At 37.5% G+C, this 72,089-nt stretch overlaps 3 protein-coding genes and 3 long non-coding RNA genes across 6 annotated transcripts; 1 reads left to right on the forward strand and 5 right to left on the reverse strand.

Moving 5' to 3' along the window:
- Positions 1-970: 970 nt before the first annotated feature.
- Positions 971-5,217, reverse strand: LOC148098224 (uncharacterized). Its single transcript, XM_087830056.1, has 3 exons — positions 4,704-5,217; positions 1,147-2,630; positions 971-1,015 (listed from the first exon to the last, which is right to left on the reverse strand). The coding sequence occupies exons 1-3, from the start codon at positions 5,215-5,217 to the stop codon at positions 971-973; spliced, it is 2,043 nt and encodes a 680-aa protein (XP_087686182.1).
- A 19,346-nt stretch (positions 5,218-24,563) lies between these two features.
- LOC148098225 (uncharacterized) lies at positions 24,564-26,944 on the reverse strand. The gene is made up of 3 exons (XR_015720777.1): positions 26,586-26,944; positions 25,098-25,174; positions 24,564-24,698 (listed from the first exon to the last, which is right to left on the reverse strand). It is a non-coding gene; the product is annotated as an uncharacterized LOC148098225 (long non-coding RNA).
- Positions 26,945-28,639: 1,695 nt separating this feature from the next.
- On the forward strand, positions 28,640-31,069 carry LOC148098226 (uncharacterized). Its single transcript, XM_087830103.1, has 4 exons — positions 28,640-29,116; positions 29,813-29,881; positions 30,050-30,196; positions 30,851-31,069. Exons 1-4 carry the CDS (start codon positions 28,658-28,660, stop codon positions 31,067-31,069), a joined length of 894 nt encoding a protein of 297 aa, XP_087686229.1. The 5' UTR covers positions 28,640-28,657.
- A 5,652-nt stretch (positions 31,070-36,721) lies between these two features.
- LOC148098227 (ATP-dependent DNA helicase PIF1-like) lies at positions 36,722-38,123 on the reverse strand. The gene is made up of 2 exons (XM_087830090.1): positions 37,416-38,123; positions 36,722-37,285 (listed from the first exon to the last, which is right to left on the reverse strand). The coding sequence occupies exons 1-2, from the start codon at positions 37,977-37,979 to the stop codon at positions 37,145-37,147; spliced, it is 705 nt and encodes a 234-aa protein (XP_087686216.1). The 5' UTR covers positions 37,980-38,123; the 3' UTR covers positions 36,722-37,144.
- Positions 38,124-44,715: 6,592 nt separating this feature from the next.
- LOC148098228 (uncharacterized) lies at positions 44,716-47,550 on the reverse strand. Its single transcript, XR_015716559.1, has 2 exons — positions 46,954-47,550; positions 44,716-45,331 (listed from the first exon to the last, which is right to left on the reverse strand). It is a non-coding gene; the product is annotated as an uncharacterized LOC148098228 (long non-coding RNA).
- A 409-nt stretch (positions 47,551-47,959) lies between these two features.
- On the reverse strand, positions 47,960-52,458 carry LOC148098229 (uncharacterized). The gene is made up of 4 exons (XR_015716622.1): positions 52,444-52,458; positions 50,612-50,643; positions 49,360-49,386; positions 47,960-48,065 (listed from the first exon to the last, which is right to left on the reverse strand). It is a non-coding gene; the product is annotated as an uncharacterized LOC148098229 (long non-coding RNA).
- Between the last annotated feature and the right edge of the window lie 19,631 nt (positions 52,459-72,089).

Below are 72,089 nucleotides of genomic sequence, written 5' to 3' on the forward strand. Positions count from 1 at the left end.
ATGATTTGGTGAAATGATTAATAACATTGCAATAAGAAAGGGTCTTCTTACAGACAGAGTAGGGAAGACAATATGAAGAAATATGATTTTTCAATGAAAAATCTTTTTCATGCTCTACAATCAGTAAACTCTGTAACAGACATGATCTGTAATTGTTTCAAAACTCACCACACGACTTCATGATTGGCTCGAGGACAGGACACAAAACACAGGGTTGTGGTAACTGTAATATGTTCTCAGAACACCTGAATGGAGGCTTTTCTGTGGCTGAGAAATAAAAATGAGGTCAAGCAGGGTGTTCTTGTCTGTAGTGGCAGAAGTGATCAGCTGTGAATACCCTCTAGATTGAAACTGCTCCAGAATCTGTTTTCTTCCACTCTGCAACTGGTTTTCATTAAAATCTCCACACACAATTATTGGGTGACAGTCCATTATTTCAAGTGAATCTAAAAGACTTACCAGGTTTTGCATGAACGGTGTCAAACTGTAGTCAGGGGGTCTGTACACAACAGCAATGAGCGCAGGGAATGGAGCCTGAACCTTCAACACTAAAAACTCAAGATCAGTGACATTATGCAGATACTGTTTTACCTGAACCTGAAAATGATTCCTCAAATACACAACAACTCCACCACCACTTCTGCTGGCCATGTGAGGAAAGTTTGTGTAGGACACATGTCTGTTGCGTTTGAACATGGTGTAGCCGTCCAAATGAAGACTATCTGCAACAAAGGAGCCTTGGAGGTGAGATTCAGTGAGACACAAAACATCTGCTAAACACATTTCATGATGACTCTTGATGTCACTGATGTGAGATGGCAAACCCTCCGTATTGTGATGGATCAGTGTAAGAGTGTCAGGTCTGCTGGCTGTTTCTCTGACCTGAAGAAGAGGCATCATTTCCTCAACGCTGGCTTGTCTCATGGTTTGGAGCACTGCAGTTACCTCGGGATTGGCGTAAATCTTTTTCTCATCCAAGTCCTGTAAATACAATCCACTGAGAGACGTCACCCTGCTGAGAGCAACATAAGCCATACCTGGTTCAAAAATGTTCTTCATTGAAACTACAGCTGTCTGTGTTGTAAGACCCTGAGTTTTGTGAATTGTGCAGGCGAATGCTAGCTTTACAGGAAACTGTCTGCGTACCGCTCCTTTAAACTTCAGACTCTCCTCTGCTCTCTCAATGTAAACCAGATCATCAGATGCTGCATTAGAACTGCGGTTGTGTCTCATAGGCTGCCGGTTGTCCATTCTGAGCCCCAGTTTAATTATGTGTCCATCATTTTCAGATCTCACCACCTTTACCAGTATACCAAAAGCACCGTTGACCAAACCGTTTAGTGTGTCCAAGTTTCTGGTCAGCATCACTCGAGCTCCTTCAGCAACGTTCAGGGTGTCGGGTAAATCATTTCGCCCACCTGTAAATGGTTTGTCTCTTCGTGCCATTCTGCCTGTACGTTTATCCTTCTGGAAATCGTCTGCAGTGATGATTATGATGTTTGAATGAAGCTTCTTCAGGGTATCTGTGTTATGGGATTCCACATTCTTGTTGGTGGCATAAATGTGTAAGACCTCAGTTGGACATTCTTCTGGTGCAGTCACAGCCTGTGACAACAAATCTCTGTCGCACTGAGAAAGCTCATCTGTCTTTTCTTTCACTCTAATCCTGTTCAACATCTCTGCAAAGGCCACATCATCTTTCTGACGCATGATCTCGGTTAGAGTGATCATCTGAAAATGTTCCTGCCATAGGTCAATCTGTTCTGGATCGTAAACACAGAGAGGTTTAGACTGTCGCACTGGTGGCAGCTGGTAAAAATCTCCAACAGCTAAAACTGACATTCCACCAAAAGGTCTCTGAGTGCCTTTGATTTGTTTCAGTCTTGCATCCACATAAGCAAAAAGGGGTTTTGAAACCATCGAAATCTCATCAATAACAATAATTTCAGCATTCATCAGCTCAGATCTGACTTCATCCAGTTGGTTACCAAGTCCTTGAATGGGTGGTTTCAGACTCCTGGGTAGTTTCAGTAGAGAATGTAATGTAGAGCCATTGATAGAAAAAGCTGCTGTCCCAGTAAATGAAGTCAGTAAAACAGTTGGATTTGATATGTCAGCTTCTTCTCCATTAGCAGGCAGTCTGCTCAGGATCTTTGATGCTTCAGAGTGAATACATTTAATCAGATGTGACTTTCCAGTTCCTGCACCACCGTTGATATAGAAGAAAAATGGATCTGGATTCAAACCACAAACACGCTGAATACACCAGTCTCTTATAGCATAGAACACGCAGGCCTGCTTCTGGTTCAGATTCTGATACATTACACGTACCACGGCTGGATCTACTGCAGGTTGTTCTCTGACGGCTCTGATCTCTGTTACAGCATCAGACTGACGACTGTAGTCGGGAACATTCTCCTGTTCGTTCTCATCATCAGAATGTCTCTCAGGAAGATTCTCATCACATTGCAGCCTCACAACTTCAGATTCAGGAGCCAGATTACACCATTCATCGATCACAACATCCCTATTTTGTTCAAACTCTTCCAGTGCACTCTCAATATCCTCAGAGTTCTTCTCATACTTGTCTTTATTTCTTTTCACAATCCTTTTCACAGACTCACTGTAGTCTGAACATGGAAGTCGTACACAACCTGAGTTGTAGAAGGACTGATAGGTTTGGAAACATTGTGGTTTCAGTTCCTGCTCTGATCTGTGTGGAAGGTAAAGCCTCAACAGTCGACCACAATATTGCTCAGGATCTTTTTCTTGTGAGCAGTGGTAATATCTGATTATAGCTGGTTTATCATTCTTTCGCCTTTGTACAAATCCAAGCTGGTTCAGAAGAGGAAGCACATCTTTTCCTTCATTTGGGCCACTCACCAACCTGCACAGCGCAGCAAAATCAGCCAGTGACATTTCCTCATATTCTGGTGTCTCAGGTCTGCATTTGTATTTATCACTCAAACTTGTCATCCAAATATTACAACTGTCATGTGTTGTGGTTTCCAGATAGCTCATGGGGCGACTCATTTTTACCGGGTTATCATCTGTTGGTACAAATACAACACTGCGGGAACATTTTTTCATTTTTAGGCCACAGACTCGAGTCACACACTCCTGTGCGCTGATTTCTCTCTTTTTTGAGTAAGCCTGCATCACAGCTCTCATTTCATCACATTCATTGACCGTGTTCTTTGCAGAGTTATCAATAACTGTCTTCAGGTATTCAGAGAGGCCAGATTCTTTCTTCGTTATATATTTACAGAGGTATTCTACACAAGAATAGGCATTCAAAATTAATGAGACATCTATATTTGCGTTCCAGGCTTCAAGCAGGTGTGGGTTGTAATTGTTGATCCAACAGTCCTTTGGGTCACGTTTCAGAATCAGCGCTGTTTTCTTGTTTATGTCCTGGAGGCATTGTTCATACTCATTCATTGTCAAGTTGCATCGTGACAGAATCTGCTCTATGGTGAGCAAAGCAGCTTCAGGTTCCTTCAGCAGGTTCATCAAAGGTCTGAGTTTGGCTTTTGCAGCTTCAGTGTCTGAATCCTCATCCTGTCTCACAATCATTGTTCTTGTGGCTGGTGGTTTTGGAAACCCAAATCTACAACCAGAGTTCACACTCTTAAAACATGTTTTTGTGTGGCTTTTGCTGTGCTTTTGTAGTTCACTGACTTTTTTGTGCAGTTCAGGTTGTTTTTCTGGATCAGGGAGTTGAGCCGAGATGTATCTGTCCACAAAGTCACAGACAGTTTGGTCGTCATCCACATCTACTTCTACCTTTTCTCGAATCCACAGCAACATGTGTATATGCGGACTACCTCTGTGCTGGAACTCAACTCTGTAAAAGTAATCAATGATTTCACCAAGGGGCTGTGCAGGAGAAAAAAGCAAATCTCTGAACAAAGCCTCAACACGTTTATCAAACATTCGCATGGTGGTTACTGGATTTGATCTTAGGATTTCACACTTTTCTGACCAGTCCAGGGCTTCAAAATCAACCTCTTCACCTTGCTGTCTCTTTATTGCTTGAATCACTTCAGGCCATCTCATCTCAGCAGCAGAGAAAGTGACAAAGAACTGAGGTGTTCCTATTTGACGAAGCATACTGAATAAATCTTTGGTAGTTTTCTGCCAGTAAGCTGGAGTTCCTCTGAGTGGCTGCATAAATCTGATTGCATCTTTATTTCTTACCAGCTTCTCTACTTCTGTCTTACTTTGTAACATTCCTGATGTGATTTTGCGTCCATCTTTGGTCATAGTTTTACCTTTCCTTAACTGTATTGTCATGCTGGAATTAGCCAAGTGTATTTCAGTGACAAACTGTGAGAAAAACAGGTAATTTGTATCTCTAGCAAATCTTGCATCAATGTTGAAAAGCCTTGACTTGAAGTAAGCACTCGGTGTGAGCTTGAGACGTCTCTTTTCATCCAGTGTATTCTGACCAGTAGGAAACTGCACAGGAAATGCCATGGCTTCCAAATGAGGAGTTCTGAAAAAGCTAACAGGATTGTTTCTTTCTGCAGGAGCCACACAATATGTGTTATCAGTGAAACAGAGAATCTCTTCTGAAATGTCTACAGGCTGCAGACAACTTTCTAGAGCAAAACCTCCATTGTTCAAATCACTTTCTGGTTCCTCTGGGTTTTGTTCCTCTGGTTGTTCATCACAGGATTGCATATTAATAGCTTGTTCACTTTCAGACTCAGTTTCACTCAAAAGGGCATCTTTTTCATAATTGTCGATTTCCATTAAATCTGCTTCATTATAATCATCACTTCCCATGCTGGCTTCATCACTGCTGTCATCATCAGGTAACGTTGGATCACAAAGCAATGCATCATCTCTGATAATAATATCTGTGTACTGTGGGTGAATCTGTTTGAGTTTACGCAGAGCTTCAATGAGTTTAGACCAGGTGACAGTCTGGAACAGCTGATGGCCTTTGTAGCACAGTCGTCTTTTCAGCTTGATCCTCATTATCTGTGATTGGCTTCTGAGCCTCGGTAAACAGTCAACTGTTTGTTGGACTTCAGATGGTACACACACCACATTACCACGTATGAGTCTTTGTCTGCCCTTTGGAAGTGGAATAATCTTTGCAAATGGGATGCATTTGGCAATCAGATGTCTCTCCAGAATGTTGAGATCACGAAGTTCAGCTGGAATATCCTGCAGTTCTAAACCGTTAACAGCAGCAAGCCTGGGCATGCGTCCACTTTTGAGGGAACTGTGACACGTGTGACAGATATACTCCTTTTTTCTCTCAACAGGAAAGCTGCAGTGATCATTACATGCTTCATCACACACATGAACAAATTTACCAGTTAGACACTGTTGAGCTACAGTTTGGTGTTTTGAGTAATTTTCTCTTTTGCAGATTTTCACCTGATTAGGAAAAGAAGCTTTTAGACAAACAGTACAAACATACGATGGTGCTGACTTAATGTTTGATCTGAAACGAGATATGGCCTCATTCATTAAACTGTTATCTGGATGACACTGTAAACTTTCAGCTGGTCGATGCATCTGACGATATTTTCTTTTTATGTTCACTGCACATCTGATATTATGCATCTGTCTGAAAGAAAAACTGTTCCAATATTTTACTCTCATTCGTTCTCTCATATTCTCTTTGTGTTGTTGCTGAAATTGTCTCTCTTCTCCATAACGCTTAGTCATGTAAGATAGTTTTTTCTTTTTAAATTCTTCACTTTCTCTATATAGTTTATATACATGTGACCTCATGCAGGCTTTATGTTTCTCTCTGAATTCAACAGAACTTCTATATGTTCTTCTTATGCGTTCTTTCTGCTTTTCTCGGAATATAGAAGACTCTCTATATGTTCTTCTTATGCGTTCTTTCTGCTTTTCTCGGAATATAGAAGACTCTCTATATGTTCTTCTTATGCGTTCTTTCTGCTTTTCTCGGAATATAGGACTGTCTTTGTATGTCCTTATGACACGTTCCCTTTTTCTCTCTCTAATTTTAGCACTTTCTCTATACAGCCTTTTCATTTGCTCCTTCTGTTTTTCCTTAAAATCATCTCTTTCTTTGTAGATCTTTCTCAAATGTTCTGTCTGTTTCTCTCTATATGTAGCATTTAGTTTATACAGATTATTTTTGTACACTCTCTTCTTCTCTCTGTGATCTGGATCATTAGACTTTCTACTGGAATTTCTTTTCTTTGCCTTAAAGCTTTCATCAAAAGTGTACATCTCCCTTTCCTTCCTTTTCTGATTTTCCTTTCTTTGTGGTAATTTCTGTGGGGCCAGTGACCTTCTCCTCATTTTTTGTGCTTGCTGTTTATTACGTTTCAAAATTTTATGTGGCAGTTCCTGTGTTGCCTTAGTTGAACAGGAGGCAGTGTTCGAATCATTCTGAGGAACAGCATCTGATACTACCTGAGTTTCTCTCACAGAAGATGCATAGGTTTCTTTCTGTAAATAATCAGAAGGACAATTCTTGTTTTCAGTAGCAGCTGTCTCATCTGAATAATCCACTCTGGATGATGTCACTTCAGTGATTACAGTCTCCATAACAGTTTTCCTTGTCTGCTCAGTGGATGTTTGGGAATTTAATACATGGACAGGTTCATTTAAAGCTGCGGCTGAAACACTTGTAGCAGTTTGTCTGTTTTCGGTGGTTTGATTAGCATCTCTTGTGTCAGCAGCGTTTTCACTGTGAAACTCGACAGGCTGTAGCTCATAAGTGCAGGTTGGTGCGATGCTAAACATTCGGTACAAGCATTTGATCCTGTCAATCATGTCGTTAAGACGTGTGAATTTTAACATAACTGCAGTTCCACCACTTACACCTGGCAACAACGGCATCCCTGTAGACTTACGTGGGTGAGGATCAAAATATGCATATTCACCTGAAATCAGCCTGCAAACTGCAATGGCGGTTCCTCCCATGACTAGCAAAGCGTAGCAAACCTCTGAAGCCAAACACTGTAGTCCCTGTTCAAGGCTAGGCAGGTGATCTGTACCATCAAATGTGCCGTAACGAGCAAACTGAGAAATGTCCACTTGATACTCTTGTCTGCGGCTGGTGACCACTGTGGGAAGCTCATCGCAGGCTAGAAATACGCTGTTCACAAACCTCTTTCTGGCATCTGAATACACGTCATGGCCTTTGTCCAACACACGGTTAAGATCTGCTCTCGTAATGAATTCATCCTCATGCAAGAATGACAGGAAAACCAAACTGTTAGCCATGCATTGCTGATTCCGGTACTTTCCATACTTAGGAGAGGCCTGGCTTCGGGATGCACAGATACTACTCACTCGTGGACGACTTTCTCTGTTTGTAACTTGTACATGAGACGGTCCTGGAGTTTCTCCATCATGCTGCGTTTGCACAGTTACCTGTTGCACTTCAGCCTTTGGCACAGACACTGAATGAACACCTCGCTTTACCACATCTGCATAAGATACTGCGGCTGTCTGAACGCTACTCTGCACTTCTGGACTGGAAAAAGTTGTGACAGACACCTTTACCTGCTCACCACTCTGAGACACGTTTACCTGTTCTTTCTGCTTTTGCCGTCTAAGCTTCTGAGACTGCGACCTTTGACCTTTCCTTGGCATTTTGTTAAGTACAAACTACACCTTATGTGTATTTCTACACAAATATAAACAAAACTCAATCTGGAAACAGTGAAAAACTTGTAAGTCTTCAAATTGCTATCAAATCTGAGAAATGTAAAATTATTTAAATGTTCTTATGGATATGTAAATGGCTGACTTAAATCCAAACTCAATATTAAAGATATTCAAAGTTCTCTGAAAACACTTGGGTCAGTTTTATTGTAGCTTTTTCAGAAACTGTATGTTTTTTAACCAGACTGGTTAATGATTAGATCTATACTTCTGTAACAGGATATTTAGAAATCACAACAATCAATAAAACTTCTGGCTCTTAAATAGAGTTTATGTAAATCTTTGAGATATCTAATACTTAAATCAACTATATGGAGCTGTGATGGTGCAGTGATCAGATGAGAGGCGATGAGGATTCTTCAGCTGGATGTTCTGCAGCAGTCAGGAAACAGGAAGTCTGGGACCTCAGGGCAGCTTCTCGATGACAATTGTGACTGAACACTTACACTGAGTAATAGAAATGGGTTTGAATAACAATAGTATTTATATATAACTTACTGTAGTCAAATGTTATAGTCAATGAAACAGACTTGAAAAATGTATTCGGATCTGATTTAATATTTATGTGAATACAGTAGTCTGAATGTATGTATTACAAAATAACCAATTATCTCATTACAGATAAGCCTTTAAAAATGTGTATATTTTATATAATTTATCAAAGTAATTGCACCTGTAAGGCAAACTATCAGTGTAATGCCAAGTCAAAACTATAAATGTGGAGCTGTGTAAGTAGTTTGTACTGTAAAATCTACTGTACTATAATTCTACTACTGTATATTCAACTTTCTACTTGCAATTTCCAGCAAAATTAGTAGGTATGAGAGAGTTTAACAACAGGAAAGAAGGAGCAGTGAGAGCAGAGATCTCTCAGATTTCTGAAAACAGATCGACGAAGTTGTGGTAACTTCAATTTCCAAAAACTTGGTTTCTTGTCAAACTTGGTTTCTTGTCAAACTTCGATTTCTTGTCAACCTTAGATTTCTTGTCAAACTTCGATTATTTGTCAACTCAGGTTCAAGCTTGTCAAAATTAGATAGAGCTCATGGCGGAGAATGATAGAAGATAGAATGGCTTGTCAACAAAGATGGAGCAGGGAGAGGGAGAGTGATAGGACAGACTGAATTGCTTGTCAACAATAGAGGGAGAGAGTTTTCTGCAGCAGGTCACCTGTAAGACAAAAAGGGACTGGAATTAGGCATATTTCCAATAAACATGGTTTTCCAGTATTTTTCGGACTATAAGTCACACTTAAAATTCTTTAGTTTTCTCAAAAATTAACAGTTTACCTTATGTATTAATTCTGGCTGTGCTTAGTGACCTCAACCCAATTTTCTGTGCTACATGGCGCTCAAACATCTGTCAAAATGTTTTAGTATGACTTTGGAAAGCTTTAAAGCTGCAGCGCTTGATGGATTGTTGGAGCATTACAGCTACAGTAGTCAGGAGCCTTGCGGAGTAATTCGTATTGTCCTTAAACATAATATTATGGTGTGTGTATGAGGACCTGTCATCTGTTTAGAGACATGCGTACGAAGCAGATTCCAAACCGATCAATCCATGAAGAATTTGATAGATTTGTGGAAGAGGACTGAACAGAAAAAGATAGTGTATTGTTATGTGTTACCACTGAAAAATGTTGAGAGTTACTGTGAATGAGTTGAATAGTTTGAGTTATCTGAATATTTGGTTAGCTGCATTCGCCTTATAATCCGAAAAATACAGTACATACAGGGCTTTACATATTGAAGAGTTCCACAGTACATTATTGAACTGAAAATGCTCAAAAATGGTGGTGGAACTATTCTAAAGAAACTTTTACATTCTATCAACACAATAAAAACAAACAGTGTCTATAAACTTAAACCAAGATGTGCTGCTACAATAACCTACTGTAAATATCATATGGTACAACAAAACCCACACACTGAGTTTTGTTCACACGGTTAGAGCAGACAATTTCAGCTGCTTAAAATTTATGCCACATCACACTAAAATCCCTGTTTCTGTGTACTTACCTGGGACAACAGTACATCATAATATCTGGGCACACAGAAACAGGGATTTAAGATCCATTAACATAAAAGTAAACAATACTTTATTCAGTATGACTTTTGGCAAAATGAGAAATTTGGAGATGGATGGTTCCTACAAAGCAGTTTCTACATATTTCAGTCACATTTGGGGTATGTTTAATACACAGCCATAAGCACTCCACTAAATCTAGGATGTACTTATAATGGCCGATTTAAAGGCCTAATTAAAAATGTAGTATGATGATAATTTCTTTATAGATCATTTAATCATAGAATACAGAAATGAGTGCTGTATCTGTGCTTTAGATTTTTTCCAGTCATCAACAAAATCTTTAATTAAAAGACTAATTCAAAGAGCAGTTTTCAGACAGTGACTTAATTTAATGAAGGGAAAGAAGCTTTAGAAATCCACAAGGCCCTACTTGAAGACTTAATTGTACCTAAACTGCTATTCATGAGCTGCTCTAATGTGAAAAAATATGCGCTGCTACAATAACCTACCGACCTCTGTAGGTCTGGAAATGTTTACACAGACTTTTCTAGGATTTGATGACTTTTGATGATCACCAATAGCTGTGCTGACTCACAGCACTACACTGAATCTCCTATAATGAGAAACATTTCCCAGCACTGCACCTCAGAAAAACCTTTACTTACCAGACTTGAGACGATCAGATCAGCAGTCTAGAGAAAGGAAACAATTCATCAGATCACTGTTTGATGATTCAGACTGTAGAGCCTCTTCACACACAATCCAATTTACTGTGACACAAATTAACTAGTAAAATCCTCAATTACTTTAAGCTTTTTTAAGTTTACTGTAGTCTAAAGAGGAGATAATTGAACTGCAGGGTCTCACATGGCTATAGCATGTGTAATAAAAGCATTATTACTACAGAAATGCAAAGAACAGGCACCAATATTTGTTGGCACAAGTGCAGGACACACCAAATATTTCCTACACAGAAGCCTTGTGGTTCCAACATTTTCTACAACAGGTCAGAGCTAATAAAGTGTGAAAAACCAAAACTTTTAATGTCCTTTCAGGTTAAAAACATTAAATACAAAGTAATTCTTGAAATCAGAAGCAACAGAAAACCTCATCATGTTTTGGTTAGTCTGATATGAATATGCAAATCCTAAAATACATGTAAATACTGACATGTTACAATAAAAGAGGTGCAGAATGTTTTGTGAAATGAAATGTCTTAAAATATTACACTAAAAAGTCCTTTCATTGTACCAGTTGCTAGGAATATTTATGTATGTTGCAATGTCCCTTTTTGGCAACATTTCTATTTAATTTTAAAACACATTATATTCACTAAATAAGTAATAAACTAATTCGACACAATGGCTGTAATGTACCTAACAATGTCCACTCACACCTCTGGTTCTCTTCGTTTTTATTATTGCTTAACTGTTAAAGCTATTACTTATACCAAGTCAGGCAAAATACTTCTACAATGTTCTGACTTTAATGTAATACATCAGCAGAATTTGAGAGACAATATAAATCAATACCTGTGCAGCTCTTAAGTGTTTGAGCAACCACTTATACTGACTCCCCTAAAACACTTTCATTGTTTTGTCTGCTACTTAAATCCACAAACATAAGGAGAAAATGAACAACTGTATAAAGACATCTGACATTTAACTATGTTTGGATTCAATAAGCCATAAAAAATTTAAATCATACATAAATGGGCTATTAAACTTCTGGGACATTTTCAGGGACAGTCAGAGGCCCTGTGTGGGGGCTTTGCTGCTACAGGTCACAAATCCTGTGTTTTCGTCAATCAGTAAATGGAAACATATCACAAAAAGTCAAACTACTGTATGTAAGTCGTCAAATGTGCTACGCAATGCCAGGTTCATACTGCTTCAGTTACAATCACTGTTTACTTACCAGCAAAGGCAAAACCAAAGATCTCTTTCACTCTGTGTAACAAAAGACAAAGCACAAAAACACAGAATGAGACAACTCAAATCAGCATCACAGTCAATACTACATCACTCTGTGTAGTCCAAAAGATTCAGTACACTTCTTTGTTTACCACAGCAACAAACAACTCACCTCTTTTTTCTACACCTTATTAAAGATTACTGTCTTCATTAAGGTAAAATGTGGTTTCATCCATTTGTAATAAGCCACACACGTTTCTCAGTTATGTGATAGCTCTATTAGTTAGGTGCTATTAGATAACACAGTAGATTTAATAAGCAATGATTTGCTACACCTAGCACTGCACACTTTATCAAATTCTGACATCACAATTTCAAAGCATGAACAATCATAAATTAAAGCTTGGGTGATATATTTGTAGGCTTGTAGGCTTGAATGAGTTGGTCTGCATTCAAATTCTGCTTCCTAAAAATATTATCACCTGCACACAGTATCATTTAGTATCATTTAATATGCTGTTGTTTTAAATATCTACATATCATATTTATAATATTAATGGTGCACTGCTGCATTTTATTTATTTGAAGGTGGACTTTTTTATATTTCATTAATTTTTCACAAAGTCAGAAGTTAAACAGAGCTGCAGGTGTAGGTTTTATTTAAAAAACCAACCTGCACAAACAAGTGTTTGTTAAACAGTTCTTAAAATTTAACTAAAAAACTCAAATTAATTAATTAAAAAAACTTCTTGTTAAGAGATGTTATTATTCTTCTATTATGTGTTTTATCCTCACTCTCTCTCTCCCTTCTGTTAATTAACCCACAACACAAACACACACACCAGCACGACTCTTTTTCTCCCCGGCTGTGTCCCAAAACGTTGGCTGCATCCTCCGGAGGCCGCATTTGAAGGCCGATTATGTCACAGCCAGGCGACGAAGGCTGTCCCAATTCGTCGACCCCTTCAAATGCGGCTGACAAATGCGTCCTTCATTTCCCCTAATTTGAAGGATGGGTCGGGTGTGTCCTTCGTGGCCCACCATATCCCAGAATTCATAGCGTGGCCCAGCCAAATTTCAGCTGCCAACAATGGCGGCCGCTACTAAGTTTTAAAATTACTTTTATTAATCTTTCTGGCCCACAAAATAAATTTTTAACATATTTTAAGGCGAGAAAGTAGCGGTGTAAATTACAAATACAAATTATGGCTGGGTTCCTCCAGGATTTTCACACAGCTGAATAAACGTTAAACGACCGAGAATTTACGCCAGTGTCCAGTTATATTTTAAATAGCAAGGAGCAGACTGCCGAGTTTATTAAATTCCAGCGAGACAGCGGTGACGCAAATCTGAAGGCTAGACCGTCATTTCACAGCCTCGCACTTCCGGCCTTCTCGGCCTTTGAAGGACCCGGCCCACATAGACCGCGAAGGCCGGGTCCTCCGAAGGATGCAGCCGACGTTGCGGGACACAGCTAATGGCGGTAAAATGGCTCCTTTGAAGTTGCCGACCCTGCTAATCAGTGGTTCTAAAATGGCGGCTCATTACCTTACAACCTAAAGAATGAGGCCGTTTTAACTGACTTTACTGTAACTTCACTTCCCTAAGAGACTCAGAAACACTAACACACCGAATGAACCAAATACAACACAATAACTGTATTAAACAATCAAATGAACCATATTAATTTCACACTGGGCCTATAGCAGCTAGGCTAGGCGTTAGCGCTTAGGTTGTTAGGGCTAGCATACCAAACACTCCTTTTAAATACTAAAATTACAACGTTTCACTAAAAAAGCAGTCATTGTGTTACTTTAACATGACTAATACTTTGACTGGCTTTATAAGTCACTAACAACAACTGGGTAAATCACTCAAACAGCTTATAGACATTTCATTTCAGAGAAGAGAGACAGAGAAGCAGCTTACCGCAGGGATCGACCAGAGAGTGGGCGGAGATTCAGGAGTCAGCCGGAGACGTAAAAAAAGAGGCATTCACGGGTAGTGGGAAACTCCGCAATTACACAAAATTGGCATTGAAAACGTGAAAAATATATGTAAATTTAAATATTATTATACTAGATCTTTTTACAACAAAAAACAACTAGCAGAAATTTAATTCTATAAGTTTAATAAATGTTTCAAACTGGATTCTTTGAATTTGAAATAATGGTTAAAAGACATAAATAAACACAAGGTCATTATGTTAAAATGTACTTTATTATGATAGATTTATTTAACTGACTGCAGTAATAAGAACAGTCTTCTTCTGAACACCAACACCAAGGAGCTGGTGTTGGTGATCGCCTAAGCATCCTCACAGTAGGAGCTGCAGAGGCTCATCTCACTCCACTGCAGGACTCAAGAGGTTCAGGAAGTCCCTTAACCCCACTGCCATGAGACTTTTTAACAGCGACTCCTGACATGTTCATTGCACATTTGTTTCTTTTATTCTAATACATATTGGTTGTAATCATATGAATTCTGAATTGCTTTAAAGCTGAAGCTGTCTGCTAAAACTAGCTGAAAAAAACTTTGCAGAAGCAAAGGAACTTTGCTAAAAAGTAATAACTTAGCAGAACTGCAATATCTTAGAGGAAACATAATACTTGGCAGAAATACAATAGCATAGCAGAACTTGGCAGAAATATTGTAACTTACCAGAAACATGATAACTTCTCAAATATACAAGAATTTAGGAGAAATAGTATAAGATAACAGAAAGAATATATTTAGCCAAAAATACTTAAACATTACAGAAATACTGTGATTTAGAAAAATAGTACAACATAGCTGAAATACTATGATTTACCAGATACACTGTGATCAACTATGAATATTGTAATTTTAAATTAATACTATGTTTTAGCACAAATACTATAATTTGACAGAAATACTATCATTTGGCAGAAATACTATGTTTCAGCACAAATACTCTGGTTTAGCACAAATATTATAAATATATAATATATAAAACTTAAACTGGAACTGAAGAAAAATTATAATAGATATTGAAAAGATAAATACAAGTTGAATAGTTGAATGTCTTGGCTTTATAATTGTATTTACATAAATACAATTATGGAGGAGTAATACTTTAAAATGGGAGAAATATTGATACACACACACATACACAGAGCCTAAAGGGAACAGTATTTGTGCCATGGAGTGTTAACAAGAATGTGAGGTCCATATTAGAAAAGCTGGTAAAATGATAAAAGTTTGTAGAATTGTAATAAATGATGAATATGAATTACTGGTCTGTGATAGTGAATTAATTTGTAGGGAAAAAAACATGTTGACCAAGGTTGAATCGAACCAACGACCTTTGGGTTGCAGACCCGTGTCACTACCAACTGCGCCACTGGCAAAGAGAGTGGGCGCCTGGAAAACAGGGTGGTGAGCAGTCAGAATTAGATCGCGGTAAGAGGCGAAAAACGCCGTTTTTTGGAGTTACAAAACATCGTGTAACTCAAAAACTAGGTGGACTAGAAGCATAATTCTTGTACTGGGTGAATCAGCGGACTTTGGTGTACTTTGACTGCGATTTTCATTGCTCTTTGTACATCCGTCGCTGAGATATGACGAGAGAAGTAACAGCAGACCTCAGATATGATTGCTGGCTGGGAAGCCGTGCAGGCCCCAATATGCAAATTTGAATGCCTGAGCCCTCAGATATGATTGGCTGGCTTACAAGCCGTGAAGGCCCCAATATGCAAATTTGAATGCCTGAGCCCTCAGATATGATTGGCTGGCTGGGAAGCCGTGCAGGCTCTGATTTGTAAATTTGAATGTCACAGTCCTCACAGAGGATTGGCTGCATGGGGACCTGGCAGTAATATATAGAAATAGTATGATTAAGCATAAATACTACATTTAGAAGAAATACTATGTTTTAGCACAAATACTATAAAAAGCAGAAATACTATAATTTAGCAGAAACACTATATTAAGCACAAATACTATAAAAAGCAAAAATACTATAAAAAGCAGAAATACTATAATTAAGCAGAAATACTATAAAAAGAAGAAATACTATAAAAAGCAGAAATACTATAATTTAGCAGAAACACTATATTAAGCACAAATACTATAAAAAGCAAAAATACTATAAAAAGCAGAAATACTGTAATTAAGCAGAAATACTATAAAAAGAAGAAATACTATAAAAAGCAGAAATACTATAATTTAGCACAAATACTATAAAAAGCAGAAATACTATCATTTAGCAGAAATACTATATTAAGCAGAAATACTATAAAAAGCAGAAATACTATAATTTAGCAGAAATACTATATTAAGCAGAAATAGTACAAAAAGCAGAAATAATATAAAAGCAGAAATACTATAATTTAGCAGAAATACTATATTAAGCACAAATACTATATTAAGCACAAATCCTATAAAAAGCAGAAATAGTATAAAAAGCAGAAATACTATAATTTAGCAGAAATACTATATTAAGCAGAAATACTACAAAAAGCAGAAATACTATAAAAAGCAGAAATACTATATTAAGCAGAAATACTACAAAAAGCAGAAATACTATAAAAAGCAGAAATACTATATTAAGCACAAATACTATAAAAAGCAGAAATACTATATTAAGCACAAATACTATTAAAAGCAGAAATACTATATAAAGCAGAAATACTATATTAAGCACAAATACTATTAAAAGCAGAAATACTATATTAAGCTCAAATACTATAAAAAGCAGAAATACTACAATTTAGCAGAAATACTATAATTTAGCAGAAATACTATAATTTAGCAGAAATACTATATTAAGCACAAAGACTATTAAAAGCAGAAATACTATAAAAAGCAGAAATACTATAATTTAGCAGAAATATTATAAAAAGCAGAAATACACATACACACACACACACAAAGGGAGAGAGAAGCAACTTTGTAGATCAGTCAAGCAGCCTGGGAGCTGCTGAATTTGAATCCACCAATCAGAGAGGCTGTGTACTTTTTCCCGCCAAAACAGGTGACGCCGTTTTAACACACGCAGCAGAGAGACAGGATTTTTGCAGTCTATTTCTCATAGTGACGACTACCCTGCAACAAATGGCCATAATTTCCTAACCGTAAGGGCTAGAACGGTCATTCTTACACCGTTTTGTTCAGAAGAGATGGGGGAATCTTCAAGTGTTGACAATTTATCATTAAAATATGAATTATTAAAGATATTTGACTTGTAATGCACCATAACTGAGTAGAGGCGAAGCGAAAACTGCCTTGACTTGCCCTCAGACAACGCTTTCTAACTCTAAATCTATTTGGAGTATCGATATCATTCTTTCACCGTAGGAGACAGCAGGCTTTGGCGAACAACCATGGAAATTTTCAGGTCTTTGTGGAAATCTATCAAAAAGATATGACGAGAGAAAAAAGTGGTTCATTTCCAGAGTTTGAAAGCTGAAGAAATCTGAGCGAAGGACGAATTTCCTACCCTCAAACAAATGTAATTCATGGCCAAATAGTAATAGGTTAGAAAAAAATTCTTGAATTGTGAGCGTCAGGAGAGTCTGAAGATATATTGGCACAAGCCTCATGTCTTGACTTCGCTTCGTTAAGGAGATATGGCGATTCGAATATGCCTCTCATTACAGAAATCCAGCGGTGATTTTGAACAAACTCTCCATTGACTTTCTATGGAGAGTTTTCAGACTTTGTCTTGGTCTGAGGAGATTTGCCAAAATCCTATAAATCCCACAACAATGATAGTGACATTTTCTGAAAGCCAGCAAAAATACCTACATTTTGATGTATAATTTGTGGGAGTTGAGTGAAAATTGAGCAAGTAGCAAGAAGTTGTTCGGACATGAAGAGAAGACTGCGAAACCTTCAGTGGCTCACTTAGAACCAACAGCATAGCAACCATAACAACCCATGTATTTTGTGAAAAATCACAAAGATGAAACTCAAAACTTAAAGAGGGATAAGATGAAAACGGTAACAGATATGAAAAAGTTGAAATATACATGAATAGCCCAATAATTTGTGAACATTTTAAAATTTGAATGGTTGTTCTACGTGAAAGTATGAGGAAGTAGTTAAGTTTCAAAAACAAGCAAAATTTAGCAGAATTTTGGAAGTTTTACATTAATTTCAATGGGACAAAAAATTGCATAAAAAGCTTAATATTTTAAAAAGTATAATAGCAAAGAATAGCAAAAGATATTGCGCAAATTAGCAGAAATAGCAGAATAGTTTAAAATTTGAATGGTGAAAATAGCATAAAAATTGTGGAAGTAGTTCTACGGCGAAAAACGTACGGAAGCAACTTGAACAACTTGAACAATAGTGTGGATGCCTTAAAGCATCCACACAATAATAAAGAATAAAGAGAAACAGGAAAACAATAGTGTGGATGCCTTAAAGCATCCACACAATAATAATAAAGAATAAAGAGAAACAGGAAAACAATAGTGTGGATGCCTTAAAGCATCCACACAACTAGAAAAATTTGCATTTCCTGCGAAAATGCAGTGTGGATGCTTTAAAGCTGAAGCTGTCTGCAAAAACTAGCTGAAAAAGCTGAAAAGTTGCAGAAATTGTAAAAACTTTGCAGAAGCAAAGGAACTTTGCTAAAAAGTAATAACTTAGCAGAACTGCAATATCTTAGAGGAAACATAATACTTGGCAGAAATACAATAGCATAGCAGAACTTGGCAGAAATATTGTAACTTACCAGAAACATGATAAATTCTCAAATATACAAGAATTTAGGAGAAATAGTATAAGATAATAGAAAGAATATATTTAGCCAAAAATACTTAAACATTACAGAAACACTATGATTTAGAAAAATAGTACAACATAGCAGAAATACTGTGATTTACCAGAGACACTGTGATGAACTATGTATATTGTAATTTTAAATAAATAGTATGTTTCAGCACAAATACTCTGGTTTAGCACAAATATTATAACATAGCGGAAATACAATTATATAGCAGAAATGCTATATTTAGAAAGAAAAATATAATATAGTAGAAATAATATGATTTAGCAGAAATACTGTAATCAGCACATATACTGTAACATGACAGAAATTCCTCCACTTAGTAGTAATACCATAACATAACACAAATGTTATGATTTGGCACAAAAACCATGATTTGGCAAAAATACTATGATTGAGCAGAAATACTATGATTGAGCAGAAATACTATGATTGAGCAGAAGTACTAAGATGTAGTAAAAGTACTTTGATTTAACAGAAATACAATTATGGAGGAGTAATACTTTAAAATGAGAGAAATATTGATACACACACACATACACAGAGCCTAAAGGGAAGAGTATTTGTGCCATGGAGTGTTAACAAGAATGTGAGGTCCATATTAGAAAAGCTGGTAAAATGATAAAAGTTTGCAGAATTGTAATAAATGATGAATATGAATTACTGGTGTGTGATAGTGTATTAATTTGTAGGTAGAAAAACATGTTGATCAAGGTGGAATTGAACCCACGACCTTTTGGTTGCAGACCCGTGTCATTACCAACTGCGCCACTGGGAAAGAGAGCGGGCGCCTGGAAAACAGGGTGATGAGCAGTCAGAATTAGATCGCGGTGAGAGGCGAAAAACGCAGTTTTTTGGAGTTACAAAATGTCGTGTAACTCAAAAACTAGGTGGACTAGAAACATAACTTTTGCACTGGGTGAATCAGCGGACTTTGGTGTACTTTGACTGCGATTTTCATTGCTCTTTGTACAACCGTCGCTGAGATATGACGAGAGAAGAAACGGCAGACCTCAGATAGGATTGGCTGGCTTACAAGCCGTGAAGGCCCCAATATGCAAATTTGAATGCCTGAGCCCTCAGATATGATTGGCTGGCTGGGAAGCCGTGCAGGCTCTGATTTGTGAATTTGAATGTCTGAGTCCTCACAGAGGATTGGCTGCCTGGGGACCTGGCAGTAATATATAGAAATAGTATGATTAAGCATAAATACTGCATTTAGTAGAAATACTATGTTTTAGCACAAATACTATAAAAAGCAGAAATACTATAATTTAGCAAAAAATACTATATTTAGCAGAAAATACCATATTAAGCACAAATACTATAAAAAGCACAAATACTATAAAAAGCAGAAATACTATATTAAGCACAAATACTATATTAAGCACAAATCCTATAAAAAGCAGAAATACTATAAAAAGCAGAAATACTATAATTTAGCAAAAATACTATATTAAGCACAAATCCTATAAAAAGCAGAAATACTATAAAAAGCAGAAATACTATAATTTAGCGGAAAAACTATAAAAAGCAGAAATACTATAATTTAGAAATACTATAACACAACACAGAAAGAGAGAGAAGCAAGTTTTTAGGTCAGTCAAGCAGCCTGGGAGCTGCTAAATTTTAATCCACCAATCAGAGAGGCTGTGTACTTTTTCCCGCCAAAACAGGTGCAGCCGTTTTTACACACGCAGCAGAGAGACAGGATTTTTGCAGTCTATTTCTCATAGTGAGGACTAAACTCAAACAAATGACCATAATTTCCTAACCGTAGGGGCTAGAACGGTCATTCTTACACCGTTTTGTTCAGAAGAGATGGGGGAATCTTAAAGTGTTCACAATTTATCATTAAAATATGAATTATTAAAGATATTTGACTTGTAATGCACCATAACTGAGTAGAGGCTAAGCGAAAACTTCCTTGACTTGCCCTCAAACAACGCTTTCTAACTCTAAATCTATTTGGAGTATCGATATCATTCTTTCACCGTAAGAGACAGCAGGCTTTGGTGAACAACCATGGAAATTTTCAGGTCTTTGTGGAAATCTATCAAAAAGATATGACGAGAGAAAAAAGTGGCTCATTTCCAGAGTTTGAAATCTGAAGAAATCTGAGCGAAGGACGAATTTCCTACCCTCAAACAAACGTAATTCATGGCCAAATGGTAATAGGTGAGAAAAAAATTCTTGAATTGTGAGCGTCAGGAGAGTCTGAAGATATATTGGCACAAGCCTCATGTCTTAACTTCGCTTCGTTAAGGAGATATGACGATTCGAATATGCCTCTCATTACAGAAATCAAGCGGTGATTTTGAACAAACTCTCCATTGATTTTCCATGGAGAGTTTTCTGACTTTGTGTTGGTCTGAGGAGATTTGCCAAAATTCTATAAATTCCACAACAATGATAGTGACATTTTCTGAAAGCCAGCAAAAATACCTACGTTTTGATGTATAATTTGTGGAAGTTGAGTGAAAATTGAGCAAGTAGCAAGAAGTTGTTCGGACATGAAGAGAAGACTGCGAAACTTACAGTGCCTCACTTAGAACCAAGTGCATAGCAACCATAACAACGTATGTATTTTGTGAAAAATCACAATTTTGCAACTCAAAACTTTAAGAGGGATAAAAATAAAACTGTAAAAGATTTGAAAAAGCTGATTTATACCTGAATAGCCCAATAATTTGAGAACATTTTAAAGTTTGAATGGTTGTTCTAGGTGAAAGTATGAGAAAGTAGTTTAGTTTCAAAAACAAGCAAGTTTTAGCAGAATTGCGGAAGTTTCCCATTCATTTCAATGGGACAAATTAAAGGAAAAAAGCGTAATATTTTAAAAAGTATAATAGCAAAAAATACCAAAAGATATTGCGCAAATTAGCAGAAATAGCAGAATATTTTAAAATTTGAACGGTGAAAATAGCATAAAAATTGTGGAAGTAGTTCTACGGCGAAAAACGTACGGAAGCAACTTGAAGAATAACTAGAAAAATTTGCATTTCCTGCGAAAATGCAGTGTGGATGCTTTAAAGCTGAAGCTGTCTGCAAAAACTAGCTGAAAAAGCTGAAAAGTTGCAGAAATTGTAAAAACTTTGCAGAAGCAAAGGAACTTTTCTAAAAAGTAATAACTTAGGAGAACTGCAATATCTTAGAGGAAACATAATACTTGGCAGAAATACAATAGCATAGCAGAACTTGGCAGAAATATTGTAACTTAGCAGAAACATGATAACTTATCAAATATACAAGAATTTAGGAGAAATAGTATAAGATAACAGAAAGAATATATTTAGCCAAAAATATCTAAACATTACAGAAACACTATGATTTAGAAAAATAGTACAACATAGCAGAAATACTGTGATTTACCAGAGACACTGTGATGAACTATGAATATTGTAATTTTAAATTAATACTATGTTTTAGCACAAATACTATAATTTGACAGAAATACTATCATTTCGCAGAAATACTATGTTTCAGCACAAATACTCTGGTTTAGCACAAATATTATAACATAGCAGAAATACAATTATATAGCAGAAATGATATATTTAGAAAGAGAAATATAATATAGTAGAAATAATATGATTTAGCAGAAATACTGTAATCAGCACATATACTGTAACATGACAGAAATTCCTCCACTTAGTAGTAATACTATAACATAACACAAATTATATGATTTGGCACAAAAACCATGATTTGGCAAAAATACTATGATTGAGCAGAAGTACTAAGATATAGTAGAAGTATTTTGATTTAACAGAAATACAATTATGGAGGAGTAATACTTTAAAATGGGAGAAATATTGATACACACACTCATACACAGAGCCTAAAGGGAACAGTATTTGTGCCATGGAGTGTTAACAAGAATGTGAGGTCCATATTAGAAAAGCTGGTAAAATGATAAAAGTTTGCAGAATTGTAATAAATGATGAATATGAATTACTGGTCTGTGATAGTGTATTAATTTGTAGGGAAAAAAACAACGACCTTTGGCTTGCAGACCCGTGTCACTACCACCTGCGCCACTGGGAAAGAGAGCAAACGCCTGGAAAAACAGGGTGATGAGCAGTCAGAATTAGATCGCGGTGAGAGGCAAAAAACACAGTTTTTTGGAGTTACAAAACGTCGTGTAACTCAAAAACTAGGTGGACTAGAAGCATAATTCTTGTACTGGGTGAATCAGCGGACTTTGGTGTACTTTGACTGCGATTTTCATTGCTCTTTGTACAACTGTCGCGGAGATATGACGAGAGAAGAAACGGCAGACCTCAGATATGATTGGCTGGCTGGGAAGCCGTGCAGGCTCTGATTTGTAAATTTGAATGTCTCAGTCCTCACAGAGGATTGGCTGCCTGGGGACCTGGCAGTAATATATAGAAATAGTATGATTAAGCATAAATACTACATTACTAAAAATTGGCAGAAAAACCATGTCAACACATTTTCTTAAAAAAAAAATCATAATGAAATTGGTGCACCTTACTCAATGCAATTGGGATATGCATTTCTCCTGAGATGATTGGAACCATGATTCCAAGTGTATTTTCAGTGTTCTGACACCCATGTCTTAATTACCGGGATAAAATGTTTTCATCAGTACAAATCCCACACTACCCTGAATCGAATGATAGGATTTATTACCACACACTATTCACTTAGAAGATTTCACGTCTAATGATACATGTGGAGAGAGCAATTAGAAGCATCAAGGCGATCAAAATATTTGACACCATTATCCCTCTGAACGGTGCTGGCAGTGCACACGTCTGCTTCCTAAGTATTATCAAAACAAACCCCTGGTTAAAACTTTGGCTAAAGATGTCACTGTCAGTGAAGTTGCACAGTTCACTTGGCATTTAGATTGCTCATCTGGTAGATAGGGCACCTCATATACTAAAGCTACGAGACCTCTGCAGCAGCTGTAGTCTTGTATTCATTCCACTGATTGAATTCAACAAAATGTTTTAAAAAGCTGCACCGCTCAGACCAGTGCTTGTAACTGCACTATTTTTTTTTATATTGGTTCAGGTAGATTATATATATGATGTAAATGATTAGAGCTCTAATTATTGATAACAAACAACAATATTTAACAAGTAAATGTAAAAAATGGTTTTAATAAAATTCAGATTTTAGTGATTGTAGCCCCTCAAATGTAAATATTGGAACTATGCTTTGGCTATTTTAGTAATGTTTACATAATCACATTTATGAATTGCACTGATTTACACTTGGATATATGTTTTTCCTGCCAAGAATAAAGAAAACCTACATTTATTTCAACATATGCACAGCTAATTATGCAACCAAGCACCCTGTTGATTTACCATTAAGATTGCATTAGATGAGAAGAAGAAACTGTAGAGTGCATGTGTGTGGTGTGACCAACATACTGAACATTTAACTTGGCATCTTTAAATCACCTGTACTCTTTTAAGACCACACAATAGAAATCAAATTATTTTTAAGAGAGAAGTGCATCAGTGTGTGAACATGAAAGTAACACCAGTCCCTGCTCTCTCTGATGCTGCTGTTAACTTTGTGTCAACATAGTCGATACAAGTGACTTTTACAGAGAGACAAGGTGCCATTCTTAGTTGAAGGTATCTGAAGTGAACATAATTCCTCACATAAAGACACTTTATCTCAAGCAGTCCAAACGGTGGCTGTGCAGATGGATCAAAGATCAACCCATCTGGTGAGGAACCAAGCCAGGGAGTGTCAGGGTGGACAACGAGGCCATGAGGCCTATAGTTAAAGTTTTTCAATTTGCAGTTTTCTCCAGCTGCGTTAAACTCCATGTCTGTCCATGTGCTCACGTCTGCAGTCTGTCTCGTTCCTTTGAGGATTCTCTCTGCACAGTTTCACCCCTCATATAACAAACCTCTTAAACATGAAGATGTAATCTTGGCCTGTGGAGCTAATGCCACTCCTGGTCAGCTGCCTGTTCTCCTGTTGCTGTCTCAATCTTATTTGCCTTGTCGTCTGTGCTTTCAAGGTGGAAGAGTTCATCCTCACTGCAGACATGCACACACTCTGTGGGGTCCAGCCTGTACTCACAGTGTAGAGTAGCAGTGGCAGGTAAAGAGGAGGATCTTGGTAAATGTTTACAGATGTTGTGGCTAATTTGGGCTGCTGGTAAGAAAGCACACTCACCAATGCTGTCTCAACACAGGTTTTCTCATCACTGATGCCCATGGTTGCTGTTAGAGGTCAATCTGTTACATCAAAGTCTTTGCATGATTCTCCAGTGTTTAGCAAGGAGATGTGAAGTGGGTCACCAGCCAAGTTGTTGTACAGTTTATTTCTGTTAGCTGAAATTTCACATAGCACATAATAATATGAGGGTAAAATGAGGCACTGTTAAAGTCATCTGTGCAATAATGACAATAATAATAATATCAATAATAACAACAACAACAATATATACACTTAAAAACTACCCCACACACAATAGTTTTTCACCTGAGCACTTAAAGTTAGAGCACTTTATTCATCACTTTTAACTGGATTGTCAACGTCTGACAGTTTTTGGTCTGTTTACAAGTTTTACTGTTTATGTTTGTTTGTCTTTACTTTTGTGAATAGCTGCTATAGGATGTATATATAATTATATTAATTATATTTAAACATTGCACTTTCTATTGTGCTTGGAGCATGTTACCTGACTGTTGTACACTAATATTGTATATAACAGCAGCTTACTATCTCACCTGATTCCTCCTTCCATGACTCGATTGAGCCTTGGTCTGGTGATGACTATTTTAATATCTGGCCCTGGTTCCAACCCCTGAAAAAAAGCAATAACATTTTTTTTTTAAAATACTTCTCAAACAAGCATATAACATATTATTTATTGCAGGTTAGAAAAGAACATTAAAGGGTCAGGCCTGAATATGAATCTCAGTGCTGTTTGGGTTTGTCCCACTGTTGCTCTGTCTCGGTGTAGGTGTCAAGAGACAACCTGCAGCTTCATTTCTGATTGAAAGAGCAAGGCTCACACTGCGATTTTGTCAGTCGCGCGATTCAGCTCCTGCTCAAACTGTACGATTGACTCGCAGGGGTTAGAAGTTCGTAGGTCACGATGCAGGTCTCACACTATACGACCCGATGCTCTGATGCGACCCGAGTGCTCACACTGTGCGTCCATAAAATGAAGGTTATAACAGAAATTCTGTCGCTCGCTCTCCCTCTCTGTCTTTCACGCACACAGACACGCACACCACCGCCATCAACTTTGCTAAATTGCTAATGAAAAACACTGATCAGGCAGCTGTGATTGAGCAGCAATGTCTATCCAACTATTTTCACGGTTGTTGTGGTCGTGATAATTTTGTGAGGCCACATCGAAAAGGCTCGGATGAGCTTTCCAAAGTTTTACAAACAGGTTTGAAATCCTCAGGACCAAGCGATGGATGATCGGGAGCTGGTCGTGAGGTGTTAATCGCTTCTCGTTACCCCACGTATACTACACGACGCACGATGAAGGCCAAAATCGGGCCATCGCCAAAACGGTCGCACGACTCAAAAATCGGCTCAAAATGGGCAAAAAATAATAATAATAATAAAAAAAAAATCGCACAGTGTAAGCCCAGACAACACATTGCCAGCTACACACCAACACTGATCAGAAATAAAGACAACAGGGTCCCGAACCTCTGCTCTGTCTGCACTAAAGCACATAGAGAGGCAGTCTTACACACAATGGCTATACAATAATTCAGAGGCAGAGGCCTATGACATCCACCAGGTACAAAGAGGGCTAGATGATGGCACTCAAACTCCCAACAAACATAGATGTTTACATCGATGCTGTAACTGCAATAAGTTAGTTAATTAACCAATTCGCACTACAACCTGGTTTGCCTCTTACCTGTAATTATTTTTATTTAATTTAATAACTGTACAGTACTCTCTGTTTATAGTAACCATTGTCCTTAATGTAAATATGTAAGAAAAATTGTGTATGTTTCTGTTCCGTGTCCTGTGTACTGTTTGTTTGTATATTTGTCTTTTTGGCTGCTGTTACAACCAAATTTCCAAATTTGTGGGACAATTAAAGGATTATTCTATTCTATTCTAACAGAGCCTCAACATGTTCTCACTGTAATTTCCCCTCATGAATGAATTTATGCTGCACTAATCTGAATGTTCGGAGGGAAATCAAACACATTTTACTGGCAGTACTCAAGCTGACTTACCTTTGTTTGAATGACGACGTATTCACAACGTGGAGTCTAAAAATAGCCAAATCTTGTAACCAACCATTGGTTAATCGGATATGCGCCTCCAGACATTTATAATTGCAAAACTGGTTCGCTGTGTATGCGCTGACTCCACAGGTACGGAAATATATCAGGCTTCGGGGTTTCTGCTCCACTGCCGTTTTTTCATACGGGTCCACGTTTCCAATGCACGCTATTTTTTGCAGGTACCGTCTCTTCGCATCCGACACAATCTGAGTCTATAAAGTTCTTTTTGTTTTGAGCTGCTTTTAAGTACGGTTTGTATCTTCCTTCCAAACGAGTGTGTTTGTTTTGATTCATGGCCTGATAAAATGGTGGCATGCTCCCACAATGCATTGCGGCGTGACGTCAACTCCAAAGCCCTATAACTGATTTTATAAATCTCAAATTTTACGTTTGAGATTTATAAAATAGTAATGATAATTCCATGATTAAAATTAGACGAGTTAAACAATAACAAACAAAAAAAAACAAAACAGTGATAACATAAAATCAACACAAGGCAGTCCAATCATGAAACACAATCGTAGTTAGCCAATCAGGGCGGGTGACAACAGATTACGTCACAAGTTGCAATTTAAAGACCGGCGGGAACCTTATTTGATGTTTCTTGATTTTTCTAAGAGACTTCGAGGGACTATACTGTTCTTAACAACTTCGGATAACGTAAGTATTGGATTTTGAGGGTTTTTTTCTTTTACTACCTTTATAATATGTATAATACAATATAGGGCAAGACACAAGATCTTGCCATTTAACTTGCTGTCAATATAAAGACTGTCAAAGTACCAAAATTTAATCTGACTTTTCTTTCTTTTTCCTATGTTACGTTTCTATTGCAGAGAAATTCATTATCGATAAATTCACATTTACTATTGACAGTAATGTATTCGTGGGTGTCATAGTTGATGAACTTATTGTCTCATGGGTATTTAATTGAAAAAAGATCTAAATGTATTAATGAAAAATAATTTCAGTCCTAATTTTTTGTATGAAATATTAAGATCTTAACGAATTTGACAAATCTTCAAGATCTATAACAGTTTTATAAACTTTAAGATGTTAAGTTTGAGCTGTGAGTATCTAAAATTGCTTAAGGCTGGCACTCTCCCCTGGCAACAACACTTTCTAGCACTTTCTCAATTAAGCTATACAAAAACTGAATAACCAATAGGAATTAAGCTAAAAGAGTTAAACAAAAACCTAATGGAAACCATATTCTGAATAACTTCATCTCCCACAATGCCTCAGAGACATTTCTCATCAAAAAAAAGCCATTTTCTGCACAGTTACAAGGGGTGAGACTGAAGTGAAAACAGGGTACATTACTGTCGTTCTATTGGCTCAAATGATTAACACAGGGGACCAATAGAAAGAGAGCCACAGAGACTATGCAAGTGCATTATGTTTATGTGTGTGTGTGTGTGTGTGTATGTGTGTGTGTGGGGGGGTTAAAGTATACTGAAACAACAAACAATTTAGGCATTTCAATAAAGTTAAATCATCTCTGCTCTTTAGAAATTCAAAGCCACAGACCAAATTATGAATTGTGAATAGAACTGTAATTTCACTGTTTCACTTCAGCAGCATCAATCTTTGCATAGATAATCTTCATATGATGATTTCTTGTTTATTGTCAGTATTTTCAAAGGAGATTATATGCTAGAAAATACAAAAAATAAATGAATAACAATTTGGTGAGAAAAAAACATTGAGTTTGAGTTCAGTCCTAAGTTACTTTCACCAACTTGTCTCTGCTGTAATATTCAGATTAATTCATAGAAGTCTTAGAACTGTTAGCTTTATTTTAAAACCAACATTGTATAATATCAAAAAAATACTTTTAGACAGGCCTGTGTTTTTGGCCTGTCACTTTTAAGCAGGAACCTCAGAAAGGTATTTATGAGTTTTGTTTGACATCAGAAAGTAAAAAGACAAAAGCTACACGTGTTACCATATTATATGACCCTTGCTATAACAGAAATGTATTAACCCCTTAATATTTTTTGTGTTGCTTTTTTTTCAGAATGGCTTTGACAAAGCTTCTGAACAACCGCCCTGACACGCCGTATTTCCGGCCGCCCCCACTGCACATGAAAATTTTAAAGTCCTGTGACCAGCTAAAAGTCATTAGCTGGGAGTTCAAAGATGGAACGCCAACACCCCTGATAACAAAGAAGAACACCATTGCGGCAATCACCGATGGCCAGACTCTGACAAAGATCACAATGTTTGAAGAATATGCCTCTAAGGTCCAGGTGGGGGGGTCATACGTTATGAGAGGCCACGAACTCAGGGGCACAGGCCCCCCTTACATCATCACTGTCACAGCCAGGACACAATTTTTTAAGGCACCGACCCTAAGTGTGAGGGAAGGTCTTGTAAAAGAAGCAGAGGATCTTCTGGATCCTCTTGCTCCTCTCACCGCACTCAAGATGAGCTCCACAAAAGAGGGACTCATGACAGTTCAAGGGGAGGTGGTGGAGGTAAGTATTTGTGGTTCCATAAGAATTTATATGGATTTAGGTTTCCAAATAACCCATTATTGCCGGTATTTTTTACAGTTAAAATTTTTGCTGTCAAGCAGAGACTAAATTCTGTTAAGATTGTTAAGCACAATTTTTAAAAAATATTTTCCTCAGACCATTTCTGGTATTTTTGCAGCCAATTTGCATTGTGCCTACGTACATTTGTGTTGTAAGGGCTAGATTTTAATGAACAGTCTCTACTTGATAATAAAAACAAACAAAATAATTATTTTATACACTTCTGTATACAAATTCGCACAAAAGTCTTCATCTAAATATATCCTTTATAATAAAAATAAAAGCAGATACAACAGAAATGGTCAGAAAGTACCCTGAATTGGGCATAATGGAAAACAAATAGATTTTGTATACCTGAAACTGGCAAACTTTTCATTTATGTTGCTGTCACTTAAACTAAGTTGCAAAATGTATTGTTTATAGAAGGATTTCCTACAACCTGTTTCATAATCACAGTATATGAAAAACATCCTAATAACCGATACAGATAAAACTGCTTCTGATAAGATAAATGGCATGTGCAGAATACTTAACAACAACCATAACATAATCTAAACAGATTACTGAAGAAATAAAAACACATCACAGATAACTACACTGACTATTACTGACATTAAATTTCAATTTACTTTTCAGTTTTCTGCTGTAAAGAAGGTGCTGTCGGGAAAACAACACATTCCCCTTAAAAATCTGCAGCTGAAGGAGGTAATGGTGGAATTTAAGTTTTATATTGAAAATGGTTAAACTAATGTGACAAATTTGACATTGCTGGTACAGAATGTATGAGGCTGTGAGCCTTTTTTTCTAGTTACTGGACTTGTTATTATTTAATTAATTAATGAATCTTTAATTCTGTCATGTTTGTGATTTCAGGATGGTTTTACGATGACAATCTGCCTCTGGAGGGAGGCAGCTGCTAACAACTTCAACGTGGGAGACCACATCAGCGTCTCTCACGTTAAGCAGAAACAGTCCTCTTATGGTGTACATCTTCATAGTACCGCATTTACAAAGATTGAGGTATGAAGAAGCTAAACCTTTGTTTGTCTTATCAACAAATGTTTAAAACTATGTTTTCAAATTTGACATAACATTATATATATTATATTATCTTACACACACGCGCGCGCGCGCACACACACACACACACACACACACACACACACACACACTAGATAGATAGATAGATAAATTCACCACTCGCCCCTGCGGGCGGTCAATCCTTCAAGCTCGGGTCCTCTACCAGAGACCTGGGAGCTTGTGGGTCCTGCGCAGTATCTTAGCTGTTCCTAGAACTGCACTTTTCTGGACAGAGATCCCGCACCACTATGTCCGGTTGGTTAGCCAACCGGATATATTGGTGCGCAGTCCTGGGAACAGCTAAGATACTGCGCAGAACCCTCAAGCTCCCAGGCCTCTGGTAGAGGACCCGAGCTTGAAGGTTTGACCACCCGCAGGGGCGAGCGGGGTATTTTTTCTCCAGGTGAACATAATTAACCATTTTGGAATTTACTTACCTGGATGATTGAGCATGCATCAAGACATAATGTGTGTATGTATGTGTCTTGGTGACTTAGTGAAACCACGTGATGACCATAGGTTTTCTTTTTTTCTTGTTGGATAAAAAAACCCAACGTTTTCTGGGCTAAATGTGTGCCTATGCTGTGTCAACAGACAAAAGTCGAGGAGAGGGCTGACATCCTTATCATTGGTGTGGCCACGGCAGAAATGCCAAACCAGTTGGAGGTGTTGCTGGAGGATGGAAAGACCCTTTACATCAAAAGTGACCTGTGGAGTCCTTTTGATAAGGAGCTGGAGGAGGCAGCAATCAAAGCTACTATTAAAACAAAGGGAAACCAAATTGTACATATTCAAAAATATCAATGTGAATAATTTAAACAAAATGTACAGTTCACTTTTGTTCACTTTGTTCAAAAATGTGTATTGTATTTTATAACTTAAAAAGAATGAATTTTTTTTCCTATCAGTATTTATAATTTGTAATGACATTTTGTTAAGTTCTCTACTATAGTTAACAGTATTAGTATTTTACAGTGTTAAGTATTTATATATTAAAAATTCTACATAATAATCTTATATTTGTGTTTGTTTTTAATTTTTAGAACACTGGAAGGCTATAAAATGTTGTTTTTAAAAAAAAGAAGAATAACAGAACAGATCAAGGCTTAATGTTGAATTTTGTAGATAATAAAGGGGGCAGGTCTATAAACAATATTTGATTTGTACCTTTTGAAAAAGCCAACAAATTCCTTTCATTATTGATTTTAACATTCCTGCTCTTTTAATTTTTAATTCAAATAATTGTGGAAGGGCAAAATGATGAACTCGAGATTTCTGGGTGGATATGATATCAATTAGAATAGAATAGATTAGAATAATCATTTAATTGTCCCACAAGGGGAAATGTGGTTGTATCAGCAGCACAAAAAAACCCCCACATATACAAACAGAACAGGACACAGAACAGAAACACAATTGTTACATATTTACATCATGGACAATAGTTACCAAAGCAGAGTACAGTACAGTTGTTAAAATTTGATACAGATCGGGTGCAAACAGAGCAGGATACTGAAAAATGTTTAAATAGTTAGGAATATTTAGAATAATTAGAAAACTGCAGATTGTGTATCGTACTTTTGCATTAAAAAGTAGACATGTAACTCCCAATAAGTGGGTGTATATATAAACTGAGAAAAGTAATGTACATAGGTGTAGATCAGCAGGTGGTTCTCCTGAAACCAGTGGACTCAGTACAGACCTGTGGTGATGACAACTATGGCAGAATTGTCAGAGAACTTCTGTTGGTGGCAACGTGGGGAGGTGATGGAGAAGTCTGCAGTCTAGGAGGTGAAGAGGAACAGATCCAGCACAGTTCCTTGTGAGGCCGCTGTACAGTAGACAGTGTATCAGAGACACAGCCCTGTGTCATCACATACTGTGGGCGTTCTGTGAGGTAGTCCAGTATCCACTGGGACATGTGGTGGTCCACTCCTGATAGCTCCAGCTTGTCCCTCAGAAGTCGTGGCTGAATGTTTTTGAAAGCACTGGAGAAATCAAAGAACATGATCCTCACAGTACATCCAGGCTTCTCCGGGTGAGTCAGAGCTCGGTGCACGAGGTAGATGATGTCATCCTCCACCCCAAAGCCAGGCTGGTAAGCAAACTGCAGCGGATCCAGTGAAGACCTCACCAAGGGGCGCAGATGGTTTAGAACCAACCTCCCGAGGGTCTTCATCAGATGTGATGTCAGGGAGGACAGGGAGATGTGATTAAAATTGCCAGAGTTCATGAAAAGGGCCAGAGGGTGCTGTGTTTGGAGTATGCTGGTTACAGTGTGCAGCTAATGTTGGGTCATAGCTGCCAATTCATCCACTTTGTAGGGGAGAGATCTCACGTTCCCCATAATAACAGATGAAATTGCTGGCCGGTACCTCTTAACCTTGCTGCGAGGCCTGATCCCGGCCTGAGTACTGCGCTCTAGGCAGAACAGCGGAAGCGCCGAGGGCTAACAGCTGCTGGCTAACAACAGATCCCTGCTGTAAAGAATGTGAGGTTGGATCTCCATGCGCTCTCCGGACACAGATGCCGTGAAAAATGCAATAAGAAAAACAATTGTCCATAAAAGTCTGAGCTCCATTGTGGGAGATCAGTCCACAAAAGAAAAGCTCAGTCCACAGTCCTAAGTGGGAGCTCAGTCCACAGTCCACAATAGAAAAACAAAAACAAGATTCACAAGAACAACAATGAAACAAATATTAAAGGGAAAAAAGGACTCTGTCAGGCTGGAGCTGCTGATACTGGCTGCCAGCTCGGAGTGGCGCCTGAAGCTTTTTTTAAAGGCATTCACAGGCAGTGAATTAAAACAGACATTCACATGTGCATATTTAAAGAAACGGGAAAAAAAATAAAGAACGTTAAAGTTGTGGAATAAATAACATTGAAAATTAATTGAATAATAATTAATAAATAATTGAAAAACTGCCCCGTGTTAGAGAGTGACTTATGATAAGTTATTGCTTGGTTTAACTTTACTACTAACAGCTTTATGGTTCTTGTCTGAAAACTCAAGTCAGCTGTGTCACTCAAAAGTAATGATAAACAGAAACACATATCACTGAATGTGACCGTCATGAACTGACCAAATTAATCTAAAATCTATACAAACAATTGAAGCATCCATTGGAATTGTGAATATATCCTTGTTTGCCATGTTTATGTTCACAGGCTATTAATTAAAAAAATTATACATATACATATATATATTTATACATGGGAAGTGAGAAGCAAAATATGTTCTCTGATTTGTTGGAGTTTTTTGCACATACCGTGTGGCAAGGATAAACAACATATTCAAATGCCACTTTAAAATTTTCAAAAGCTTCTTTTTTCAATTCGTTTACAGTTTCCTGATTTGATGATAAATATGGTACCAAACTAAGGAATACTGTTGAAATGAAGTTCACATTGTGATATATTTCACGTATGGAGAGTCACACAGCTGAACAATTGATGTGCATATTTAAAGAAACAGGGATAAAATAAAGAACATTGTTGTGGAATAAATTATATTGAAAAATAATCAATGTTAGAGAGTGACTTATGATTAGATAATATTTGGGTTAACTTTAACTGTTACAGCTTTTCACATAGTACTGTGACCAGGATGAAAGTCATCATGAAGTAGCTGTAAACAGTAGACTCATTAACATGAATATTATGGTTCTAGTCTGACTCATGTCAGCTGTGTGACCTCATAAAATAATAAACAGAAACACACAGCACTGGATGAGACCTTCATGAACTTTTCAAACAGACTTAATGGGTCAAACTATATGTCTGACCCATTATCTATATATATATTAGAGCAGCGGTCCCCAACCTTTTTTGCGCCATGGACCGGTTTATGCCCGACAATATTTTCACGGACCGGCCTTTAAGGTGTCGCGAATAAATACAACAAAATAAAACTAGTACCGGTACCGAAAAAAACAAAATTTATTCCTAACACACATGAAAAGACCCAGGAAAACCGAGTTAACGATAAAAACGTTAACAAAATAACGCTAAAAACCAATAAAAACCCTGAAAACCATACATTTCACACCTGAGCCTTAACTCTTGCGGCCCGGTACCAAACGACTCACGGACCGGTACCAGTCCAAGGCCCGGGGGTTGGGGACCGCTGTATTAGAGCAGTCTAAGCACAGATGTGGAAAACCACTGTTACACCTATTCTATACTCATGTACTTACTGACACCCCATACTAAGACAATATTCATACAAACACACATTGAGATTTCTTTACTTATCCTCTTAAACACTTTCTTTTTTTGAGATTGTGTAATCTCTATAAAGAATATAGATTCTGATTTAAATGTTCATAATAACCAAATGATCTTTATTGTGCATCCTACAATTTAAGATTTAGAGCTGTGTGTTTGTACAAATGCAGGTTGCTATACTTATAGACTAAAATTACACTAATCCACTATTTACCCAAACAAGTTACGTTGTTTGGGTAAATAGATTGGGATTTTTCTACAACATAATTATTCAACAATCAAAAATACAAAACAATATATGTGCACATTAATCCAAAGTTTAGTTTTATATGTCCGATATTGTTTGTAAAATCTGGTGACACAAACAGAGTCAAAAATTCATTGTTGGTATGACATGTGGCTCTATTTACCTTTGAACAATGATGTGCTGCTAAAAAAATAATATGTTAATTAAAAATGTTTTTGTTTAGTAAAAGGACTGAAATCACAAGGAAACTGTCACCTTAAAGCCTCATTTTAAATACCATCACAAACAGATGTTTTCCACGCAGTTAACAAAGCTCCAGCACATCCGATCACTGCATCTGAATCTAAAAGAACACAAAAACATATCAAATATAATTTACACAATGGAAGACTTTTGATTTAATAAATAAGCTGAAAAAAGTGTTACCGTTGAATATTTGTGGGAAAAATCTGATGCTACCACAAGAATGCAAAGTCACACTGGAAACGATGACAGGCTTGCAGCCCTGTCTTCCTGGAGTGAGGTGCCTGATTAGTAGCAGTGAGGTGACAGAAGTTGGTGTCTAAAAGAGCGGTCAAACACTGACACTCTGTCCACTTGTGTAGAGTCTAAGAAGCTGGAATGCAGGCACACTGTACAAGCTTGTTCTAAAAAAATACAGAAAAAAACAACAACATTTCATTAGTATTAAGGCATAAAAACTACAAACAAGTTATACAATGAGAAAATTTTAAAATACCTCATACGTGCTGCAGGCCAATAACCAGAATCCAGAGCAATCTCACACCATGTGAGTGTGAGATTGGTGAAGATAGACACAAGTTCAAGTGATGAGGTTTGAATGTCTCAGTTTGGAAACTGAAAAACTCAGAAGACAGCAATACCTGCACAGAGAGAAGAGGTAGGAAAAAAAAACATAGATTTTTCATCCATAATGTGAATTAAAAGTCATAAAGTGCCAACTAGTTTAATTATTTGAGTGTGGAATTATTTATGAAATAAACAGGGTTTAAATGAATCAATTAATTAAATTAAAAGCTCTGACTTGTATTTTGTTTTTATCAAAGATAAAGAATCATACCTCTCTCTGCTCTGTAGATCACTGGACTCTGACAGGAAGTACAGTTTCCTCAGTATGAGTCATCCTTGATGGTTTCAGAGGTGTCGACTGTGGCAGCATAGTGATGGTCTCTAGATTAGGCAGGAGGTCAGGTGATGTGATCTTCTCCATTGAAGACACACTGGTATGGCAGTTCATAAAACAGCAGTGTCTGTGTGACATGTAGTTATCTGTGCAGTCCAGCACTGATGGATCAGGTTCAGATCGGCAGTTCATGAAGATGATGTTACGATGTTGTTGTTTTAGCTGAGGTGACGTTTGAAGGTTTTGCCACAAAGGAGACATGACTGTGTGTGCCCTGTCTGAAGAAAATAAACCTACAAAACATAAAGTGCTTTTAACACTACCCACCCTCCCCACCCACCCATCTCAGCCCCCAAGTGTCAATATAATGCTGGTATGGGGTGTCAGTTAGTAAATCTACTTAGTGCATCAGAAAGTATGGGCTACACCTAAAGCCCATGCTTTCTGATGTCTTTGCAGCTATTTCCAGCTGCTCAGAGAATTCTGACTTGGCCTTTATCCACCCAAACCCAAACCCACCCGGATAAAGGCCAAGTCAGAAAATTGATGCAGAAACTTTCCATTTACATCTAAATCAGTTTTTATAAACATTCTGTTACCTGTAAAAAATATTTTTCTCCACTAAATGTATTAATACAGAAATCTCTGGTAGCCTAAGGATAGTTTAAAACTTTTTACATTTTTTTGTACCTGTAAAACATGATCAACAAAAACTCTTGATGATAACAGAAGGCAGACAATTTTTTCAATGAAAAGTCTTTTTCATACTCTACAATCAGTAAACTGTAAAAAAAAAAAACATGATCTGTAATTGTTTCAAAACTCACCAGACGACTTCATGATTGGCTCGAGGACAGGACACAAAACACAGGGTTGTGGTAACTGTAATATGATCTCAGGACACCTGAATGTAGACGTTGCTGTGGCCGAGAAAGAAAAATGAGGTCAAGCAGGGTGTTCTTGTCTGTAGTGGCAGAAGTGATCAGCTGTGAATACCCTCTAGATTGAAACTGCTCCAGAATCTGTTTTCTTCCACTCTGCAACTGGTTTTCATTAAAATCTCCACACACAATTATTGGGTGACAGTCCATTATTTCAAGTGAATCTAAAAGACTTACCAGGTTTTGCATGAACGGTGTCAAACTGTAGTCAGGGGGTCTGTACACAACCGCAATGAGCGCAGGGAATGGAGCCTGAACCTTCAACACTAAAAACTCAAGATCAGTGACATTATGCAGATACTGTTTTACCTGAACCTGAAAATGATTCCTCAAATACACAACAACTCCACCACCACTTCTGCTGGCCATGTGAGGAAAGTTTGTGTAGGACACATGTCTGTTGCGTTTGAACATGGTGTAGCCGTCCAAATGAAGACTGTCTGCAACAAAGGAGCCTTGGAGGTGAGACTCTGTGAGACACAAAACATCTGCTAAACACATTTCATGATGACTCTTGATGTCACTGATGTGAGATGGCAAACCCTCTGTATTGTGATGGATCAGTGTAAGAGTGTCAGGTCTGCTGGCTGTTTCTCTGACCTGAAGAAGAGGCATCATTTCCTCAACACTGGCTTGTCTCATGGTTTGGAGCGCTGCAGTTACCTCGGGATTGGCGTAAATCTTTTTCTCATCCAAGTCCTGTAAATACAGTCCACTGAGAGACGTCACCCTGCTGAGAGCAACATAAGCCATACCCGGTTCAAAAATGTTCTTCATTGAAACTACAGCTGTCTGTGTTGTAAGACCCTGGGTTTTGTGAATTGTGCAGGCGAATGCTAGCTTTACAGGAAACTGTCTGCGTACCGCTCCTTTAAACTTCAGACTCTCCTCTGCTCTCTCAATGTAAACCAGATCATCAGATGCTGCATTAGCACTGCGGTTGTGTCTCATAGGCTGCCGGTTGTCCATTCTGAGCCCCAATTTAATTATTTGTCCATCATTTTCAGATCTCACCACCTTTATCAGTATACCAAAAGCACCGTTGACCAAACCGTTTAGTGTGTCCAAATTTCTGGTCAGCATGACTCGAGCTCCTTCAGCGACGTTCAGGGTGTCGGGTAAATCATTTCGCCCACCTGTAAATGGTTTGTCTCTTCGTGCCATTCTGCCTGTACGTTTATCCTTCTGGAAATCGTCTGCAGTGATGATTATGATGTTTGAATGAAGCTTCTTCAGGGTATCTGTGTTATGGGATTCCACATTCTTGTTGGTGGCATAAATGTGTAAGACCTCAGTTGGACATTCTTCTGGTGCAGTCACAGCCTGTGACAACAAATCTTTGTCGCACTGAGAAAGCTCATCTGTCTTTTCTTTTACTCTAATCCTGTTCAACATCTCTGCAAAGGCCACATCATCTTTCTGACGCATGATCTCGGTTAGAGTGATCATCTGAAAATGTTCCTGCCATAGGTCAATCTGTTCTGGATCATAAACACAGAGAGGTTTAGACTGTCGCACTGGTGGCAGCTGGTAAAAATCTCCAACAGCTAAAACTGACATTCCACCAAAAGGTCTTTGAGTACCTTTGATTTGTTTCAGTCTTGCATCCACATAAGCAAAAAGGGGTTTTGAAACCATCGAAATCTCATCAATGACAATAATTTCTGCATTCATCAGCTCAGATCTGACTTCATCCAGTTGATTACCAAGTCCTTGAATGGGTGGTTTCAGACTCCTGGGTAGTTTCAGTAGAGAATGTAATGTAGAGCCATTGATAGAAAAAGCTGCTGTACCGGTAAATGACGTCAGTAAAACAGTTGGATTTGATATGTCAGCTTCTTCTGCATTAGCAGGCAGTCTGCTCAGGATCTTTGATGCTTCAGAGTGAATACATTTAATCAGATGTGACTTTCCAGTTCCTGCACCACCGTTGATATAGAAGAAAAATGGATCTGGGTTCAAACCACAAACTCGCTGAATACACCAGTCTCTTATAGCATAGAACACACAGGCCTGCTTCTGGTTCAGATTCTGATACATGACACGTACCACAGCTGGATCTACTGCAGGTTGTTCTCTGATGGCTCTGATCTCTGTTACAGCATCAGACTGACGACTGTAGTCGGGAACATTCTCCTGTTCGTTCTCATCATCATCATGTCTCTCAGGAAGATTCTCATCACATTGCAACCTCACAACTTCAGATTCAGGAGCAAGATTACACCATTCATCGATCACAACATCCCTATTTTGTTCAAACTCTTCCAGTGCACTCTCAATATCCTCAGAGTTCTTCTCATACTTGTCTTTATTTCTCTTTACAATCCTTTTCACAGACTCACTGTGGTCTGAACATGGAAGTCGTACACAACCTGAGTTGTAGAAGGACTGATAGGTTTGGAACCCTTGTGGTTTCAGTTCCTGCTCTGATCTGTGTGGAAGGTAAAGTCTCAACAGTCGTCCATAATATTGCTCAGGCTCTTTTTCTTGTGAGCAGTGGTAATACCTGATTATAGCTGGTTTATCATTCTTTCGCCTTTGTACAAATCCAAGCTGGTTTAGAAGAGGAAGCACATCTTTTCCTTCATTTGGGCCACTCACCAACCTGCACAGCGCAGCAAAATCAGCCAGCGACATTTCCTCATATTCTGGTGTCTCAGGTCTGCATTTGTATTTATCACTCAAACTTGTCATCCAAATATTACAACTGTCATGTGTTGTGGTTTCCAGATAGCTCATGGGGCGACTCATTTTTACCGGGTTATCATCTGTTGGTACAAATACAACACTGCGGGAACATTTTTTCATTTTTAGGCCACAGACTCGAGTCACACACTCCTGTGCGCTGATTTCTCTCTTTTTTGAGTAAGCCTGCATCACAGCTCTCATTTCATCACATTCATTGACCGTGTTCTTTGCAGAGTTATCAATAACTGTCTTCAGGTATTCAGAGAGGCCAGATTCTTTCTTCGTTATATATTTACAGAGGTATTCTATACATGAATAGGCATTCAAAATTAATGAGACATCTATATTTGCGTTCCAGGCTTCAAGCAGGTGTGGGTTGTAATTGTTGATCCAACAGTCCTTTGGGTCACGTTTCAGAATCAGCGCTGTTTTCTTGTTTATGTCCTGGAGGCATTGTTCATACTCATTCATTGTCAAGTTGCATCGTGACAGAATCTGCTCTATGGTGAGCGAAGCAGCTTCAGGTTCCTTCAGCAGGTTCATCAAAGGTCTGAGTTTGGCTTTTGCAGCTTCAGTGTCTGAATCCTCATCCTGTCTCACAATCATTGTTCTTGTGGCTGGTGGTTTTGGAAACCCAAATCTACAACCAGAGTTCACACTCTTAAAACATGTTTTTGTGTGGTTTTTGCTGTGCTTTTGTAGTTCAGTGACTTTTTTGTGCAGTTCAGGTTGTTTTTCTGGATCAGGGAGTTGAGCCGAGATGTATCTGGCCACAAAGTCACAGACAGTTTGGTCGTCATCCACATCTACTTCTACCTTTTCTCGAATCCACAGCAACATGTGTATATGCGGACTACCTCTGTGCTGGAACTCAACTCTGTAAAAGTAATCAATGATTTCACCAAGGGGCTGTGCAGGAGAAAAAAGCAAATCTCTGAACAAAGCCTCAACACGTTTATCAAACATTCGCATGGTGGTTACTGGATTTGATCTTAGGATTTCACACTTTTCTGACCAGTCCAGGGCTTCAAAATCAACCTCTTCACCTTGCTGTCTCTTTATTGCTTGAATCACTTCAGGCCATCTCATCTCAGCAGCAGAGAAAGTGACAAAGAACTGAGGTTGTCCTATTTGACGAAGCATACTGAATAAATCTTTGGTAGTTTTCTGCCAGTAAGCTGGAGTTCCTCTGAGTGGCTGCATAAATCTGATTGCATCTTTATTTCTTACCAGCTTCTCTACTTCTGTCTTACTTTGTAACATTCCTGATGTGATTTTGCGTCCATCTTTGGTCATAGTTTTACCTTTCCTTAGCTGTATTGTCATGCTGGAATTAGCCAAGTGTATTTCAGTGACAAACTGTGAGAAAAACAGGTAATTTGTATCTCTAGCAAATCTTGCATCAATGTTGAAAAGCCTTGACTTGAAGTAAGCACTCGGTGTGAGCTTGAGACGTCTCTTTTCATCCAGTGTATTCTGACCAGTAGGAAACTGCACAGGAAATGCCATGGCTTCCAAATGAGGAGTTCTGAAGAAGCTAACAGGATTGTTTCTTTCTGCAGGAGCCACACAATATGTGTTATCAGTGAAACAGAGAATCTCTTCAGAAATGTCTACAGGCTGCAGACAACTTTCTAGAGCAAAACCTCCATTGTTCAAATCACTTTCTGGTTCCTCTGGGTTTTGTTCCTCTGGTTGTTCATCACAGGATTGCATATTAATAGCTTGTTCACTTTCAGACTCAGTTTCACTCAAAAGGGCATCTTTTTCATAGTTGTCAATTTCCATTAAATCTGCTTCATTATAATCATCACTTCCCATGCTGGCTTCATCACTGCTGTCATCATCAGGTAACGTTGGATCACAAAGCAATGCATCATCTCTGATAACAACATCTGTGTACTGTGGGTGAATCTGTTTGAGTTTACGCAGAGCTTCAATGAGTTTAGACCAGGTGACAGTCTGGAACAGCTGATGGCCTTTGTAGCACAGTCGTCTTTTCAGCTTGATCCTCATTATCTGTGATTGGCTTCTGAGCCTCGGTAAACAGTCAACTGTTTGTTGGACTTCAGATGGTACACACACCACATTACCACGTATGAGTCTTTGTCTGCCCTTTGGAAGTGGAATAATCTTTGCAAATGGGATGCATTTGGCAATCAGATGTCTCTCCAGAATGTTGAGATCACGAAGTTCAGCTGGAATATCCTGCAGTTCTAAACCATTGACAGCAGCAAGCCTTGGCATGCGTCCACTTTTGAGGGAACTGTGACACGTGTGACAGATATACTCCTTTTTTCTCTCAACAGGAAAGCTGCAGTGATCATTACATGCTTCATCACACACATGAACAAATTTACCAGTTAGACACTGTTGAGCTACAGTTTGGTGTTTTGAGTAATTTTCTCTTTTGCAGATTTTCACCTGATTAGGAAAAGAAGCTTTTAGACAAACAGTACAAACATACGATGGTGCTGACTTAATGTTTGATCTGAAACGAGATATGGCCTCATTCATTAAACTGTTATCTGGATGACACTGTAAACTTTCAGCTGGTCGATGCATCTGACGATATTTTCTTTTTATGTTCATTGCACATCTGATATTATGCATCTGTCTGAAAGAAAAACTGTTCCAATATTTTACTCTCATTCGTTCTCTCATATTCTCTTTGTGTTGTTGCTGAAATTGTCTCTCTTCTCCATAACGCTTAGTCATGTAAGATAGTTTTTTCTTTTTAAATTCTTCACTTTCTCTATATAGTTTATATACATGTGACCTCATGCAGGCTTTATGTTTCTCTCTGAATTCAACAGAACTTCTATATGTTCTTCTTATATGTTCTTTCTGCTTTTCTCGGAATATAGAAGACTCTCTATATGTTCTTCTTATGCGTTCTTTCTGCTTTTCTCGGAATATAGGACTGTCTTTGTATGTCCTTATGACACGTTCCCTTTTTCTCTCTCTAATTTTAGCACTTTCTCTATACAGCCTTTTCATTTGCTCCTTCTGTTTTTCCTTAAAATCATCTCTTTCTTTGTAGATCTTTCTCAAATGTTCTGTCTGTTTCTCTCTATATGTAGCATTTAGTTTATACAGATTATTTTTGTACACTCTCTTCTTCTCTCTGTGATCTGGATCATTAGACTTTCTACTGGAATTTCTTTTCTTTGCCTTAAAGCTTTCATCAAAAGTGTACATCTCCCTTTCCTTCCTTTTCTGATTTTCCTTTCTTTGTGGTAATTTCTGTTGGGCCAGTGACCTTCTCCTCATTTTTTGTGCTTGCTGTTTATTACGTTTCAAAATTTTATGTGGCAGTTCCTGTGTTGCCTTAGTTGAACAGGAGGCAGTGTTCGAATCATTCTGAGGAACAGCATCTGATACTACCTGAGTTTCTCTCACAGAAGATGCAGAGGTTTCTTTCTGTAAATAATCAGAAGGACAATTCTTGTTTTCAGTAGCAGCTGTCTCATCTGAATAATCCACTCTGGATGATGTCACTTCAGTGATTACAGTCTCCATAACAGTTTTCCTTGTCTGCTCAGTGGATGTTTGGGAATTTAATTCATGGACAGGTTCATTTAAAGCTGCAGCTGAAACACTTGTAGCAGTTTGTCTGTTTTCGGTGGTTTGATTAGCATCTCTTTGGTCAGCAGCGTTTTCAATGTGAAACTCGACAGGCTGTAGCTCATAAGTGCAGGTTGGTGCGATGCTAAACATTCGGTACAAACATTTGATCCTGTCAATCATGTCGTTAAGACGTGTGAATTTTAACATTACTGCAGTTCCACCACTTACACCTGGCAACAACGGCATCCCTGTAGACTTACGTGGGTGAGGATCAAAATATGCATATTCACCTGAAATCAGCCTGCAAACTGCAATGGCGGTTCCTCCCATGACTAGCAAAGCGTAGCGAACCTCTGAAGCCAAACACTGTAGTCCATGTTCAAGGCTAGGCAGGTGATCTGTACCATCAAATGTGCCGTAACGAGCAAACTGAGAAATGTCCACTTGATACTCCTGTCTGCGGCTGGTGACCACTGTGGGAAGCTCATCGCAGGCTAGAAATACGCTGTTCACAAACCTCTTTCTGGCATCTGAATACACGGCATGGCCTTTGTCCAACACACGGTTAAGATCTGCTCTGGTAATGAATTCATCCTCGTGTAAGAATGACAGGAAAACCAAACTGTTAGCCATGCATTGCTGATTCCGGTACTTTCCATACTTAGCAGAGGCCTGGCTTCGGGATGCACAGATACTACTCACTCGTGGACGACTTTCACTGTTTGTAACCTGTACATGAGACGGTCCTGGAGCTTCTCCATCATGCTGCGTTTGCAGAGTTACCTGGGGTCCAGTCTGGATTACCTGCTGTACTTTAGCATTTGGCACAGATGATGAGCAAACACCTCTCTTTACCACATCTGCATAAGACACTGCGGCTGTCTGAACGCTGCTCTGCACTTCTGGACTGGGAATACTTGTAACAGACACATTTACCTCCTCACCGCTCTGAGAAACATTCACCTGTTCTTTCTCCTTCTGACGTCTAAGCTTCTGGGACTGCGACCTTTGACCTTTTCTTGGCATTTTATTGAAGTACAAACTGGACCTTATATGTATTTATACACAAATGTAAACAAAACTCAACCTGTAAACACTGAAAAACTAATGACACCTCAAGTTTCTATTAAATCAGAGATTTATCAGAATTGATGTAAAAGGCTGACTTAAATACAAACTCAATATAAAAGTTATTTAAAGTTCTCTGAAAACACTTTGGTCTGTTTTATTGTAGCTTTTTCAAAACCTGTATATTATTACTTCTTATATTTTTTTAAACCAGAATGGATAACAAATAGGTCTATACTTCTGTAATGTAATATGCAGAATAAATCTCAACAATTAATCAACAGGCTATAATAAAACTTTTAAGCAGACTTTGTGTAAATCTTTCAGATATCTAAAATTTAAAGCAAATATAAGGAGCTGTGATGGTGCGGTGATCAGATGACAGGCGATGGGGATTCTTCAGCTGGATGTTCTGCAGCAGTCAGGAAACAGGAAGTCTGGGTTCTCAGGTCAGCCTCTAGATGACAATTGTAACTGAATACTTACACTGAGTGACAAAAATGGGTTTGTCCTTAAATAATAATAGTATAAACTTGTAGTCAAATGTTATAGCCAATGAAACAGACTTGAAAAATGTATATGAATCAAATTTAATATTTATCTGAATACAGCAGTCTGAATGTATGTATTACAAAATAACCAGATTATCTTACTACAAATAAATCTCAACAAAGGTGTATATTTTATATAATTTATCCAAGTAATTGCACTTGTAAGCCAAACTATCACTGTTTATTTCAAAGTGTAATGCAAAATTAAAATGACAAATGTAGGGCTCTGTAAGTAGTTTCTACAGTGAGTTCTACTGTACTGTATATTCAACTTTTTACTTGTAATTTCCAGCAAAATGAGTGGATATGAGAGAGTTTAACGACAGGAAAGAAGGAGCAGTGAGAGCAGAGATCTCTCAGATTTCTGAAAACAGATCGACGAAGTTGTGGTAACTTCAATTTCCAAAAACTTGGTTTCTTGTCAAACTTCGATTTCTTGTCAACCTTAGATTTCTTGTCAAACTTCGATTATTTGTCAACTCAGGTTCAAGCTTGTCAAAATTAGATAGAGCTCATGGCGGAGAATGATAGAAGATAGAATGGCTTGTCAACAAAGATGGAGCAGGGAGAGGGAGAGTGATAGGACAGACTGAATTGCTTGTCAACGATAGAGGGAGAGGGTTTTCTGCAGCCGGTCACCTGTAAGACAAAAAGGGACTGGAATTAGGCATATTTCCAATAAACATGGCTTTCCAGTATTTTTCGGACTATAAGTCACACTTAAAATCCTTTAGTTTTCTCAAAAATCAACAGTTTACCTTATGTATTAATTCTGGCTGTGCTTACTGACCTCAACCCAATTTTATGTGCTACACAGCTCTCAAACCTCTGTCAAAATGTTTTAGTATGACTTTGGAAAGCTACAAAGCTGCAGCGCTTGATGGATTGTTGAGCATTACAGCTACAGTAGTCAGCAGCCTCGCCGAGTAATTCGTATTGTGCTTAAACATAATATTATGGTGTGTGTATGAGGACCTGGCATCTGTTTACAGACATGCGTACGAAGCAGATTTCAAGCCGATCAATCAATGAAGAATTTGATAGATTTGTGGAAGAGGACTGAACAGAAAAAGATTGTAAGTGTACAATCTTTTATTGTAAGTACTTTATACATATAAAAAGTGTATTGTGTATTGTACACATATAAAAAGTGTATTGTTATGTGTTACCACTGAAAAATGTTGAGAGTTACTGTGAATGAGTTGAATAGTTTGAGTTATCTGAATATTTGGTTAGCTGCATATGCCTTATAATCCGAAAAATACAGTACACACAGGGCTTTACATATTGAAGAGTTCCACAGTACATTATTGGACTGAACTGATTGAAAATGCTCAAAAATGGTGGTGGAATTATTCTAAAGAAACTTTTACATTCTATCAACACAATAAAAACAAACAGTGTCTATAAACTTAAACCAAGATGTGCTGAGATGTGCTGCTGTTGAGAGTTATTGTAAATGAGTTGAATAAAGTTTGACTTATCTGTTTTGTTTGGCTTAATGTGCCTTAGAATTTAGTGCGCCTTACAGTCCGAAAAATACAGAACATATATATCATTACACACTGAAGAGTTGTACAGTACATTATTAGATTCAACTGAATGAAAATGTTTAACATATGGTGGTGGAACATTTCTAAGGACATTTTTGCATTCTATTAACACAATAAAAACAAACAGAGTCTGTAAACCAAGATGTGGTGCTACAGTAACTTACTATAAACATTATATGGTCAAGCTAAACCCACACAATGAAGTTAGAGCAGACAGTTTCAGACCACCTGCTTTAAACACTTCACATGCACTCAACTCACATGTTCCTAAATGCCCAAAGGTCTCAAATTCCCGTTTCTGTGTGTACTTACCTGGTACAACAGTATATCATAATGTCTGGGGAGCCGTTAACATAAAAGTAACAAATAATTTACTCAGTATGACGTTTGGCAAAATGAAAAATTTGGAGACAGATGACTCCTATACAGCAGTTTCTACATTTTTCAGTCAAATATGGGGCATGTTTAATACACACTCCGCTAAATCTACAATAAACAAACAAACAATAAACTTAGCATGGCCAATATTAGGGCCTAATTAAAAATGTAGCATGATGATAAGAGAGATCTGTAAGTCTGGAAATGTTTACATAGACTTTTCTAGGATTTGATGATTGCCAAGAGCTGTGCTGACTCACTGCACTACACTGAATCTCCTATAATGAGAAACATTTCCCCGCATTGCACCTCAGACAAACCTTTACTTACCAGACTTGAGACGATCAGATCAGCAGTCTAGAGAAAGGAAACAATTCATCAGATCACTGTTTGATGATTCAGACTGTTGAGCCTCTTCACACACAATCCAACTTACTGTGACACAAATTAACTAGTAAAATTCTCAATTTATTTAAGGCTTTATGAGCTGAATTTAATTGCAGAGTCTCAGATGGCATGTTTAATAACATGTTAACATGTTAATTAACATGTTTAATAAAAACATTCATACTACAGAATTGCAAAGAATAGGCACCAATATTTGTTGGCACAAATGCAGGATATACCAAATATTTTCGTACACAGAAGCTTTGTGGCTCCAACATTTTCTATCACTAACATGTGAAGAACGACAACTTTTAATCTCATTTCAGATTAAAAATGTTGAATACAAATTAATTATTTAAATCAGAAGCAACAGAAAACCACAACAACAACAGTGGCACACCATTTTTCTAATGAAAATTTCTTAAAATATTACGCTAAAAAGTCATTCCATTGTACTTGTTGCTAACAATATTTATGTTTTGCAGTATATCCCTTTTTGGCAACATTTATATTTAATTTTAAAACATTGGCTTTAATATACCTACTCACAACTGTACTTGTCTTGCATTTTATTATTGCTTAAGCGTTTAAGCTATCACTTACAGTCACTCAGGCAAAATACTTCTAGTGTTTCGACTTCATGCTAATTCATAAGTGGAACGAAAGAGACAATAAAAATCGATAGCTGTGGTGCTCTTAAGTGTTCAAGGTACCACCTATACTTACCTAAAGCACTTTCATAGTTTTGTTTGATACTTAAATCCACAAACATAAGGAGAAATCAAACAACTGCATAAAGATATCTCTGACATTTAACTATGTTTGGACTTGATAAGCCATCAAAAATTAAAATCAGAGAAAAATGGGCTATTAAACTTCATTGACAATTTCAGGGGCAGTCAGTGGTCCTGTGTGGGGGCTTTGCTGCTACAGATTCTAAATCCTGACTATTTGTTTTTGCCCATGAGTGAATGGCAAGATGACACAGGTAAATTACTAAACATTACCATTACTGTCTACTTACCAGCAAAGGCAAAACCAAAGATCTGTTCACTCTGTGTAACAAAAGACAAAGAACAAAAATACAGGATCAGACAACTCCAATCAGCATTAGAGTCAATACTGCATCACTCTCTGTAGTCAAAAAGATTCCGGAAACTGACTTTGTTTACCACAGCTGGAATACAAACAACAACTCTCCTCTGTTTTTCTTTAAAGATTATCATCTTGATAAAGGTAATATGTAGTTTTATTCATTTGCAATAAGCCACACAAGTTTCTGATTCATGTAATGCTCCAAAATTTAGGTTCGATTACTTAAGAGAGTAGACCAATGATTTGCAACACCTAGCACTGCACACTTTATCAAATGGTGATGTCACAATTTAAAAGTAGGCAACAATCACAAATGATAGCTTGTATGGAATGTTTGTAGGTTTTAACATTTGAGGTGGCCTGCATTCAAATTCTATTAACACAATAAAAACAAACAGAGTCTATAAACTTACACCAAGATGTGCTGCTACAATAACTTACTGTAAATATTATATGGTCCAACAAAACCAACACACTGAGGTTAGAGCAGACACTTTCAGGCCACCTACTTAAAATTTATGCTACATCACAGGTTCCTTAATCCCCAAAGTTCTCAAATCACTGTTTCTGTGTGTACTTACCTGGGACAACAGTACATCATAATATCTGGGCACACAGAAACAGGGATTTGAGATCCGTTAACATAAAAGTAAACAATACTTTATTCAGTATGACTTTTGGCAAAGTGAGAAATTTGGAGATGGATGGTTCCTACAAAGCAGTTTCTATATTTCAGTCACATTTGGGGTATGTTTAATACACAGCCATAAGCACTCCACTAAATCTAGGACGTACTTATAATGGCGGATTTAAAGGCCTAATTAAAAATGTAGTATGGTGATAATTTCTTTGTAGATCATTTAATCATAAAATACAGAAATGAGTGCTGTATCTGTGCTTTTGATTTTTTCCAGTCATCAACAAAATCTTTAATTAAAAGACTAATTCAAAGAGCAGTTTTCAGACAGTGACTTAATTTAATGAAGGGAAAGAAGCTTTTGAAATCCACAAGGCCCTACTTGAAGACTTAATTGTACCTAAACTGCTGTTCATGAGCTGCTCTAATGTGAAATAATATGCGCTGCTACAATAACCTACCGACCTCTGTAGGTCTGGAAATGTTTACACAGATTTTTCTAGGATTTGATGACTTTCAATGATCACCAATAGCTGTGCTCACTCACTGCACTACACTGAATCTCCTATAATGAGAAACATTTCCCAGCACTGCACCTCAGACAAACCTTTACTTACCAGACTTGAGACGATCACATCAGCAGTCTAGAGAAAGGAAACAATTCATCAGATCACTGTTTGATGAGTCAGACTGTTGAGCCTCTTCACACACAATCCAACTTACTGTGACACAAATTAACTAGTAAAATCCTCAATTACTTTAAGCTTTTTTAAGTTTACTGTAGTCTAAAGAGGAGATAATTGAACTGCAGGGTCTCACATGGCTACAGCAAGTGTAATAAAAGCATTATTACTACAGAAATGCAAAGAACAGGCACCAATATTTGTTGGCACAAGTGCAGGACACACCAAATATTTCCTACACAGAAGCCTTGTGGCTCCAACATTTTCTACAACAGGTCAGAGCTAATAAAGTGTGGAAAACCAAAACTTTTAATGTCCTTTCAGGTTAAAAACATTAAATACAAAGTAATTCTTGAAATCAGAAGCAACAGAAAACCTCATCATGTTTTGGTTAGTCTGATATGAATATGCAAATCTTAAAATACATGTAAATACTGACATGTTACAATAACAGAGGTGCAGAATGTTTTGTGATTAAAATTAAATGTCTTAAAATATTACACTAAAAAGTCCTTTCATTGTACCAGTTGCTAGGAATATTTATGTATGTTGCAATGTCCCTTTTTGGCAACATTTCTATTTAATTTTAAAACACATTATATTCACTAAATAAGTAATAAACTAATTCGACACAATGGCTGTAATGTACCTAACAATGTCCACTCACACCTCTGGTTCTCTTTGTTTTTATTATTGCTTAACTGTTAAAGCTATTACTTATACCGAGTCAGGCAAAATGCTTCTACAATGTTCTGACTTTAATGTAATACATCAGCAGAATTTGAGAGACAATATAGATCAATACCTGTGCAGCTCTTAAGTGTTTGAGCAACCACTTATACTGACTCCCCTAAAACACTTTCATTGTTTTGTCTGCTACTTAAATCCACAAACATAAGGAGAAAATGAACAACTGTATAAACACATCTGACATTTAACTATGTTTGGATTCAATAAGCCATAAAAAATTTAAATCATACATAAATGGACTATTAAACTTCAGGGACATTTTCAGGGACAGTCAGAGGCCCTGTGTGGGGGCTTTGCTACTACAGGTCACAAATCCTGTGTTTTTGCCAATCAGTAAATGGAAACATATCACAAAAGTCACTACCGTGTGCAAGTCGTCAATGTGCTACGCAATGCCAGGTTCATACTGCTTCAGTTACAATCACTGTTTACTTACCAGCAAAGGCAAAACCAAAGATCTCTTTCACTCTGTGTAACAAAAGACAAAGCACAAAAACACAGAATGAGACAACTCAAATCAGCATCACAGTCAATACTGCATCACTCTGTGTTGTCCAAAAGATTCAGTACACTTCTTTGTTTACCACAGCAACAAACAACTCACCTCTTTTTTCTACACCTTATTAAAGATTACTGTCTTCATTAAGGTAAAATGTGGTTTCATCCATTTGTAATAGGCCACACAAGTTTCTCATGCTATTAGATAACACAGCAGATTTAATAAGCAATGATTTGCTACACCTAGCACTGCACACTTTATCAAATTCTGACATCACAATTTCAAAGCATGAACAATCATAAATGAAAGCTTGGATGATATCTTTGTAGGCTTCAACATTTGAGTTGGTCTGCATTCAAATTATGCTTCCTAAAAATATTATCACCTGCACACAGTATCATTTAGTATCATTTAATATGCTGTTGTTTTAAATATTTACATATCATATTTATAATATTAATGGTGCACTGCTGCATTTTATTTATTTGAAGGTGGCCTTTTTTATATTTCATTAATTTTTCACAAAGTGAGAAGTTAAACAGAGCTGCAGGTGTAGGATATATTTAAAAACCAACCTGCACAAACAAGTGTTTGTTAAACAGTTCTTAAAAATTAACTAAAAAACTAAAATTAATTAATTTAAAAAACCTTCTTGTTAAGAGATGTTATTATTCTTATATTATGTGTTTTATCCTCCCTCTCTCTCCCTTCTGTTAATTAACCCACAACACAAACGGTACAGGCACGTGACTCTTTTTCTCCCGGCAAGCTGTGTCCCAAAACGTCCCGGGGGGGTGCAATAGTCACTCCAGCCGGCGAGAGCAGCGGACTCCCGGCTTCATCGTTTTCAGACCCCCGCTCTTTCGCTACTCAGGTTAAACATGATATATAAGTCACTCGGATAACTTAAAAATGTAATTGTTTGCCTTTTTTCTGTGTTTTATTTGTTCCGGAGTAAATCGGTTTGGCTGAGATCAAAGTTATTAGATTATTGGATTAAATAAAACTTTATTAATCCATCGGGTGAGTTCCTCCGGGATTTTCACACAGCTGAATAAACGTTAAACGGTCGAGAATTTACGCCACTGTCCTGTCATATTTTAAATAGCAAGGAGCAGACGGCCGAGATATTAAACTCCAGCGAGACAGCGGTGACGCAAATCTGAAGGCTAGACGTCCCATTTCACAGCCTCGCACTTCCGGCCTTCTCGGTCTTTGAAGGACCCGGCCCGTAGACCGCGAAGGCCGGGTCCTCCGAAGGATGCAGCCGACGTTTTGGGACACAGCTAATGGCGGTAAAATGGCTCCTTTGAAGTTACCGACCCTGCTGCTTCAGCAGCTAATCAGTGGTTCTAAAATGGCGGCTCATTACCTTACAACCTAAAGAATGAGGCCGTTTTAACTGACTGATTTGTGAAGAGGAGAACTAACTTCAGCTTCACTAAGAGACTCAGAAACACTAACACACCGAATGAACCAAATACAACACAATAACTGTATCAAACAATCAAATGAACCATATTAATTTCACACTGGGCCTATAGCAGCAAGGCTAGGCGTTAGCGCTTAGGTTGTTAGGGCTAGCATACCAAACACTCCTTTTAAATACTAAAATTACAACGTTTCACTAAAAAAGCAGTCATTGTGTTACTTTAACATGACTTATACTTCGACTGGCTTTATAAGTCACTAACAACAACTGGCTAAATCACTCAAACAGCTTATAGACATTTCACTTAAGAGAAGAGAGACAGAGAAGCAGCGCTTACCTGCAGGGATCGACCAGAGAGTGGGCGGAGATTCAGGAGTCAGCCAGAGACGTAAAAAAAGAGGCATTCACAGGTAGTGGGAAACTCCGCAATTACACAAAATTGGCATTGAAAACATGAAAAATATATGTAAATTTAAATATTATTATACTAGATTTTTTTGCAACAAAAAACAACTAGCAGAAATTTAATTCTATAAGTTTAATAAATGTTTCAAACAGGATTCTTTGAATTTGAAATAATGGTTAAAAGACATAAATAAACATAAGGTCATTATGTTAAAATGTACTTTATTATGATAGATTTATTTAACTGACTGCAGTAATAAGAACAATCTGAACACCAACACCAAGGAGCTGGTGTTGGTGATCGCCTAAGCATCCTCACAGTAGGAGCTGCAGAGGCTCATCTTACTCCACTGCAGGACTCAAGAGGTTCAGGAAGTCCCTTAACCCCACTGCCATGAGACTTTTTAACAGCGACTCCTGACATGTTCATTGCACATTTGTTTCTTTTATTCTAATACATATTGGTTGTAATCATATGAATTCTGAATTGCTTTAAAGCTGAAGCTGTCTGCTAAAACTAGCTGAAAAAGCTAAAAAGTTGCAGAAATTGTAAAAACTTTGCAGAAGCAAAGGAACTTTGCTAAAATGTAATAACTTAGCAGAACTGCAATATCTTAGAGGAAACATAATACTTGGCAGAAATACAATAGCATAGCAGAACTTGGCAGAAATATTGTAACTTACCAGAAACATGATAACTTCTCAAATATACAAGAATTTAGGAGAAATAGTATAAGATAACAGAAAGAATATATTTGGCCAAAAATACTTAAACATTACGGAAACACTATGATTTAGAAAAATAGTACAACATAGCAGAAATACTGTGATTTACCAGAGACACTGTGATGAACTATGAATATTGTAATTTTAAATTAATACTATGTTTTAGCACAAATACTATAATTTGACAGAAATACTATCATTTGGCAGAAATACTATGTTTCAGCACAAATACTCTGGTTTAACACAAATATTATAACATAGCAGAAATACAATTATATAGCAGAAATGCTATATTTAGAAAGAGAAATATAATATAGAAATACTGTAATCAGCACATATACTGTAACATGACAGAAATTCCTCCACTTAGTAGTAATACTATAACATAAAACAACTGTTATGATTTGGCACAAAAACCATGATTTGGCAAAAAAGCTGCTAAAATCATAAAAGTTTGCTGAATTATAATAAATGATGAATATGAATTACTTGTCTGTGATAGTGTATTAATTTGTAGGGCAAAAAAAATGTTGACCAAGGTTGAATCGAACCCACGACCTTTTGGTTGCAGACCCGTGTCATTACCAACTGCGCCACTGGGAAAGAGAGCAGGCGACTGGAAAACAGGGTGATGAGCAGTCAGAATTAGCTCGCGGTGAGAGGCAAAAAACTCCGTTTTTTGGAGTTACAAAACTTTGTGTAACTCAAAAACTAGGTGGACTAGAAACATAATTTTTGTACTGGGTGAATCAGCGGACTTTGGTGTACTTTGACTGCGATTTTCATTGCTCTTTGTACAACCGTCGCTGAGATATGAGGAGAGAAGAAACGGCAGACCTCAGATAGGATTGGCTGGCTTACAAGCCGTGAAGGCCCCAATATGCAAATTTGAATGCCTGAGCCCTCAGATATGATTGGCTGGCTGGGAAGCCGTGAAGGCTCTGATTTGTAAATTTGAATGTCTGTCCTCAGAGAGGATTGGCTGCCTGGGGACCTGGCAGTAATATACAGAAATAGTATGATTAAGCATAAATACTACATTTAGTAGAAATACTATGTTTTAGCACAAATCCTATAAAAAGCAGAAATACTATAAAAAGCAGAAATACTATAATTTAGCAAAAATACTATACTAAGCACAAATCCTATAAAAAGCAGAAATACTATAAAAAGCAGAAATACTATAATTTAGCAGAAATACTATAATTTAGAAATACTATAACACAACACAGAAAGAGAGAGAAGCAAGTTTTTAGGTCAGTCAAGCAGCCTGGGAGCTGCTAAATTTGAATCCACCAATCAGAGAGGCTGTGTACTTTTTCCCACCAAAACAGGTGCAGCCGTTTTTACACACGCAGCACAGAGACAGGATTTTTGCAGGCAAATTTATGCAAATTTGAATGCCTCAGCCCTCAGATATGATTGGCTGGCTGGGAAGCCGTGCAGGCTCTGATTTGTAAATTTGAATGTCCCAGTCCTCACAGAGGATTGGCTGCCTGGGGACCTGGCAGTAATATATAGAAATAGTATGATTAAGCATAAATACTACATTTAGTAGAAATACTATGTTTTAGCACAAATACTATAAAAAGCAGAAATACTATAATTTAGCAGAAATACTATATTAAGCAGAAATACTATAAAAAGCAAAAATACTATAATTTAGCAGAAATACTATATTAAGCAGAAATACTATATTAAGCACAAATACTATAAAAAGCAAAAATACTATATTAAGCACAAATACTATAAAAAGCAGAAATCCTATATTAAGCTCAAATACTATAAAAAGCAGAAATCCTATAAAAAGCAGAAATCCTATAAAAAGCAGAAATACTATAATTTAGCAGAAATACTATATTAAGCACAAATCCTATAAAAAGCAGAAATACTATAATTTAGCAGAAATACTATAAAAAGCAGAAATACTATAATTTAGAAATACTATAACACAACACAGAAAGAGAGAGAAGCAAGTTTTTAGGTCAGTCAAGCAGCCTGGGAGCTGCTAAATTTTAATCCACCAATCAGAGAGGCTGTGTACTTTTTCCCGCCAAAACAGGTGCAGCCGTTTTTACACACGCAGCAGAGAGACAGGATTTTTGCAGTCTATTTCTCATAGTGAGGACTAAACTCAAACAAATGACCATAATTTCCTAACCGTAGGGGCTAGAACGGTCATTCTTACACCGTTTTGTTCAGAAGAGATGGGGGAATCTTAAAGTGTTGACAATTTATCATTAAAATATGAATTATTAAAGATATTTGACTTGTAATGCACCATAACTGAGTAGAGGCGAAGCAAAAACTGCCTTGACCTGCCCTCAAACAACGCTTTCTAACTCTAAATCTATTTGGAGTATCGATATCATTCTTTCACCGTAAGAGACAGCAGGCTTTAGTGAACAGTCATGGAAATTTTCAGGTCTCTATGGAAATCCATCAAAAAGATATGACGAGAGAAAAAAGTGGTTCATTTCCAGAGTTTGAAATCTGAAGAAATCTGAGCGAAGGACGAATTTCCTACCCTCAAACAAACATAATTCATGGCCAAATGGTAATAGGTGAGAAAAAAATTCTTGAATTGTGAGTGTCAGGAGTGTCTGAAGATATATTGGCACAAGCCTCATGTCTTAACTTCGCTTCGTTAAGGAGATATGACGATTCGAATATGCCACTTATTACAGAAATCCAGCAGTGATTTTGAACAAACTCTCCATTGACTTTCTATGGAGAGTTTTCAGACTTTGTGTTGGTCTGAGGAGGTTTGCCAAAATTCTATAAATCCCACAACAATGATAGTGACATTTTCTGAAAGCCAGCAAAAATACCTACGTTTTGATGTATAATTTGTGGAAGTTGAGTGAAAATTGAGCAAGTAGCAAGAAGTTGTTCGGACATGAAGAGAAGACTGCGAAACTTACAGTGTCACACTTAGAACCAACTGCATAGCAACCATAACAACGCATGTATTTTCTGAAAAATCACAATTTTGCAACTCAAATCTTTAAGAGGGATAAAAATAAAACTGTAAAAGATTTGAAAAAGCTGATTTATACCTGAATAGCCCAATAATTTGAGAACATTTTAAAGTTTGAATGGTTGTTCTAGGTGAAAGTATGAGGAAGTAGTTAAGTTTCAAAAACAAGCAAGTTTTAGCAGAATTGCGGAAGTTTCCCATTCATTTCAATGGGACAAATTAAAGGAAAAAAGCGTAATATTTTAAAAAGTATAATAGCAAAAAATACCAAAAGATATTGCGCAAATTAGCAGAAATAGCAGAATATTTTAAAATTTGAACGGTGAAAATAGCATAAAAATTGTGGAAGTAGTTCTACGGCAAAAAACGTACGGAAGCAACTTGAAGAATAATAATAAAGAATAAAGAGAAACAGGAACTCAATAGTGTGGATGCCTTAAAGCATCCACACAATAAAGAATAAAGAGAAATAGGAAAACAATAGTGTGGATGCCTTAAAGCATCCACACAATAATAAAGAATAAAGAGAAACAGGAAAACAATAGTGTGGATGCCTTAAAGCATCCACACAATAATAATAAAGAATAAAGAGAAACAGGAAAACAATAGTGTGGATGCCTGTGAAGTAGCGTGACATAAGCAGCATGGAAGGTGATAGGAAGACAGCATCTGCAGACTGTTCAAGTTTCTTTTTAAGTATTCTTTATTTTCTGGCGTCGCCTTTCAACAATTATTTCACAAAACATAAGACCCTCTCAGTCAAAATCTCACCTGCTTTATATAAAATTCTGCTCACACCTGGATCTCATTAACCTCCACCATTGGGAAAACAGGGTAGACTAAATAACACAGTCTAGTCCAAAGAAACAGAAATAAAATAACCCTTCCACCCAACAAACTCATTCACCCAACTAAACAGTTTGAAAAGTCAATCTCTCCACTTACTGACTCATGAGGTTGTTTTAAATGAAATAAACAATTTTACACAAAAGAAACACCCCTTCATTTGGTTACACCCAATTGACATGATCAGTGACATATCCTATAAAATCAGGAAGTACTGGGGCGGCCATTCCCACATACCCGTTTTACACATAGGACCTGTCCAGAGGAACACACAATGGTAAGTATAAGCAAACTACATAAACAAATGAAAGATTCAAATCAATTAATGACGAAGTGACATTTAGCTTTAAGTACATTTGCACAGATGAAATGAATATAACCAATGCTACCACAAACAGACCCGGGATAGTATGTAGAGCCAAGGCTACATGTGCTGTGTTTACATTAAAGCATTATGATAAACTATAAGATAACAGAACACAGAATAACAACATACACAAGTGACAAATGGCAAATGACTTCTCTCCTAGCCACTTTGTCACATTCCCCCCCCCTTAAGTCTGTTACTCCTCATAGGAACGGGAAAGGAAGTCTGCCACAACATTCTTTTTACCTGCTCTATACTGAATCTTAAAACAATATGGCTGCAGTGAAAGATACCACCTCGTGATTCTTGCGTTGGTGTCTCTCATTCTGCTCATCCACTGCAAAGCTCGATGATCGGTTTCAAGCACAAATTCACCTCCCAGTAGATAGCATTTCAGAGTGTCCAGAGCCCATTTTATTGCCAAAGCTTCTTTTTCAATTGTGGAATACTTCATTTCTCTGGGGAAGAGCTTACGGCTTATGTACTGCACAGGTCTTTGGTCCTCTCCATCACCTTGCAGCAACACAGCTCCCAGCCCAACTCCTGAAGCATCAGTCTGCACAATAAATGGGCACGTAAAGTCCGGACACTGCAACACAGGCTCATTACACAAACAGTTTTTCAAATCCATGAATGCAGCCTCACACTCTGGAGTCCATTTAATTTTGTTGGGGCACGATTTACGAGTTAAATCACTAAGAATAGCTGATCTGGTAGAGAAATTGGGGATGAAACGACGATACCAGCCAGCTAAACCCAGGAAGGATCTCAACTTTTTCTTTGTAGTTGGAGGAGGACAAGAGGCAAGGTTCTCGACCTTACTCACCTGAGGGCGGATGACCCCACCCCCAATGACGTATCCCAGGTACTCCACCTCGGTCTGTGCAATGTGACACTTTCCAGGGTTGATGACTAGTCCAGCTGTTCTGATGCGTTGCAGGACATCAGCCAGATGTTTCACATGGTCCTCCCATGTCTCGCTGAATACCACAATGTCGTCAATATACGCTGCCGCATAGCCATCAGCTCCTTTCAGAACCAAGTCCACCAGCCTCTGGAACGTGGCTGGAGCTCCATGTAGTCCGAAAGGCATAGTTCTGAAACGATAAAGTCCGCTGGGAACCCTGAATGTAGTTAAATCCCTTGAGGACTCTGTTAGGGGGACTTGCCAATAACCTTTACAAAGGTCGAGTGTTGTGAGGTACTTAGCATTACCCAAGCGCTCAATCAATTCATCCACTCTTGGCATAGGATATGCATCAAAAACAGAGACAGCATTAAGTTTTGAGAAGTCAACACAAAATCTCTGTCTTGCATCATTTTTCTTGGGGACGAGTACCACAGGGCTACACCACTCACCTCTAGATGGCTCTATAATCCCCGTTGCAAGCATTTCTTCCACCTCCTGTTTCAATGCTGGCATTAGCTTTGCTGGAACTCTGGAGGTGGTATCCCTGATGGGTGGTTGATTCGGACAACGCAGGCGTATGTCATGCTGAATAAGATGGGTGTAGCCTGGCTTTGTGCTGAAAAGCTCCTGTGGCATTATGGCCGCGAGCTCCTCCTGCAGTTCTGGTGATAGATGGCTCAAATCCGGAAATAGCTCTTCTTCAGCACTGGTGGGAAAGAATTGCTCTTGAGGCTCTTCTTCCTGCAGTACAACACGAGCCCACAACTGAAGTGATTGTTCTGGCTTCTCAATCCACTCCCTCAACATGTTGACATGAAACACCTGGTGTTTTTTACGACGATCTGGCATATTGAGCTCATAAGTGACAGGGCCAACCCTCCTGTTTATCACAAATGGCCCCTGCCATTTGGCTAAGAGACTGCTTTCAGTGGTTGGCAAAAGCAGCAACACTTTTTGTCCTTCTTTAAAGGCCCTCCTGCGAGCAGTCTTATCATAGTTCTGTTTTTGACGTTGCTGGGCACTTACTAGGTGAAAATGAGCCAGTTCCTGAAACTGTTCAAGCTTGTCCCTCATTTTCAACACATAAGAGAGGGAAGAGCACTGTTTTTCAGGGCTAGCTTCCTCCCAAGCTTCCCTAAGTACATCCAGTGGCCCTCTGACATTATGGCCATACAAGAGCTGAAATGGAGAAAATCCAGTTGATGCTTGTGGTACCTCTCTATAGGCGAAAAGCAAAAATGGAAGCCATTGGTCCCAGTCTTTTCCTGATTCTCTTACGAACCTCCTCAGCATTGATTTCAGGGTTTTATTAAACCTCTCAACAAGTCCATCAGTTTGTGGATGATAAGGGCTCGTTTTGATTCCGGTAATTCCCAGAAGTTTGTAGACTTCCTTCAACAGGTTGGAAGTGAAGTTTGAGCCTTGGTCTGTCAAGATTTCTTTGGGAATACCCACCCTTGAAAACATCTGTATCAGACAATTAGCTATTTGGCGGGCTTTGACCCTTCTCAATGGGAAAGCTTCTGGATACCTTGTTGCATAATCACAGATCACTAGAATGTACCTATGCCCTGAACTACTTCTCTCCAATGGGCCAACAATATCCATGGCAACACGAGAAAAGGGGATGTCTATCACAGGCATAGGAATGAGTGGGGCTCTGTCACCTTTCCTACTCGGGGCTGTCAACTGACACTGTGGACATGATTTGCAAAATTGGACAGTGTCTGAAAATTGCTGTGGCCAAAAAAAACGAGTTACCATTCTGGAAAAGGTTTTAAGATGTCCTAAATGGCCTGCCCAAGGAACTGAATGAGCCAACTGCAAGACTACAGGCCTTAAGCTTTTGGGAACAACCAACTGGTCACCAACTTTGCTACGACGATATAGTCGTTCGTTCTTAACAATGAATACTTCCCGTACTCTGTCTGTAATCTGTGCTGATTCTTGGGTGCTCTTAGCAAACAGGGGTGCTAGAGAGGGGTCCTCCCTTTGGAGTTGGACAATATTGCTCGGGACAACCAAGAGCTCATCAATCTCTGGTTCAGGAAGCGACTCAGCAATTTCTGTCCCCCTCACTTTTTCCTGTCTTCTCTGCATTTTACTTTTCTTTATATGCGGCCTACAGAGTCTGTCAATATCTGGAATTTCACTGTCTGCATAGGGCAACTCACTCAAACCTAGCTCAGAATGAGAAGCTTTATTACCAGACCTAGTGACTACTAGCAGACCTTCACATGGAACATGCAGATTCTTCTCTTCTCTGTCCTTCTCTGTCTTTGCCAATAACTCCCCAAGAATTGGCATGTCCCGGCCCAACACAATCTGGTAGGGAAGTTTATCAATTACTCCAACTGTAAGTACATACTCCTTTTCATTAACTTGAAGGCAAACGTTGGCAATAGGATAATCAACATTATCACCATGAACACACCAGACTTTCACTTTACCACAAAATGTGGTGTCGCTAGGGAGACAATCTTGTCTGACAAGTGTGCGGCTACTGCCTGAATCCAAGAGGGCAACACACGGTTTTCCCTCAATGAAAACACAGATAGTGTGCTCCTGATCACTGGAGGGTATGAGAGACTCAGTTTCTTCCTCTAGCAAGTCAAAACACTGTGGTGAAAGACACATGTAAGTCTTACTGACTTGCTGACCTGGGCAATCTGCCTTAAAGTGACCTGCTTGACCACAGGCATGACACACTAACGTGCCTCTCTGCCTTACTTCTCTAGCACGGCTACTGCTAGTGATTGGGAAACTTTGTTTAGGGCTTTTAGCTCTGTACCCATTCCCACCCCCTGACTTACCCACAAATACAGGGGCTGAACTGGGTTTTCCTACCATGTACCCTTTTTGTGATCGTCGGGCTGCAAGAAAAGCCTCTGCCATCTCTGCAGCTTCTTTTGAAGTGGTGGGGTTGCGCTCTTTCACCCAGGTCCTCAGCTCTGGGTTAAGAACTCTGAGAAACTGCTCCATCACTATGACATCTCCTATTTGGTCCTTTGTCTTCTCCTTTGGAAGCATCCACTTTTCATATAGGTCTTTAAGGCGCGTTCGCAGCTCTTTGGGTGTCTCATCGTCCTTCACAGTCATGTTGCGGAACCTGATTCGGTAAGTCTCAGCGCTTATTTCAAATTTTTCAAGAACGGCGGTTTTTACTTTATCATAGTCCATTGTCTCTTCAGTGTCCATAGCAACATATGCCGCACGTGCTTTACCACTAAGAAGTGGAGCCAGATGCAGTGCCCATTCTTCTTGTGGCCACTGACATCCTGTTGCAATCCTCTCAAAAGTGGTTAAATAATGTTCAATATCTTCATCCTCACCATAGGGCTGCATCTTCGGGCCTTTCCAGCCGCTTACTCTGCCCAGATTGGATGACTGTGGTGCTGTGGAAGACTCAGGGTGGTTTCCTCTCTGTTGAACAGGTTGCTGCACCTTTTGCCGCACTGAGGGGCTCAGAGGCGTGCCGGAATCAGCTACTGCACCTTCCAACAGCATCTGATGCTCCCGGCGCTCCGACTGGACCTCCTGTTGCAGTTGGCTGAACTGGTGTTGCATTCTACGCCACCGTTCATCCTGGCGTTGTCTGTCCTGGTCCCATTTTGTCTCACGGTCAGCATGCTGTTGCATCAGGCCTTTTAATAAAGTTGAGAGCTCTGAGAGACTTTGTACTTCCGTGCTGTGCTCACCCGTAGCTTCTGGCAGGTGGCCATCATCTTGGGCCTCCTCTGGGGGAAAATCTGTTGGCCCTTGAGGTTTCCTTGACTTGGTAGATTTCTGCATTGTTATCACCTATTGGCCTGGAGCCACTGCTGCCACCATTTGTGAAGTAGCGTGACATAAGCAGCATGGAAGGTGATAGGAAGACAGCATCTGCAGACTGTTCAAGTTTCTTTTTAAGTATTCTTTATTTTCTGGCGTCGCCTTTCAACAATTATTTCACAAAACATAAGACCCTCTCAGTCAAAATCTCACCTGCTTTATATAAAATTCTGCTCACACCTGGATCTCATTAACCTCCACCATTGGGAAAACAGGGTAGACTAAATAACACAGTCTAGTCCAAAGAAACAGAAATAAAATAACCCTTCCACCCAACAAACTCATTCACCCAACTAAACAGTTTGAAAAGTCAATCTCTCCACTTACTGACTCATGAGGTTGTTTTAAATGAAATAAACAATTTTACACAAAAGAAACACCCCTTCATTTGGTTACACCCAATTGACATGATCAGTGACATATCCTATAAAATCAGGAAGTACTGGGGCGGCCATTCCCACATACCCGTTTTACACATAGGACCTGTCCAGAGGAACACACAATGGTAAGTATAAGCAAACTACATAAACAAATGAAAGATTCAAATCAATTAATGACGAAGTGACATTTAGCTTTAAGTACATTTGCACAGATGAAATGAATATAACCAATGCTACCACAAACAGACCCGGGATAGTATGTAGAGCCAAGGCTACATGTGCTGTGTTTACATTAAAGCATTATGATAAACTATAAGATAACAGAACACAGAATAACAACATACACAAGTGACAAATGGCAAATGACTTCTCTCCTAGCCACTTTGTCACAATGCCTTAAAGCATCCACACAACTAGAAAAATTTGCATTTCCTGCGAAAATGCAGTGTGGATGCTTTAAAGCTGAAGCTGTCTGCAAAAACTAGCTGAAAAAGCTGAAAAGTTGCAGAAATTGTAAAAACTTTGCAGAAGCAAAGGAACTTTGCTAAAAAGTAATAACTTAGCAGAACTGCAATATCTTAGAGGAAACATAATACTTGGCAGAAATACAATAGCATAGCAGAACTTGGCAGAAATATTGTAACTTAGCAGAAACATGATAACTTCTCAAATATACAAGAATTTAGGAGAAATAGTATAAGATAACAGAAAGAATATATTTAGCCAAAAATACTTAAACATTACAGAAACACTATGATTTAGAAAAATAGTACAACATAGCAGAAATACTGTGATTTACCAGAGAAACTGTGATCAAATTTGAATATTGTAATTTTAAATTAATACTATGTTTTAGCACAAATACTATAATTTGACAGAAATACTATCATTTGGCAGAAATACTATGTTTCAGCACAAATACTCTGGTTTAGCACAAATATTATAACATAGCAGAAATACAATTATATAGCAGAAATGCTATATTTAGAAAGAGAAATATAATATAGTAGAAATAATATGATTTAGCAGAAATACTGTAATCAGCACATATACTGTAACATGACAGAAATTCCTCCACTTAGTAGTAATACTATAACATAACACAAATGTTATGATTTGGCACAAAAACCATGATTTGGCAAAAATACTATGATTTAGCAGAAATACTATGATTGAGCAGTACTACTACCAGTACTAAGTACTAAGATGTAGTAAAAGTACTTTGATTTAACAGAAATACAATTATGGAGGAGTAATACTTTAAAATGGGAGAAATATTGATACACACACACATACACAGAGCCTAAAGGGAACAGTATTTGTGCCATGGAGTGTTAACAAGAATGTGAGGTCCATATTAGAAAAGCTGGTAAAATCATAAAAAAGTTTGCAGAATTGTAATAAATGATGAATATGAATTACTGGTCTGTGATAGTGTATTAATTTGTAGGGAAAAAAACATGTTGACCAATGTGGGATTGATCCCACGACCTTTTGGTTAAAGACCCGTGTCATTACCAACTGCGCCACTGGGAAAGAGAGCGGGCGCCTGGAAGACCGGGTCATGATCAGTCAGAATTAGATCGCGGTGAGAGGCGCGCTGAGATATGAATCATACCATCTATCTGCAAACTTAATGATGGTGTTGGAACCATCAGCAGGTCTGCAGTCGTGGGTGAAGAGGGAGTAGAGGAAAGGGCTCATCACACAGCCTTGTGGTACACCGGTGTTCATTGTGATTGTAGATGAGCAGTGGTTATCCAGCCGGACATGTTGGGGGCGGTTGGTCAGGAAGTCCAGTAACCATTTGCAGATGAGGGAACTGATGCCCAGGTCTGTCAATTTTCTGATGAGTTGTGAGGGGTGGATTGTATTGAATGCTGAACTGAAGTCTATAAACAGCATTCTGGCGTATGTGTTGTTGTTGTCCAGGTGTGAGAGGACAGAGTGCAACGCGATGGAGACTGCATCCTCTGTGCTCCTGTTCTGGCGGTATGCGAATTGGTTGGGGTCCAGGGTGGGGGGGAGACAGGATTTGAAGTGTGCTAGGACCAGCTACTCTAAGCACTTAGTGATGATGGGGGTGAGTGCTACTGGGCGGTAGTCGCAGAAATACTATAATTTAGCAGGAATACTATAAAAAGCAGAAATACTATGATTTAGCAGAAATACTATATTAAGCAGAAATAGTACAAAAAGCAGTAATACTATAAAAAGCAGAAATACTATAATTTAGCAGAAATACTATAAAAAGCAGAAATACTATAATTTAGCAGAAATACTATATTAAGCAGAAATAGTACAAAAAGCAGTAATACTATAAAAAGCAGAAATACTATAATTTAGCAGAAATACTATAAAAAGCAGAAATACTTTAATTTAGCAGAAATACTATATTAAGCAGAAATAGTACAAAAAGCAGTAATACTATAAAAAGCAGAAATACTCTAATTTAGCAGAAATAATATATTAAGCACAAATCCTATAAAAAGCAGAAATACTATAATTTAGCAGAAATACTATAATTTAGCACAAATACTATATTAAGCACAAATCCTATAATAAGCACAAATCGTACAAAAAGCAGAAATACTATAAAAAGCAGAAATACTATAATTTAGCAGAAATACTATAATTTAGCAGAAATACTATAAAAAGCAGAAATACTGTAATTTAGCAGAAACACTATATTAAGCAGAAATACTATAAAAAGCAGAAATACTATAATGTAGCAGAAATACTATAATTTAGCAGAAATACTATAAAAAGCAAAAATACTATATTAAGCACAAATCCTATAAAAAGCAGAAATACTATATTAAGCACAAATCTTATAAAAAGCAGAACTACTATATTAAGCACAAATCCTATTAAAAGCAGAAATACTATAATTTAGCAGGAATACTATAAAAAGCAGAAATACTATAATTTAGAAATACTATAACACACACAGAAAGAGAGAGAAGCAACTTTATAGATCAGTCAAGCAGCCTGGGAGCTGCTGGATTTGAATCAACCAATCAGAGATGCTGTGTACATTTTCCCGCCAAAAAAGGTGCAGCCGTTTTTACACACACAGCAGAGAGACAGGATTTTTGCAGTCTATTTCTCATAGTGAGGACTACCCTCCAAACAAATGGCCATAATTTCCTAACCGTAGGGGCTAGAACGGTCATTCTTACACCGTTTTGTTCAGAAGAGATGGGGGAATCTTCAAGTGTTGACAATTTATCATTAAAATATGAATTATTAAAGATATTTGACTTGTAATGCACCATAACTGAGTAGAGGCGAAGCGAAAACTGCCTTGACTTGCCCTCAAACAACGCTTTCTAACTCTAAATCTATTTGGAGTATCGATATCATTCTTTCACCGTAAGAGACAGCAGGCTTTGGTGAACAGGCATGGAAATTTTCAGGTCTCTGTGGAAATCTATCAAAAAGATATGACGAGAGAAAAAAGTGGTTCATTTCCAGAGTTTGAAAGCTGAAGAAATCTGAGCGAAGGACGAATTTCCTACCCTCAAACAAGTCTAACTCATCTCAGAACGGTAATAGGTGAGAAAATAATTCTTGAATTGTGAGCATCAGGAATGTCTGAAGATATACTGGGACAAGCCTCATGTTTTAACTTCGCTTCGTTGGGGAGATATGACGATTCGAATATGCCTCTCATTACAGAAATCAAGCGGTGATTTTGAACAAACTCTCCATTGACTTTCTATGGAGAGTTTTGAGACTTTGTGTTGGTCTGAGGAGATTTGCCAAAATTCTATAAATCCCACAACAATGATAGTGACATTTTCTGAAAGCCAGCAAAAATACCTGCGTTTTGATGTATAATTTGTGGAAGTTGAGTGAAAATTGAGCAAGTAGCAAGAAGTTGTTCGGACATGAAGAGAAGACTGCGAAACCTACAGTGTCTCACTTAGAACCAAGTGCATAGCAACCATAACAACGCATGTATTTTGTGAAAAATCACAATTTTGCAACTCAAAACTTTAAGAGGGATAAAAATAAAACGGTAAAAGATTTGAAAAAGCTGATTTATAGCTGAATAGCCCAATAATTTGAGAACATTTTAAAGTTTGAATGGTTGTTCTAAGTGAAAATATGAGGAAGTAGTTAAGTTTCAAAAACAAGCAAAATTTAGCAGAATTGCGGAAGTTTCCCATTCATTTCAATGGGACAAATTAAAGGAAAAAAGCTTAATATTTTAAAAAGTATAATAGTGAAAAATACCAAAAGATATAGCACACATTAGCAGAAATAGCAGAATAGTTTAAAATTTGAATGGTGAAAATAGCACAAAAATTGTGGAAGTAGTTCAACGGCGAAAAACGTACGGAAACGGAAGAATAATAATAAAGAATAAAGAGAAACAGGAAAACAATAGTGTGGATGCCTTAAAGCATCCACACAATAATAAAGAATAAAGAGAAACAGGAAAACAATAGTGTGGATGCCTTAAAGCATCCACACAATAACTAGAAAAATTTACATTTCCTGCGAAAATGCAGTGTGGATGCTTTAAAGCTGAAGCTATCTGCAAAAACTAGCTGAAAAAGCTGAAAAGTTGCAGAAATTGTAAAAACTTTGCAGAAGCAAAGGAACTTTGCTAAAAAGTAATAACTTAGCAGAACTGCAATATCTTAGAGGAAACATAATACTTGGCAGAAATACAATAGCATAGCAGAACTTGGCAGAAATATTGTAACTTACCAGAAACATGATAACTTCTCAAATATACAAGAATTTAGGAGAAATAGTATAAGATGACAGAAAGAATATATTTAGCCAAAAATACTTAAACATTACAGAAACACTATGATTTAGAAAAATTGTACAACATAGCAGAAATACTGTGATTTACCAGAGACACTGTGATGAACTATGAATATTGTAATTTTAAATTAATACTATGTTTTAGCACAAATACTATAATTTGACAGAAATACTATCATTTGGCAGAAATACTATGTTTCAGCGCAAATACTCTGGTTTAGCACAAATATTATAACATAGCAGAAATGCTATATTTAGAAAGAAAAATATAATATAGTAGAAATAGTATGATTTAGCAGAAATACTGTAATCAGCACATATACTGTAACATGACAGAAATTCCTCCACTTAGTAGTAATACTATAACATAACACAAATGTTATGATTTGGCACAAAAACCATGATTTGGCAAAAATACTATGATTTAGCATAAATACTATGATTGAGCAGAAGTACTAAGATGTAGTAAAAGTACTTTGATTTAACAGAAATACAATTATGGAGGAGTAATACTTTAAAATGGGAGAAATATTGATACACACACACATACACAGAGCCTAAAGGGAACAGTATTTGTGCCATGGAGTGTAAACAAGAATCTGAGGTCCATATTAGAAAAGCTGGTAAAATGATAAAAGTTTGCAGAATTGTAATAAATGATGAATATGAATCACTGGTCTGTGATAGTGTATTAATTTGTAGGGAAAAAAACATGTTGACCAAGGTAGGATTGAACCCACGACCTTTGGGGTGAAGACCCGTGTCACTACCAACTGCGCCACTGGGGAAGAGAGCAGGTGCCTGGAAAACAGGGTGATGAGCAGTCAGAATTAGATCGCGGTAAGAGGCGAAAAACGCCGTTTTTTGGAGTTACAAAACGTCGTGTAACTCAAAAACTAGGTGGACTAGAAGCATAATTCTTGTACTGGGTGAATCAGCGGACTTTGGAGTACTTTGACTGCGATTTTCATTGCTCTTTGTACATCCGTCGCTGAGATATGACGAGAGAAGAAACGGCAGACCTCAGATATGATTGTCTGGCTGGGAAGCCGTGCAGGCCCTGATTTGTAAATTTCAGGGCTAAGTGTCTGAGTCCTCACAGAGGATTGGCTGCCTGGGGACCTGGCAGTAATATATAGAAATAGTATGATTAAGCAGAAATACTATAATTTAGCAGAAATACTGTAATCAGCACATATACTGTATCATGACAGAAATTCCTCCACTTAGTAGTAATACTATAACATAACACAAATGTTATGATTTGGCACAAAAACCATGATTTGCAAAACATCGTGTAACTCAAAAACTAGGTGGACTAGAAACATGATTCTTGTACTGGGTTAATCAGCGGACTTTGGTGTACTTTGACTGCGATTTTCATTGCTCTTTGTACAACCGTCGCTGAGATATGACGAGAGAAGAAACGGCAGACCTCAGATATGATTGGCTGGCTGGGAAGCCGTGCAGGCCCTGATATGTAAATTTCAGGGCTAAGTGTCTCAGTCCTCACAGAGGATTGGCTGCCTGGGGACCTGGCAGTAATATATAGAAATAGTATGATTAAGCATAAATACTACATTTAGTAGAAATACTATGTTTTAGCACAAATACTATAAAGAGCAGAAATACTATATTAAACACAAATACTATAAAAAGCAGAAATACTATAAAAAGCAGAAATAATATAATTTAGCAGAATTACTATAATTTAGCAGAAATACTATAAAAAGCAGAAATACTATAATTAAGCACAAATACTATATTAAGCACAAATCCTATAAAAAGCAGAAATACTATAATTTAGCAGAAATATTATAAAAAGCAGAAATACTATAATTTAGCAGAAATATTATATTAAGAACAAATACTATAATTTAGCAGAAATACTGTATTAAGCAGAAATACTATATTAAGCACAAATATTATAAAAAGCAGAAATACTATAAAAAGCAGAAATACTATGATTTAGTAGAAATACTATATTAAGCACAAATACTATAAAAAGCAGAAATACTATAATTTAGCAGAAATACTATAAAAAGCAGAAATACTATAATTTAGCAGAAATGCTATATTAAGCAGAAATACTATAAAAAGCAGAAATACTATAATTTAGCAGAAATACTATAAAAAGCAGAAATACTATAATTTAGCAGAAATGCTATATTAAGCACAAATACTATATTAAGCAGAAATACTGTAAAAAGCAGAAATACTATAATTTAGCAGAAATACTATATTAAGCAGAAATACTATAAAAAGCAGAAATACTATATTAAGCAGAAATAATATATTAAGCAGAAATACTATGAAAAGCAGAAGTACTATAATTTAGCAGAAATACTATAATTTTGCAGAAATAATATAAAAAGCAGAAATACTATAATTTAGCAGAAATGCTATATTAAGCACAAATACTATATTAAGCAGAAATAAAGTAAAAAGCAGAAATACTATAATTTAGCAGAAATACTATATTAAGCACAAATACTATAAAAAGCAGAAATACTATAATTTAGCAGAAATAATATATTAAGCAGAAATACTATGAAAAGCAGAAGTACTATAATTTAGAAGAAAAACTATAATTTTGCAGAAATAGTATAAAAAGCAGAAATACTATAATTTAGCAGAAATACTATATTAAGCAGAAATACTATAAAAAGCAGAAATACTATAAAAAGTAGAAATACTATAATTTAGCAGACATACTATAAAAAGCAGAAATACTATATTAAGCAGAAATCCTATAAAAAGTAGAAATACTATAAAAAGCAGAAATACACACACGCACACACACACACACAGAGGGAGAGAGAAGCAACTTTGTAGGTCAGTCAAGCAGCCTGGGAGCTGCTGAATTTGAATCCACCAATCAGAGAGGCTGTGTACTTTTTCCCGCCAAAACAGGTGCAGCTGTTTTTACACAGGCAGCAGAGAGACAGGATTTTTGCAGTCTATTTCTCATAGTGAGGACTACCCTCCAAACAAATGGCCATAATTTCCTAACCGTAGGGGCTAGAACGGTCATTCTTACACCGTTTTGTTCAGAAGAGATGGGGGAATCTTCAAGTGTTGACAATTTATCATTAAAATATGAATTATTAAAGATATTTGACTTGTAATGCACCATAACTGAGTAGAGGCTAAGCGAAAACTGCCTTGACTTGCCCTCAAACAACGCTTTGTAACTCTAAATCTATTTGGAGTATCGATGTCATTCTTTCACCGTAAGAGACAGAAGGCTTTAGTGAACAGTCATGGAAATTTTCAGGTCTCTATAGAAATCCATCAAAAAGATATGACGAGAGAAAAAAGTGGTTCATTTCCAGAGTTTGAAATCTGAAGAAATCTGAGCGAAGGACGAATTTCCTACCCTCAAACAAACGTAATTCATGGCCAAATGGTAATAGGTGAGAAAAAAATTCTTGAATTGTGAGCGTCAGAAGTGTCTGAAGATATATAGGGACAAGCCTCATGTCTTAACTTTGCTTCGTTAAGGAGATATGACGATTCGAATATGCCTCTCATTACAGAAATCAAGCGGCGATTTTGAACAAATTCTCCATTGACTTTCTATGGAGAGTTTTCAGACTTTGTGTTGGTCTGAGGAGATTTGCCAGAATTCTATAAATTCCACAACAATGATAGTGACATTTTCTGAAAGCCAGCAAAAATACCTACGTTTTGATGTATAATTTGTGGGAGTTGAGTGAAAATTGAGCAAGTAGTAAGAAGTTGTTCGGACATGAAGAGAAGACTGCGAAACTTACAATGGCTCACTTAGAACCAAGTGCATAGCAACCATAACAACGCATGTATTTTGTGAAAAATCACAATTTTGCAACTGAAAACTTAAAGAGGGATAAGATGAAAACGGTAACAGATATGAAAAAGCTGAATCATCCACAAATAGCCCAATATTTTGTGAACATTTTAAAATTTGAATGGTTGTTCTAGGCGAAAGTATGAGGAAGTAGTTAAGTTTCAAAAACAAGCAAATTTTAGCAGAATTGCGGAAGTTTCCCATTCATTTCAATGGGACAAATTAAAGGAAAAAAGCTTAATATTTTAAAAAGTATAATAGTTATAAATACCAAAAGATATAGCACACATTAGCAGAAATAGCAGAATAGTTTAAAATTTGAACGGTGAAAATAGCACAAAAATTGTGGAAGTAGTTCAACGGCGAAAAACGTACGGAAGTCCTAAGAATAATAAAGAATAAAGAGAAACAGGAAAACAATAGTGTGGATGCCTTAAAGCATCCACACAATAATAATAAAGAATAAAGAGAAACAGGAACTCAATAGTGTGGATGCCTTAAAGCATCCACACAATAATAATAAAGAATAAAGAGAAACAGGAAAACAATAGTGTGGATGCCTTAAAGCATCCACACAATAATAATAATAAAGAATAAAGAGAAACAGGAAAACAATAGTGTGGATGCCTTAAAGCATCCACACAATAAAGAATAAAGAGAAACAGGAACTCAATAGTGTGGATGCCTTAAAGCATCCACACAATAATAAAGAATAAAGAGAAACAGGAAAACAATAGTGTGGATGCCTCAAAGCATCCACACAATTAATGATTTAATCACTGAGCACAGCCTTGATTTTATGTTTTCAACTGAAACTTGGTTGGACCAAAGTAACAGTGGAGCTGTTCTCATCGAGACGACCCCTCCTAACTACAGTTTTATCAGTGAGGCCAGGGTGAGCAGGAGAGGAGGAGGGGTTGCTGT

Source organism: Neolamprologus brichardi, chromosome 16, assembly GCF_056152115.1.
Source record: "Neolamprologus brichardi isolate AB-2024 chromosome 16, ASM5615211v1, whole genome shotgun sequence".
Classification (NCBI taxonomy): domain Eukaryota; kingdom Metazoa; phylum Chordata; class Actinopteri; order Cichliformes; family Cichlidae; genus Neolamprologus; species Neolamprologus brichardi.

Excerpts from the sequence above, each read along its gene's own strand:
- LOC148098226 (XM_087830103.1), top strand. The coding sequence starts at position 28,658 with ATGGCTTTGACAAAGCTTCTGAACAACCGCCCTGACACGCCGTATTTC. Across the intron at positions 29,117-29,812 it reads TTCAAGGGGAGGTGGTGGAG|TTTTCTGCTGTAAAGAAGGT; the intron begins GTAAGTATTTGT and ends TTTACTTTTCAG. Across the intron at positions 29,882-30,049 it reads AAAATCTGCAGCTGAAGGAG|GATGGTTTTACGATGACAAT; the intron begins GTAATGGTGGAA and ends TTGTGATTTCAG.
- LOC148098227 (XM_087830090.1), bottom strand. The coding sequence starts at position 37,979 with ATGGCACGAAGAGACAAACCATTTACAGGTGGGCGAAATGATTTACCC. Across the intron at positions 37,286-37,415 it reads AAATGATGCCTCTTCTTCAG|AGTCTCACCTCCAAGGCTCC; the intron begins GTCAGAGAAACA and ends TGTGTCTCACAG.
- LOC148098224 (XM_087830056.1), bottom strand. The coding sequence starts at position 5,217 with ATGCCCAGGCTTGCTGCTGTTAACGGTTTAGAACTGCAGGATATTCCA. Across the intron at positions 2,631-4,703 it reads GAGTGAAACTGAGTCTGAAA|ACTACAGTGAGTCTGTGAAA; the intron begins GTGAACAAGCTA and ends TTCCATGTTCAG. Across the intron at positions 1,016-1,146 it reads GTCTGAAGTTTAAAGGAGCG|CAGGGTGACGTCTCTCAGTG; the intron begins GTACGCAGACAG and ends TGTTGCTCTCAG.